The sequence below is a fragment of the Thrips palmi genome, unplaced genomic scaffold (assembly GCF_012932325.1).
Source record: "Thrips palmi isolate BJ-2018 unplaced genomic scaffold, TpBJ-2018v1 HiC_scaffold_5, whole genome shotgun sequence".
NCBI classification, from domain to species: domain Eukaryota; kingdom Metazoa; phylum Arthropoda; class Insecta; order Thysanoptera; family Thripidae; genus Thrips; species Thrips palmi.
Genome location: NW_023144632.1, coordinates 16013162 through 16073041, shown reverse-complemented (window position 1 = coordinate 16073041; position 59880 = coordinate 16013162). Strand labels below are relative to the sequence as shown.

The window sequence follows — 59880 nt, the reverse complement described above, 5'->3', positions numbered from 1 at the left end:
CGGCACGGCGGTAGATCCCAACTCGCTCGCTGGACATCTCGATCATTTCAAAGTGAACCCGATCCTTACAGATCTCTGATCTTTGGTCTAATATTCCGGTTCAGAGAGAGAGAGAGAGAGAGAGAGAGAGAGAGAGAGAGAGAGAGAGAGAGAGAGAGAGAGAGAGAGAGAGAGAGACCCATCAGCACCAGGACGTAGGACTACGTAGGACTACGTAGGACCTAGGGGGACACGCGAGGGGGCAGAAGGGAGGTCCCCGCCCCGTCGCCGCGCGGCCCCAACCCCACCACACCTGCATCGTCAACCCAGCTGCATGGATATTGTTTGTTGCTGTTGTTGGGGTGAACCGCAGGGAGGAGGGTTGCGTAACGAACAGGGGCAGAGGTGATGGGGAGGCAGCGGCGTCGCAGTGGCTCCAGAGGCAACGCAGTCGTTGCGCGATCACGTAACGAGGGGGAGAAAACGGTCGATGATTTCATTTCGTTAGACCAGTAGACTTCACTAGACTAGTGTCAGTGGTGAATCCCAGAAAGAACACAAAAGTTAAAAGCAATCTCTGTGACATCAGCATTGCCCCTGACGTCAAAAAGTGCCAAGTTTTGGGTATACTTTGGTTGTCCCCCTGATATGTCAGTAAGACGAATTAGGTAACGAATTTGGAGAAGCCCTTCGGCGAGAGTCTGAGGAGTCTACACATTCACTTCATTTCCCGCTAAAGCAAAAAGTGGTGGCGAGATGTGCCGCTCAGTGAGGCGGGAAGGCGGACGTGGTGCCTGTGGTGTCGGTCCCGGGGGCCGGTCCTTTGGAGACGTTGTAGGAGCCAGTGAGGCGCTGGGCTGCGCTGCGTGGCCCAAGTGTGGCGTTACGTAACGATCGAAAGGCCTGGGAAGGGAAGGGAAAACGCGGACTGCGTCCGTGGGCGCTCGGCCGGACACTCGCCGTCTTTGTCGTCCACCCCATTCAGCCCCGTCCCCGTCGGGTCGGAGGGAGCGAGACAGAGTGGAGCGAGTGGAGGCGGCGAGGACGCCGAACCCGCCGTCGTGCCGCGTGCGCCGCGTCGCACTCGGTCGCGCGCCGCCGTGCCGCGCTTCGCTGGACCGCGTTCGAACCACCTCCGTGACGTCCTCCTCCCACCCGATGGAGGGCGTCGGCGTCTAGTCCGCCAGCGTCGGCGCCCAACGAACGGTACGCGACGCGGACGCGGCCCGACGCGGTGCGGCAGCACAGGCAGCGAGCGCAGCGCACAGCGGCGCAGCAGACGACAGGCGGACGGGACGGCGGCGGCGGCGGGGCCCGGCCGTCAAGTCGCGATCTCGAAGGGGGCGTCGTCGTGAGCCTCGGCCGCGGCACCTGGAGGGTGCTGACGCCGACCCCGCCAAACATGTCGTCCAGTGCGGGGATGGGATTGCTGTACCGCCGTTTCTTCGACGCTTTCAAGAAGAAGGACCCTACTCTGCCTGCGCTGACGGCCGCGGCGGAGGCCACGGAGGAGTGGAAGCAGGCGCGCGCCGAGTACCCCGACCAGGGCGTCTTCGAGGAACAGATCAACCAGCGCATTGAGCACTACCTCCTCGAGGCCAGCTCCAGTGGAGCCGGCAGCAGAAACAGTCGCAGTCTCGGGGCCAACAAGGTAGGTTTCAGGTCACGTTTGCCCCGACGCCTGACTTAACCTCCCAATACCTGTCAGAAGAGAAGCAAAACATTATGCAGCACTGACATTTGGCCTGTGAATGTGATCATTGTCTTTCATTTGAGATTTGACACTTGTTTTCTGTAAAATACTTTCGTTGAGAATTTTGTTTTTAAAGTTACACGGATGTAAGATCTCACATTTATCTATAACACTCTTTAATTCCTTGACTCAACTTCTGTTTACAGGTATCGGGGAAGTCAGATTGCACCTCATTTCTTGACAGTGCGAGCTTCTTGGATGAAGAGAAGTGCTCCAGTGAGGATGAGCTCAACTCCTCTGGAAAAAGAAAGTACACTAAACCCTCACAAGAGACCTCCATGAAGAGGATTTCTGCTCTTGAAGCTGAATTGACGCACCTTAGCCAGTTAAAAGAAACAAATGGCTCTGATGATAATTTAGAGAGTAAACTAAGAATGGTAAGGATGGAACTAGAAGAAGAGAAAAAAGCTCTGAGCAAGAAGGAGCGTAATGCCCAAAGACAGAAGAAATTTAGGGAAACTTTCAAAACTAAAATCAAAGCTGCATGTGCTGAGAATCCTGGTATTGCTGTGAAGCTAAAGATGCGTGATGGTCCAGGACGACCCCGACTAGAAGAAAATCAACCGGAACTCTTAAAAGCTATTGTAGACATTGCGGTTTCTGGGAGATCTGATGAAGAGAAACAAAAAGCAGATAAAATAAGAAGTTGTAAAACACTTGACTCTCTTCATCAAGAATTACTAAAGGCAGGTTTTTCTATTTCTCGAAGTGCAACTTACCTGCGCCTGCAGCCTCAAAACAGCAACACTCGAGAAGGAAAAAGACATGTTGCTACTGTACCTGTAACGCTAAACGACGCCAAGGAACAGCAGAAAGGACATCCAGACCAAGACTTCTGTGCCACTACTCTTAACTATTTAGATTCACTTGCGGCCATTTTGGGTCCAAAAGAGGTGTTTTACCTTGCTCAAGATCATCGGGCCAGAGTGTCTCTTGGTATGACTGCTCCTTGTAAACAAGCCCCTCTGCTCATGCGTATGGAGTACAATGTGTGCTTCCCGGACACCCAGTCCATTATTGCTGACCAGCAGAAGTTAATTCCTTCCATGTATGGAGGCATAGTGATAAATGCTCAGAGCATGGGTGACACTCAAGGTGTAACCTTTTCTGGACCCACTTATGTGGCCATAAGAATGGGCAGTCAGGGATTTCCTAGTGCTGACGCACATGCTACTGATTTTGACAGACTTGTACATCTAGATAACTTTCGTGCCATCGCCAAAGACGAAAATGGAGCTCTAAAGCCAGTGGTAATTTTAGCAGTGAATGGAGGACCCGATGAAAGTGCTCGTAATCCCAAGCAAATTTCTTTTGCCATTAAACATTTTAGAGATTATGATCTAGATGCGTTGTTTCTTGTGAATGATGCACCAGGACAGAGTGCTCTTAACCGAGTAGAGAGGAGATTAGCAACCTTAAGTCATCAGCTAACTGACCTCGTGATTCCACACGATCGTTGTGGCAGTCACCTAGATGATGAAGGGCGAACAACAAACAAAGAATTGGAGGCAGAAAACTTTGCATGTGCCAGCAGAATCTTGGCAGAAGTGTGGAATTCAACTGTGATAGACAGCCATGCCGTTGTAGCAGAGCAAATATCAGGTCCCCAGTGGTGTGCTCAATTAGAAGAAAATGCAGATTGGTACTGTAGACATGTGAGAGAGTCTCAGTACTTCCTACAAATAGTTAAATGTGGAAACCCAGATTGTTGTGGAATACTGCGGAGTAGTCTGAGATGTATATTGCCAGAAGGTTTTCTACCTCCTCCTTGCAAGTTGTGGCAAAGCTCCTCAGGGCTTGTTGCAACAGAAAGAGGAAATCATGCCAAATTTTGTCCCTTATTTTTACGTTTGTCATTGCAGATCAATCCATCAACTAAGTGCTTCACAAAGACCCCTTATGATTATTTCTGCCCTACAGTTGTTCCACACCTTGCTGACAAAACGTGTTCAATGTGTGGATTGTACTTTGCATCTAAAAAAGGTGTGGCCAAACATAAAGAACTTGTACATGGTATGTTTCCTGAGCCTATTGCTAAAATTCAACCTGCATGTGTCTTAGCCAGGCGAGGGAAGGAGTTGCTGTGTCTATTTAGGGATGAGCAATCGGGGGCTGAAGATGCTGAATGGTTCGATGAGGATGATGTAGATACTGATGTGAAATTAAGCATGGATTCCGATTCCCCTTCTCATATACCTATAGTAGGTTCAACCATGGATTGGTTGTCCAGTCCTTGGTCCAACTTCATGTAAAAATCAAACTTGAGGAAGCTTGAATACCTCAAGTTAACTACCATTAATAACATTTTTGTATTTTTATCTACTCAGATTTTTCGTTAATTCCTTCTTTGTGTCATATTATATTTATATATGTAATAATGTTATGAATTTTGTTTTGTTTTTGTACTATTTGCCAATTTAGTGATATGTTAGTGGTAGGGGCTGCAGCACTTACTAATAAAATCATAACTGAAAACATCAGAGCTGTTTTCCTGTTTCCCCATCATCTTTGTTAAGACAAAAAGTGGAGCATGTTAAGAAAATCATTTGTTAGTTGCTTGTTAGTACAATGAGGTTCTGCACAGTTACAATGCAGGGAAGGCCAAATGCAGCTGTGTCCTAACTTACTTAAAAGAAGCGGAGTGGAAGGACTTGCAGGAGATGAAGCAATAGATGAAGTTTTCCAGGTTTATTGGAAGAGTTCATTCTTGATGGAATTGCATCTCACAACAACCACATTTTCATGATACAACTATTCATGTTCAATCAGTAAATTTCAAGTGTACAGTTAAAAGTAAAGGTATCTCTAATACTACATTTATTGGTTTTCATCAAAATAAGCAAACACAAAGATTTTTTTAAATATTGATGATGCCTATTGCCAAGATTGGAATTTACCTTCTATATTTCTTCACAGGTACTTAAAAATGTATACATAAATTATTGATGGGACGGATGGTTGTTCTTCATTGCATTATTGCTGGCGAAATAGAGCCTCTGCCATAGAACAAGGAACGTGGGGCATTTCTAAAGACTTCCAAGTGGGCGGTCCAGCGCCACAACAGCACAGCCATAACACAATTTATCATTTATCATTGAAAGCGGGGGGACCTAGGGCCTAGAGGTGGTCTGTAAAGCATCTCACGCGGCTTATTTGCTGGGACTTCACAGTGGTCTGCACTCACTAGGGGTCCGGGCAAAAATGATATCAAAATTATGCAAACAAAGAACATATTAGTCCGTACTGTGGCTTGCATCAGTCCTGCCCTGATTGATTTTTGATTCTGACTGGCTCGCCGCTGGACGGGGACCCTGCCTGTACGGTCCTGCCCTAGGCCGCTTCCTCGCCACTCCACTCAGTCCGTCCGCAGCCCCCGCAGGCCGTGCAGGCTGTGCAGGCCGCCGTGCCGCAGCGCCTTGTGTCCTCCGAACCCTGACGCCATCCTGGACGACCCCGAGGCCGCTCCGGAAAGGCCGCGGCCCAGGCTTGGCGCGCTGCCCGGCGCCTTGGCCTTGGCGGCCTTGGCCCTGGGGATGTCGTTGCCCACGTTGCTGTAGAGGGAGGCGACGCCCAGGCTCAGGCCTTCGTCGAGGTCGCCGCCCATGCCCACGCCGAGGCCTCCAGCCACGCTGCCGCGGTGGCGCAGCACGGGCAGGAAGACGGGGGGAGGCGTGAGGACCAGGCCCTCTTCGTAGTCTGCGTTTTCTGTAACAACGGCAAGGCCACTGTGACAAGACGACAACACTGGGGAACTACATGGCAGGGCTGCGGCGCACGGCGCACTTCCTCGGCGAGGCAAGGGCGAGGCCGCGCCATGGCCGCGCGCGCGCGGGAACGAGCCGAACAAGCCGGGGAAACGATCTGGCGGTCTGGCGGGGCTGTGTTTACAAGTTTACAGGCCTATTGTTGGAAACGTATTTTGTGGCAGTCGGAGGCTGCTCGAGGCGGGAGACCAGAAAGTCCCTCTCCTTGGTGGAGAGGGAGGGGGCCTCCTAGGAGTGCAGGGCGGACGTGCACGCTGCTCGGGAAGTTTCAGTCAGTGACGAAGACCCGCGAAAAACTCATCGAATGCCCAGGGCGCGTCAGTCTCATGTCACAGCAGAGGAGACCGACCCTCCCTGTCGACCCTTCAGGATCAATCCGACTCCAACGGCGCGCCCGCAGCCCCCAGCCCGACATGCCGTGACCCCTCCCCCGCAGCCTGCCGGTGAGGTGACCAAACTGGCCTGGATCGTGTTTCCGATCCAATCTCTCTCGCGCGGAGAGTCCCGGCAGACCCAGCAGGCACTCTAAGGCAGTGGCGCGGCTGCCAGAGGGATTGCTTACATTCGTAGCGGCCAGGATCGCGCGGCGCAGCGGCCCAGGATCGCGAACAAACTCAACGCGCAATGCCCTTAGTAAGAAAGTGCCTTAGGGGAAAAGATTCTGTAGGCGAAGGAAAGAGGGAGAGGGCCTGGGCCATGCACGGCTCAATGCAAGCCTTACCTGTGAAGTCCGCAAAGCTGGGCGCCGGCGTGGTTGGCGCGGACTGCCGCTTGAGCGCGAGGGCGAGGGCCCGCCGCTCCTGCTCCGCCTGCCGCTGCCTCTGTCGCTGCCGCGCCTTCTCCTGCTCCTCGACGCGCAGCTTCTCGATGACCCTGCGCTGCTCCTGGATCCGCTGCAGCTCGCGCAGCGTGTTGTGCTCCTGCAGACGCAGCTGCTCGTCGGTGAACCGCTGCACCGCCTTGACGTGCGGCGGACTCTTGGACGGGTTCCACAGGAACACGTAGTACAGGGACAGCATGGCCGCGGCCAGCGACACGAAGAACAGGTACGCCACCACGGTCAGCACGCGCACCAGCTTCTTGCGCTGCTTGGGCTCGTACATCTTCTCCTTGGTGTCGACGCCCGCCAGGCGCACCTCGGCAGGCCCCGAGCCACTGCTGCTGCCACCGCCCGCGCCGCCCGCACCGCCCGGGCCGACGATGGTGGGGCTGGGGCCCCCCACGTGCGGGTTTAGCGGCACCGTCAGACTCAGACTGCCGTCGCAGCCGAAGCTGCCCCCGAAGCTGCCGCCGGACAGGGTTCGGAAGTTGCTCATGCTGGGGCCGGGGGGCGGCCGCGCCGCTGCCAACGCTGCCGACGTCGTCAAGGCAAGGGGCGCTCGCGGCTCGCGGCGGTCAGGCCGACGTCGACGACACGGCGGTCGCGGCGGTCATCTGCACGCCGGGGACACGCCTCTCCGTCCGTCGGCCTGCCCTTCTTCTCGTTCACCCGAGCGCTCCTCTGTCCGGTGGGATGGCCAGGGCCTTGGCCAGGGCGGCCGTCGTCTGCCCCCGCCTCGGAGGCAGCCCCGCGCGCCGCAACCTGGGACCTGGAGCAAGCAAAGCAAGCAGTCCTGTTTCCGAGTCAGAGATGCGCACAGGGCCGAGGGAACTTGAAAAGACTAGCGGATTGGTTCAAGCCCACCGCCTTGTTGCCCTTCCTTTGACTCGGGATAAATGTACTGAGAGGAGCGCGGCGTCTGCTTCCTCGTGCGCGGCGCGAAGCGGTGCCACGCGGACCAACAAACACTGCCTCGGCGGCCTCGGCCTCGACCAGTGCAGTGGGGCAACACGGCCCGCGCGTCACGGCGGCCCCGCAGCCTGCAGGCAGGCAACCCATCGGGCAGGCCGGCCCGGCAGGCGGGCGGCGCGCAGCCTCCGAGGTGGAGCGCCGAGCGCCGAGCGCCTAGCGCCTGCGACGCCGAGGTAGGCCGCACGCCGCACTCCGGCGCTCGACAGGCCCGCCCGCCTCCCAGGCGGCTTAGCCCGAGCTTGCCGAGTTCCCCACCCGCTTTGACCGACTACACCGTAAACCTCTTCTTGCGGCTGCGAACGGAACGGACCACTCTTGCGCAGCGAGAACCCGACCTGCACCCCCAAGTCTAAGTGGCAAAGTGCTAGGTGGGCAAAATGCCGTTCGGGAAGGGTCAGCCGCTTTCCTGCCGTCCTTGGCGCTCGGCAGTGCATCGCGGAATCTGTAAGTGACGAGAAGGGCCGGGGACGGATTCGAGTGAGACACAAGTCCTGCCAGTCGCAAGTCTGCGGGGCGTGGATGGCGTGGACGGCGTGGACGGCGTGGACGGCGGGACGGCGATTGTCCATGCCGCCCGCGGACCGCGGACCGCGGACTGCGGCTAGGACAATGCCCTCGGCCCTCGGTCTGTTTACGCAAAGCCACCCCGCCAGGCCGCCAGGCAGCCGCGTGTATACAGTGGACAGCACCCCGCAGACAGCGCCGTTCGCGAGTGGACAGTGCGTGGGTGGAATGAAAAAGCCAAGACAATGCCACAGCCTGGCTGGGCTGCCCCTCGCTTTCGAAGCGCGTGAAGCGCAGCGGGACTGCCTGTTCGTTTCTCCACGCTACGCTCCTTCCACTCGTTCGCTGTTTTTTTTTTTGGGGGGGGGGGATGCTGACAGGGAGACCTTGAGACGGACTGACAGTATCATTTTAAGCCCTTGGCTTTTCGGTATCGCTCAGCCAACAACAAAGTGAGGAGAACTTCTTTCTCGCGGTGCTTGCTGCGAGAGAAGAGTGCATGCAGTCATGGCGGCGCATGGCGGTGTCTGTGGTCGCGGTCAGGGTGCACTGGCCTTCCCCCTCCCCCTCTTTCCCATGTTATCTAGGTCAGCGTGGGCTCAACTTGTAAAGGACCTTGGCAAGTAGAGTCCCCTGACGGACAGCGTAGACAAGACCTCCCCGCTGCAGCGACGCAACCGGGGCATTGCATTTTCGCCTCCGATCTCTGCCCCTGCACTGCCCTGGCACTGCCCTTGGCAACCCCAGTGGGGTTATGTCTGCCCGTAGCCCGCAGTCCACGGCGGCAGCTGACAGACTGGGACAGGTCGCAAGGCAGCGCTCGCCAGTCGTTGACCATGGCCTGCGCTGAGAAAGTGGCAGGGGTCAGCGTTGGGCTAAAACGACCCGCCGTCGTCGCCTCTGACTGTCCGCGGTTGAGGTTATGGTCGGTCGGGGCGACCCTCGCGACGCGTCGCGTGCACCCCGCGCCACGGCCGCGCTAACTACCGAGACGACCCGCGGCAGGGCCCGCGGCAGGGATGGCCCTAGGGCCGAGACAAACCTGCGACGCAGCCGAGCAGCCTAGACAGCAATGCCGTCCAGACAACGCCCCCGTCCTGCAACAATCACAACACGTTTGTGTACGCGTGCGTGCGTGTGTGTGTGTGTGGGCGTGGTGCAGTTGTTAATCGATGCCCTGGTCCAGTCCAGGGTGGTTGTCGGTACGGCCGCGCGCATGCGCCTGGTGCCCGCAGGGGTGGCAGCCCTGGCGGCCCTGGAGGGAGACCCTGCGTGAGCACTGTCGGCAGGCCTGGCGGCCGCGGCTCTGGCGGCAAGCGCGAACTCCAGCCGGAAGTTCAAGGCTCCAGCTCGACCGGCCGTGGCCGCCTGCCGCGCCGCCGCACGCCGCACGCTGCGCCTCGCGGGACGGCGGGACGGCCTACCCCGCACTGGCAGGCGCCATGGTTCGGCCTAGACTTGCACGCCTTGCCGGCCTTGCCGCGAACCGGTACGGTCAAGCCACGACGCGCTGCCAGCGGAGAGCATTGACGTGGCTTCACCTTTTCATGCTCTTCTTTTATTTCATTTAGTCAGCCATCCCCAGGGGTAAGGCCAAGGCCACGGGTCTACGTCGTTTGAATACCACTTCGTCCAACCTCCTTCCCTCTTAAATTATTTTTGAACGACCTCTTCATGTCCGACCTAGACGTTTCTTCGCTTTTCTTGCATCACCATTTCTTTTTTTTTCCGACCTACGGTTTGCCCGAACTGCGGTTTGTCCGACATGTTTCCAGGAAAGAGGAGAGGGGGGGGGGGGAGAAAGGAAGGCCTGTCACGCAAGACACGTAAGCAACAAATAACGAACTTAACCTAACCTTAAGTCAAACTGCTACCTTAGAGACCTGCGGGACGCATGGAGTGAAGGCAATGTGCCTATGGTAGGGTCATACTGTATGCACTGCTAAACCAAGTGTAAGAAAAGAGCAAATAGATGGCGAGACTCGAACCACCAACCTCGTGGTTGCGGTGTGTATGAAGCTAGGTTTGATTCGCAGAAAAGAGCAACAGCGGGACTCAAACTCGAACCACCAACCTCGTTGTTACATGACATGTTGACCTCCCCAGAAAACTTTGCAAAATCTGGGGCTCTAAACTAAAGCCATTGAGTTTGCACCAGCAGCCCACGCATTACCTTAGAACGTCTCTACTCTTGGATGCGTTTAGAGGATTGTGCGCGCTCACGGTGACTGTCTCGGCGCGAACCCAATTAAGCATATGGAACCCCATGACGGTCTCACGGGCATTGCGCGGTGGAGGAAGAGGCGGGGCAGTTTCATTGGCCAGAGTGGCCAAAGCGCTAGCCCCGCGGTCCCCCGGGCCCAGCGGGCCCAGCCGCGAACCGTGCATCAATCTGGTGGCCGCGAAAGGGGCAGGGGGCAGCGGTGGCACGACGAGCGTTTTGGCCGAGGGGCTATGCACTCGCAAATACTTATGAAGACCGTTACGCTAAAGCTAGACCACAAACCTGATCCGGACGGCGCTCGTTGCGGCACCTTAGACTGCCGGGGCGTCCGAGGCGTCCGGGGCCGCGGTCACGGTGTGCTTCGCGGACAGGAGCAGCGCGGTGGGGACGGCCGCGGGACAGCGGGCACCAAGGCAGGCACCGCTGGGGGCTGGACCTTGGCCGGGGGCGCTCCCGGCGACAGGAGAGGCGGTGTCTTCTTCGCGTCGACGGTCCTTCGGGGTGACTTGGTCGGGGTCGTCTCCTGGACGACCGGCGGCAACCTGACCGCCCGCGGTGGTGCCGTCGGTGACCTGGGCGGCAATATCGGCGGCTGCTTCCGCGCGGTGAGATTCGGAGGAGCACGTCGTGGAGGAGGCGTGGAGGTCGCTGTGGAGGTCGCCGTGGAGGTAGCCGTGGAGGTCGTTGCGGAGGTCGCCGCGGACGACGACGGAGACGCTGGCGTGGACGTCACAGTGACCGTCGAGATGGGCGTCGGCGTGGACCTCGGCGTGTTTGTGGGCGTTGACGTCGGCGTTGGCGTTGACGTCGGCGTTGGCGTCGGCGCTGGCGCCCGCTCGTCGGTCAACACTTTCGGCGACAGCGAGCTGGTTGCCTGCGGGGACGCTGAAGGGGTGAGTGGCCAGGGTGACGACGGTCGCAGGTCAGCGAGTGCAGAGTTTGTCTGCGGCAACGCCGTCGTTGTCATCGCCGCTTGCTTCGTAGAGTTTGGTGCAGACGACGACATCGTCGTCGACGTTGCCGCCACCACCGTCGTGGGCTCTGGCTTCGGTGTTGGTGGGTGCGCGCGCGGCGACCGAGCCAGCGTCTTCGGCATGAACAGCGGGTCGCTCGGCTCGCGCACCTGGCTCAGGCTGGGTGGGCGAGGTGGCTGTCGCGAGTACGTGCTGTGCACCCACATGGGCCCCGAGTCCTGGTACTGGTAGTCGTACCGGGGCACGGGCCGCCCTGGCGTGCCCATTGGCGGTCCCATGGGTGGGCCCATGGGCGGTGCCGCGGACCGGTAGGTGCCAGGAGGACTGCTGCCCACGGGCACCGGGTACGCCGCCCCCACGCCGCGGCTGTCCGCAGTGCCCGGCGGTCTGTACATCACTCCGGGCAAGGGGTAGCCGTCGTAGAGGCCGTCGTACACGCCGCGCTGCCCGTGGTCAACATGGCCCTTGAGTGCGAGCGCCTGGTGCCCCATGGGGTCGCCCTTTAGGTGGTGCTCGGCCACCTTGGGCTCCCACAGGAACAGGTAGTACATGGACAGCATGAAGGCGGTGCCGGACACCGAGGACACGTAGGCCATGACGGTGAGCAGGCGGATGATCTTCTTCTTGGAGCCCTGCTTGCCGTCGCCTTCTCCTTCGGCCAGGTTGGCCGTGCTCGAGGTCTGCGCCTCCGAGTCCCCCGAGTCGCTCATCGCGGACCGTGGCGGCGCGCACCGCTGTCCGGGGGGAGCGCCTCAGTGTTGGGCAGTGAGCGCTGTGAGGGCGTCAGCGGCACGCCGGCCCGGACACGCTGCTGACAGAACAGAAGAAAATGAATTCAAATGGTAAACAAAGGGCTCTTTCATAAAAAATACTTTTCGACGCGATGCTAACGCGCACGATGCGAAGCACTTTCCACATACTTGTGCGTAGCGGAAACCTTTTCCTTGCACCGAGGAGGGCCATCTCAGCGATCTTGCCGTCAATAAATTGGACATTTACTCGGAGGGTGGCAAACCGCCTGGCAGAGGCTTGTCTGCAGCGCGACGGCCGCGACGGCGGGAAGCCAACCTCAAATTGAATTAGCGCTCGGCGCACGGGCTGGCCGCGGCGGGACTCGGGGACACTGTGGCGCGCTCGCGTCGCGCTCGCGTCGCGCTATCAGGACAGCCATTTTGAGACGCTTTGTCGGTCCAGGGGCAAGCCCGGGGCAAGCCCGGGGCAAGCGGGGCGGGCGAGGCGAGGACAACGTCAAGTCCGAGCGAGGCCAGAACTAAAAGGCTTGCAGCCTCGTCACTTTGGCTGGGGTCGCCTTTTAGCCCTTTTTTTAGCTGCCGCTATCAAATGCCGTTGATGTGCTGCTGTGCTTTACTCCCGGCTCGCGGACACGGGTTCAAATGACTCCTACAATGTTGGGCGCCCGTAAGTGTCCGCGTCCGCCGTGCACGCCGCCAACTGCCCTAACGCCAACCACCGTCGCGAAGTAGAGTGGACCGATTGCTTGTCGCACCATCACGTTCACATCGCACTTTGGAAAATTTTGAAGCTGAGCCAAACCCAAGTGCACCCTTCCGGGAGAGGCCGCGGTCGCCCCAGCTTGCCTGCCGTGCCTGCCGTACCTGCTCGCGGGGTGGCGGTCGCCATGTCCTGGGCGCCTGGGTACCCGCGCGAGGACGGATGCGTCCTGGGCCCTGGTGGACGACGTGGACGACGTGGACGACGCACTTGATGGCCGTGCCGGCGTCCGGAACGCTGGCCGCGGCGCCTCTGACTGGCCTCTGGCAGGCCTTTGGCTGGCCTAGCGCTCGGCTGGGGCCGGCTCGGCCGCACAGCGGGCCGTCACGGGACTGAGGGAGAGAAGACTCCCAAGGATCGCCGGCAGCCCCGCCCTGTGCGCCGCCACCGCCGCTGGCCCCGCTGCCCCCGCTATCCCCACACTGCCACCGCGACCACCGCCACACCACACCGCCCTGGTGGCCCTGGCCGCCCTGGCCGCCCTGGCCGTCCTAGGGACGAGGGGCAGGCCAGCGACGTGGCGCCCGGCGTTGTCACAGCTAAGGGGCCACACAAAAGAGCGTCTTTCGTCCTGACATTGAATGGTTCTCTTTTAGCAGGGGACGCGCCCGGTGTATTTCCGACAAATATTCAAACTGAATGATTACTTGAGCGCTGTTTGTTCGACAGCATTTTCTGCATTCACACTTCTGCATAAAATGTTCTGACGTATTACACAGTAAATGTTTACGGACACTTATTGATTCGTTTTGTGTACCGAATAGCATGGAGGCAATCCTTTGTGCCAATGCTCAACGCTTCGAAATGAAATGGATCGCAATTCGATCAGAAACCTGTCTGAAAACCTGACTAAAATTCGTGCACCCCTGAAAGCTGAAAACTTGTTCTGAAATTCTGTAGAAATATTGGGCCATCAATATTAGAATAAGTTTTGATAATTTCAGCTTTCAGAGGTGCGCGAATTTTGGTCAGGATTTCAGACATGCACTCGTAAAACAAAGGCATAAAAATTACGCCCTTGAGGGCATAAATACTCTTTTACGCCCTTGCAAGGGCATAAATCGTTTATTTCAAGCAAAATTTTAATGCCCATCCCAAAGGCATTAACGATTTATGCCCGATTACGCCCTTAAAGGGCATAATTTTAATGCCTTTGTTTCACCAGTGTGTTTCTGACATTCTGACAAAATTTGCACGAGTGAATTCCCATCCCGCTTGTTGCTTCGAACTGCCTTGGCGAAAACTAGTTTTGCTTGCCCCGCTGAAATGTGGATGGCGCATGGCGGCGAGGTAGCCCAGCGTGGCAGTGTGGCAGCGTGGCCACGGCGTGGCCCACCCTTTGGCGGCCCGCCCGCTGCGCGATGCGGCGCGATGTGTGATCACTCATCATCTGCGCCTTCCCAACACAGCTTACTCTGCCAAACACGCCTTGCAACGCCTTTCGAAGCCTTGATGCAGCTCACGGGCGTGAAAATGCCACACCCTCGTACCTCTTTACCACCACGGTCAGAAAAAAGCCACCGGTACACTGAAAAACCAAACGTGGTCTAGCCCACACCAACTGGTGTGGTCAAATGGGTGCCATTTTGACCGAATCAGTTAGTGTGGTCTAGACCACGTTTGGTGCGTTTTGGTAGTCATTGCATGGAAAGACCACACCAAACGTGGTCTAGACCACACCAACTGATGCGGTCAAAATGGCACCCATTTGACCACACCAGTGGTGTGGTCTAGACCACGTTTGGTTTTACAGTGTACCGCTGGAAGAAACATGCGTCGTTTCGTTTGAATTTTTAGGGGCACTCGAATTTCTGTCGATTCAAGCGAAACAATAGGAAAAGACGAGTGAGAGTGTCTCCTCGGAGAGGCCATGACTCGTCATGACGCGACGGGCCCAAGGTGCTGGCAGCCAGTCGATGTCGGCCTGAAAATTGCCGGGCGGAGGACGACTCTGCCGGCGCAGCGCTGTGCGGCAGAGGCACTGTAAAGGCACTGCAGGGGCCGTGTCGAGCGGGCCGTTGTAGCGATGGCGGTGGTCGGATAGAGGGGAGGGGGAGGGGGGCGCTCTGGCCTCCACAGGGGCTTCATCTCCCCATCCTCGACCCCATCCACATCGCGAATCGGTCCGTCTAAAGCAAGGTGGTGTTTTAGAATGGAATCGTTACAAGGCCAGACGGACCGGGGCACATATAGCTCACCGCACGTGCCCCAAAGCCAAGCCCCAGAGCACCGAAAGCCCTTCAGAACACTCATCCGCCGCCTGCTGTGTCCGCCGGGCCAGCCGCGCCCACCGCGCCCACCGCGCCCACACCGCACCCACCGCACCCACCGCGCCCACCACAGCCGCAAAAATGCACCCGACAAACACGTCAGGAATAAGGTGCTGGAATTGCAGTCGGAACAGTCGGAATCGGCGCTCCTAGACAGCCGGTACTATCAGGCGCTCACAGGGTGTGTGTGTGTGTGTGTGTGTGTGTGTGTGTGGTGCGCGTGTGCGTGTGTGCGTGTGTGCCAGATAGCCACTCGGAAGGTGGGCAAAATTGCCCCTTTGCCCCCATCCCCCAATATGCCATGCCGCCTCTGGATCCGCCACTGGGCACTATGCTCGAAAAAGGAGTCTTTGTGGGTAATCTTTTGTAGAAGCACTTGGAAACCAGTCTGTGCCAAAGTGTCTCTTGTAGGTTGCGCTGGAGAGGAGGGGAAAGGGGGGCGGGGTGGAGAAGGGTGAAGGAGGAGTCAGGGGATCAGTTACTTCCCGAAAATGCCCCTCACACTCTCAGACTCGCACTGAGTTTTTGCTTCATAACTTATTGACGTTTGCAAACGTATTAACTTTTTCCCTTGTTATCAACTAAATTATCAATTTCGTCTTAACAAATTCTTAACAAAACTCTTATTGATGCGCACAAACGTCAATGAATATTGATAAAATGTCGATTGAAGGATGAGAGTGCATAGGATGCCCTGCATACCCACAGGCAATTTGGAGCGCCGTCCGCCCGGGAGTCTCAAGCGCAAGGCGCTTATTGCAAGGACTAAGCGAAGGTTATTGCAGAGTAGTTCGATTAAAGGCCACAACTCGCTCTTCTTTAGCGTACTGCAGTGAGAGAGTAAGAGAGAATGCGTGCCTCAGTCGACTGAGAGATCTCGCCACAGCCCTCGTCCACCCAGGCCTCCCACTGCGCACGGGGTATCGCCAGCCAAGCGCAGCAGTTCCCGACCTGGCCGCTTGGGGCTCCCGGCGTGGTGCATGAAGGGGTGGAAGGGCCACGTGGGAAACGGGCCAGGGTGGCAAGGGCAGTGGCCGAGGCAGTGGCCGAGGCAGTGGCCACCATGTGCGGGGTGTGCGGGGTGTGCTGGTGATCAAAACGGGTCTGTCAGGACGCACTCTCCGCGGCGGGCGGCTGCCTCAGGAGAGGGAAGCAGCTGTCTCTGTTCAGCGTGTAACTCTAACGCTAGACAGTTCGCTCTCAGGTCGGTGAGTTTGGTCTGCTTTTCACGCTGCACCCGGCGTGGGGTAGCGCCGACGGCCAGGCCGGGGTGGTGTCTTCGAGGCGGGGAGTATGTCCATGTCCGGCCGTGGGCCGCGCCGCAGCGCGGGGTAAGTCCAGTCTCGATGCCAGTGAGCAGCGCCGGCAGCGCGCAGCGCGCAGCGCCCAGGGGATGGCGCCGGGGAACAACGCCGACCCCCTCCTCGTTGTCATTGTCGGGTACTTGACGGCGCCTCGCACAGTGGATTTGCCAGAAGGCCGGAGGGGGCGGCCAAAATCTCGGACGCGTTCTGACCTCCAGAGTCGCCCAATGGGACTCGAACCGAACGTGTGACCCCACTAATGGATTGCTCTCCGAACGAGGATTCCATAGGGAGCCTTGACAAACATTTAGGGACTACGCTAAACGAGTTTCTGCCAGGTGGCCTACAAGAAAATCCGAAATTTTGATTAGATTGTTTCGCCCGCAAAATGCAAGTTTCTTGTGTGATGAGTCCATCGGTCACAATCGGCCCGATCAAACTAAAGTAACGTGTCCATGAGTCAGCCCTTCAAAAAAGTAGAAGTAAATAACAATATTTAAAAGAACGTCTTTGATTGGAGATGATTTAACCCGAGGACCAAATGGTTGGGGTCGAGATGGGCGTGGGGCGACTTGAGCCGAGGACGAACTAGCGGGGCCGAGGCCTAACAGTGCAGTGTCCAGGTGCGGCGGGCCGTACCTGTCGCATGGAGTCCTCGATCAGGACCTGAACGTCCTCCTAGCGCTCGAAAAGCGGCGAGCCTCCACCGCGACGCAGTGGTCCACGCGGCCCTGTGAAGGCCCTGGGGCGCGGTCCGGGGCGGGGGTCTTGATGGCGGAGGGGAAGGGCGTGCAAATGACCCTTCCGAGGACGATCTTGCGGTGGAGGCCCAGCAATAGCCGCGGGCAAGGTGCTCGCGGAGGCGGTGGCGGAGGGGCTGCGTACGGACACCGCCCCGGAGTGCATGCGCTGGTCACCTCTCAGGATCTTGTGCCGCTCACTCGCTGCTCGAGGCTCTGCTCCAGGCCCTGCTCCAGGCCCTGCTCCAGGCCCTGCTCGGGGTCCTCCGGGGACATCCATCACGCCATGCCGGGGTCCGGCGGCTTCCTGGCGGCTCTGGAGACGGTCCTCGGGGCAGAGGGAAAACAGTTCCGGAGAGGAGCCACCCGGCCTGTCCACCGGGAATACCGAAGGAATACTGCCGCCAAGTTGGCCAAGTCGAGCCAAGACGACGCCAAGGGAGCCGACTTGGGCGAGTTGCTCGAGTCGGCCCTCCGCGTTGCAGTGGGCCAGAAGACCCGCGTTGGCGGGTATTGGTATCGGATCGTTTACTTCGATTCAATTCGGTGACTCTTTTCTGATTCGATTCGAATTCGAATCGAAAAATAATTTAAGATTCGATTCGAACGAAAATCCCACTGATTCGCACATCCCTAGCACTAACATATTAAAGTGAAGAGTTTCTCGTAGCTACAAAATTTGGTGAATTCTCAAAGGTATGGCACGAAGTCAACTGCACCTCGTAAAATAGAGAATTTTCCTTGTATGGAGAATCTGTACTACATGACTTTCAGAGTGGAAAGCATCTCTGGAAATTAGCGCCCCTGATCCAGTCGTGGACCGCTCTCTGCTGAGGGGCCCACAGCGCTGACATGACAGCGACCGAGAAGGAGGTCGAGGAGAGTGGGTCGCCCGCCTCGACAGTTGAAGGTCGGAACACGCCCTCGGGCCCTGCGGCCTGCGCCTCGGGAGGCTGTCGGTACGCGCTGTCAAGTGAACTGCCAGCCGAGCGATATAGCCGGATACAGCGCAGCTACCGGGACGGGGTGGGGTGGGTCTACCCCCCCTAGGTTGCCGGGCGCCATGTCTCGGCTGTACCAACAGGACCTCAAACTTTGCGCTTTGCGGCGGCCGCGGCGGCAGGGGGAGCCAAGAGGCTCACGGCGTGCTTCATGTGGGCGCGACGCGGCGCAACGCATTCCCGGGTCGCCCGGGACGAGGCCGCCACCGCCACCACACCTCCAGGAGCGAGTCACGACAGGGTCTTCGACAACGATGCGGCAATTTCGTACCCACTTCACGAGACAAACTTGAGTTTCGAGCCGAACTTTAGGCTAAAGCTTTGTCATATATCAGCTTTTCAGCCCGGCCCCGCTATGCTGGCCCTCGTTCCAGACGTCCGCCCGGCGTCCGCCGCGCTGGCCGCAGTAGAGGGTGGGACGGGGTGGGGCTGCTCGGCACGCGGCCTGTGTCTGACGCATAGGTAATTGCCTGGAACCGCGTGGTCAACGTGGCGATGCAACCAGGCGGGGGCAGGATCAGCGAAACGCAACAAAGTCAAGTTCACCAAAACGAAAAAAATTAAGTTACTTTTCATGCTGCTTCTTCGTTCAATTCGAATCAATGGCTGAAAACTAATGCAAAAACGCTAAAAAGCATTTGATACATGTAAGTAACAACTACAACTCACAAAGAAACCAAAAGTGTTGGGAATTCCAACAAGCTGAGTTGCGGAATTTGCAGCATCCGCACTTGGAAGAGCAGAGTTTGTAGTCTCCACACCTCAAGTGTTAAGTTCTCCACGTTTGCACCATGCCCAGAGAAAGAAGCTCTGCACTGTCATTCCAGGAACGCGACATCACGTGAATGTGACAGAATGTCACGTTTGTTTTAGCATTGTGTCACGTTCGTTTGAACATTGTGTCACGTTCGTTTGAATGGGAATAAGCTATTTTATGGCTGATTCACATCGAAACGAACGTGACAAAATGCTCAAACGAAAGTGACATTTTGTCACATTCGTTTGAACGTGATCTCTTGTTCCTAGAAAGAGAGTGTGTGAGCTTCACCACAGGTCCACATTCGCAATAGACAAACTAAGTCACAAAAACTCCGTCAATGCCTTTGGAAGGACATAAAAATGTCCTTCACAAGTCCTCAACAATTCATGCCCCTTCGTCGAGGGCATGAAACCGGGCGTAATGCCGTCTTGTCACCAGTCCGCAGCATTCTCCGCAGGTAAAGTCAGGAGTCAATAGTTCTGTTATGACGTGTTGGTGTGCCACAAAAGGGACGTCGGGGACAGTTCTGCCCTCCAGTCTACGTTCAAATAAAAATACAGCACTCTGAATCGAACGTTCTGTACGGCCTCTATCATCAACACGTCAGCAGGGAGAAAATTGCGATCTTCGGCAGGTGGACCGACGCACGCGCCGACGGCATTCAATGCAATACCGAGGAAGAAAAAAATCGATGCCGCCCAATGGGACAATCTATTGAGTCGTGGAGTGCGCAGCAAGTCCAGGATGGCGGGCCCGCGCGATGGGACGTGTCGTTCCGTCCTCGCTGCGGCACTGTTGGTGACGGCAGCAGCGCTGCCTGAAGTGGGAGACCATTTCCAACGAAGCCAAGACCGCGGAGAGCGAGGCCCGCTACATCCACAGCTTGCTCAAGCCGGCCCTGCTCCGCACCGGGCCGTTCCCACCTTATTTGCTGGTCATGGGAACTCCGCGGTGGCTGGGGCCCTTCCTGGGCCTGCAAGACTCGTCGTCCGTACTGCTCCTGCCGAAACTAACCCCTGGGGAGTGGCCATCGCCAACGACACAGCACTGTTAAAAAAAATATGAAAATTCAGACTGATTTCGTCTTACTTGGTGGTCTGAATCGTAAATTCATAAAATGGTACGAATATTAAGACCAACTGTCTGAAAAGTTTGACCTGTTGTCTGAAATTTGAATTTAGACTAGCAAGTCTGAATATTTAGAGCGATGGTTATCAAGTTTTGTACATTGTCGTCCAAAAACTAAATTCATACTTGTGAAATCGGAAAACGAGTGAAAAAACCCCGTCCCCTTTGTACATTTTTCGATTTTCTCAGAACTTTTATCAATACTACTGTTGTATTTCAAATAATATTTACGTTTAGTGTCGTAAAAGCATAGAGAATGTTTCAGAGCTCCGAAATGGACACTTGTTGCTCTATCCGCTAGGTGGCGCTAGTGTCGCACGGACGATCTTTTGGAGCTAAAATTGCCACTTGAAGGCGAAATTGCGAATATTTTGTTACAGACTTATTCCAAGTGATTGTCTGAAAGGGCATGAGCGCACCAAAGCAAGATTCAGGTTAATAAGTGCCATATAAGCTAAATAACAGAGAATACAATTTCACTCTCGCACATGGCCACGGGTCGGCGCGTGGTTGGGCTAAGGCCGCTCTCCCTCGCAATTCAGCAGTCACCTCTAGCCTCTTCACTACCTTTGCAAGTAGGAGTCTACTGCCGTGTACCTAATTTTTGAGCCGAGACGATCCGCCGAGCGTCTACGATAAACCGATGGCAAAAGTTCGCTGGTTTGTGTTCTACTCTACAGAGTGGCATTGTTTAGTGCGACTGTTCAATGTCTTCGTACAACTTAGTCTGATAAAATAGACCGACTGGTATCATTTTTCATAGAACATGTTGATCTGAAAATTCAGACTAACGTCGTCTGAAACTTTCAGACCGCGAAGTATGAAAGTTTTGGTATGAAAATTCAGACTGAATGTAAGTAAATCGACTTCTTACAAAAAATTATGAATTTTCAGTAAATTTTTTTAACAGTGAGGCAATGCTGGAAACACCGAGCACAGTCCTAGTGATAGCCGAAAACACACCGTCTGACCTTTTGAACCTGCTGTCGGGCATTAGCGTGCCCATAGGAAGCCGAATTCTGCTGTGGACTGCACGTGGGCAGGTGTGCACAAAGAATAATCTTGATAAATTGGCAAACTCGTCGCTATCGTTGGCCTTTTCACGAATAATGCTTGTTGACGGTGAAGCCGGATCTAGTTCAACTTTCAGCTTTGATCACAACTTGAAGTCGGGTTGTCTTCCAAGAGCAGAAGCGTTCTTTCCTCCGTGCTACTCTCTAGCTAACGCATCTAGAAGAGGCATAATGCTTGGTTCGCCTCGCGAGGACACCTTCTTTGGAACCCTGGAAAAGTTGTTTGTTGGAACCGTTGTTCGTGAAATAAAACAAGTCCAATTTGTTAAAAACGACAGTAATTTTAACACCATCGTTGGATCGTGCAATTACGACGTGGTGACCTCAAAAACTCCGTTTATAGTTTCGAGCGGTCACTTTTATAACTATTTTTCGTGTCGTACGGACAATTTGGTGGCGCTGGTGCCCTCACTCTCATTCCAAGTACGTGACATCACGTTAAAATGAACGTGACAAAATGTCACGTTCGTTTGAGCATTGTGTCACATTCGTTTGAACGTGAACAAGCTAATTTTTGACCGATTCATACCCAAACGAATGTGACACAATGCTCAAACGAACGTGACACTTTGTCACGTTCGTTTCAACGTGACGTCACGTACTTGGAATAAGAGTGCTCGGGTATGGGAAAAGGCAACTGCCTTCTCGACAGCATCAGCAGAGAATTCACCACAGCTGTCTGGGTCGCCACTGCGTTGGCCCTCCTCACGGTGGCCACCGGGTTGCTGCTGCTGGGCGGGCGCTCCACGGCCTTCCTGGACGCCCTGGCCCCTCTCGTGGCGCAGGCCGGGTCGCTGGTCGGCAGGGACGCGCGCCGCCCGTTGTTCGGCAGCTGGCTGCTCGTCTGCGTCGTCTTGTCGTCGGCTTACACCGGTAAACTTCTGTCCGAGCTCTTCTCCAAATGCGCCTCACGTAACATCCAAACTTTGGAAGAACTGGAGGAGACCAACCTTACCGTGTACATGCATGCCAGAGCAATACCAAGCGGCATTGCTTACGGACCTTCGTTCAAGATAAACGGAATGGACGGGTTGTTTTCTGAGACATTGAACGCCGTGGCTAACAAAAGCGCTGCCATGTTGCTAACCAAGTATTCTCTTCCGTTCCTCGTCCCTCACATTGAGTCATTGTCTAGCATTCACCATTTCCACGTGCCATCGGTACATCACGTTACGAGCAGGTTCTTGGCAAAAAAGGGCTCTGAGGACTTTGCGAAGATCATACTCCAATTTGATGCTGCTGGTCTGGGTCCAATGGTTATCAATCGATTCGAGAATAGGAACGACCTCCGGCACCATATACTTCACCGAGTCCAGGCACAGAAAGAGCACAAGTTCGCGCAGCTGGATTTAACTAACCACAGGGTGTCCTTGCTGCTGCTAGCGGCGGGCCTCATCATGGCCACTGCTGTCTTCGTTGCTGAGCTCTTGTGTTTTCGATTGAATCGGAGGGGACCGTCCCATTTGAGCCCTCGTGGTTTGAGTCCCCACCAGAGCCCAAACCAGCCTCGACTTGAGCCCGCGCTCGTAGTCTTTCGATTAAAAAGTGATCAATCTGACAGTGGGCCTAGGCGCGTATCCAGGATGGGGGTCAGTGAGGAAGCGATTTATCCTTTTTGTCCTTAAGCAAACACCTGATGAGGGTACTGCGTACCTGTAAGTACGCAGAGGGCGTGACGAAACCCCTTCCCCTTCACTGTCTGAGCCGGTGGGCGATGGCAGGCTGAATCACCTGAACTCACGGTCGCGCGGCCAGTCCCCCTTTTCTTGGAGTTCCAAATGGCTGACGCCGCGCTAGGCCTCGCAGCGTCTCTCCCTAGAACCGAAACAAAATTTAGCGGGGATTGCGTTATGTTTCAGGGGTTCTTGTGCATTAGGGATGATCGCATGTACCCTTCGTTTGAAATTCAAAAAGTTAGCCTCTGCATGTTGTTGCACTTTTTACGCTGATTCCGAATATGTCTATGATTTTGATATCATGGCTTCTAGGTAAGTGTAGGGCTCGGCTGCTACTATTGACAAAAACTTAATTATTTTGTGAGCCCTTAAAGAGAACCAAACTATTTCCTGTGTAAACAAGTTTTGATGCGCAAATGTTTAACTTAAGATAAGCACGTAGCTCAGAACCGATTCACCATTGTAAATCAACAAGACAATCGATCTTATTTTCCTTTCCACGTTTTGCTGTTTGCACTTACATCTTTAAAACATTTTAAAGCATTTTATGTATAAAATTGTTAATACACTGAGATTTCAAACGCTATGAGTATAGCACGTATGGTGCAATGCAGTTGACATATCGCACCATACGTGCAATGCCACAGCCATATTGCACCTTACGTGCAATGCATCCCGAAACCGCCCTATGCTAATGCATGGGAATGCGGAGGCATTGCACTTCATGTGCAATGCTTTTGCATTGCACCAATTTGATGCTATATTCATAGCGTTTGGATCTCAGTGAAGCTCACACCTGCTCAAGTAAGTCAACACTTTTTGACTTTTAAAGCAACATTTTGTGTGATCACACTTTTTATACGTACATACCTATTAGAGCCCGCAGAGGGTCTCTTCGTATGCTCACGAAAAAGCCAACGAGCTTTGTGTATTTGGCATCCAGGGCATGAGCCCCGTCCCATTTGATGCCCAATGGCATCTGGGCTCAGGCCGGGGCTCTGGATATCGGGTCTCGAGGCGGGGCTGGTTCGGGCCCCGGTCGGGGCTCATACCATCGGGGCTCGAACGGGACGGGGCTCCTGTCCTACGTATGCCGTAAATTTACGAAATATCTAGAAGAATCTGAGAAAGTTTTTTGTGCGTACGACGATTTATTGTAAATCCTCGAATACTCGTTTGTTACACCACTTTGTTCCCTTAGGCATGAAAAGGCACATTAACCACGGAACTACATACTCAATGTTACGGCACGAGCACTAGTTTAAAGTTGAGTTTTCTGTGTGGTGAAATGAATTTTTTTCAATTCTAAATACGAAATAAAGCTCAGAACTAACTAAAGACAACTGGCTACGTTTCTTTTTTGTTTAAATTCCTTTCTTCACAATGTCCTTGACCAAGAACTTGCGCCGTCCGGGATTTCGGTGACTTAGCAAGCTGCATCACTCTTGAATGAATCGAAGTGATTCAGTGGGCATGTATATCGGCAGGTCAACGAGTAGGTTTCCGGCTAGTTCATTTCACGCAAAGAGCATGAAGCCCAAGTCAGCGCGCAGCCAGTGTTTAATCCGTTTCTTTTCCACTTTTCCCCGAATGCGATCTATTAGTCGCCTCTGAAATTTATTCACCCCGCCAGCCGGCCAGGCGCGCCAAAGTAAACTGGACGTCGGCGAGCCGTTCGGCCGTCGTGCTCCGTCTCTCTCGCACCCTTGAGGGACGCCTCGCGACGAAGGCACTGTTTGGGGCAGTGTGCAGGCCGCGGCTCTGGCCCGCCCGGCCGCCCCGCGCATTCAGGACCCACTCTACATTTTGATCCGTATCGCGAAACCGCTATATCCAGTTGATCCCGTGGCGTTGAGGCCGAAAGGGCGGGCCCGTGGATTTCAGAATTGTGGTGGTGGGCAGGGGGAGGGGAAGGTGGGGTGGTGGCAATACCCCGCGCTGGACTCCGCCGAGTAAACAAGGCTCCACCCATGCTGCTGGAGATGGTATCTCGCGCGGCCGCCCACCCCCGCTGTGCGGCGGAGGGCGCGCAGGGAAGGACAAAGAGTGTGTGTGTGTGTGTGTGTGTGTGTGTGTGAGGAGAGAGAGAGAGAGAGAGAGAGAGAGAGAGAGAGAGAGAGAAGGGAAAAGGGGGTAGAGGTGGAGCAGCACGGCGTGCGGCAGCCAGCCAGGTGGTCTCCGTGGGGATGGCCCGCCAGTTTCAGCCAGCACAAAGACAAAGATAGTAAGTTCGGTTTGGCGGAGCTGCCTGAAAGGCTGGCAAAAGGTCATACTTTGCCACGGAAAGTAGGGATAAGCTGGGGAAGAAAGGCACACCCTTGTGGGCTTGATATCTTGACTTGGAGCTGTCCGTCGACAAGTCGTTTCAACTCAACAAGAGAGTGTGTACATTCAAATGGATGTATGGATGCCCGCTGTGAGCCACGCAGCGGAAGCCCGACTGGGAATTCCCTGCTCCGACACCGGCCGGGTCGGCCGGGCGCTGCCATGGCGTGGCGGGGCGTGGCGTGGCGCTCTGGATGCGGCTCAACAGGTTGTCTGGGCGGCCAACGGGGCTGAGGCAGGCGGAAAGCTCCGGGGAGGACATGCTAGGGAGGACCTATGTCTGTCTCTCCGCTCAAGCTGCGACTCGCTGCGTGCTCTGTCCCAGCCGACCTGTCTTGTCTCTCTCACACACACAAACACCCCCCCCCCCCCCCCACACACACACGTTTCCCGTTGCTAGTGTTGCGTCCGGCCCTAATTGTGGAGTCATTTTCGACTCAATATAACAATATGTAAAGGAGCAGCACCATGACGCCCCCCCACCCCCTCCCTCGTTTGGGGCTCGTTTCTTGAAAACACGCGGCGCGCACGACAATAACGGGGTCACTCCGGGCCGCACGCACACGCGAGCGAGGGCGCGGCGGGGCGGGCGGGGCGGGGCGGGGCGGGGCGGGGCGGGGCGGGGTTGCGCGCCGCCACCTTGTTGTCGCTATTGCTTACGCTTTCGCCCGTAATTTCGAGAGCGTTAATTACAAGCGCCGCGTGGCGCGAGGCGGCCGGGCGACGCGGCTCCGAGAAAGGAAAGCCTTTTCATAAACGGTTCACCTCTGCCAGTGTGTTTTGCACACTATTGTGCTATCTATCCTGTTAGAAAAACTGCTGCTCAGTGGGCCAGAAGAACGGTGGATTCGGCCAAAACTCTGGACGCGTTTTGAGCTCTAGAGTCACTTTACAAGATTCGTTGGTGGGGTCTCATGTTCAAGTTCCATTTAGCAGACTCTAGAGCTCAAAACGCGTCCGGGGTTTTGGCCGCCTCCACCCAGTGATGTGTCAAAACGCAGGCATATGGAATTCGAGTCTATTCTTGGTCGAATCAACTTCGCCGAGAAATTCAATTAAATTCCAGCTAGTTTGGTTAATCTTTTACGAAATCACTTTAACAGTGCTGCCTGATTTAACTTCAAGGTGGTATTTCAAACGCTCAAGAACGCTCTGGTAACGAACATTTTTCCCTGATTTTCTGATGGCGATGCGTGCATCCAGAGCCTGCTTTTACGAAGAGCTCTATTCAGAAATTTCGGAAAATTTCCATGGTTTTTCCATCTTTCTTCAAAGTTTCTTACAGGCGCAGAGCATGATTATATTTTTGCCTCTCTTTCAGGTGGCAATTCCCCACCAGAGCATGTCCCTACTCCTCAGCTCGTTCTGAACTTCTTCCGGACCCAAGCCCCACCAAGCCCCCCGGAGGCAGCGCAACAGGAGGTGCCGGAGTCTGGCCGATGGGGGCGGCTCCAGGCGGGGCGTGCGTGGGGGCGGGGGCGGCGGGGGCGCATCCGCGCGCATCGCAGCGCGCTGGTTGGCCGAGGGGGCCGTGCCGGGGCTCGGGGGCGGGGCGCGGCTCCACGGCAGACGCCGCCCCTCGCGGCACCCCTCCCCCCACGCCCCCGCCGCCCCCGCCGCCCCAACGCCCCCGCAGCGCCAGCGCTCTCCTCTGCCGACCGCCAGTCCGCGCCCGGGCGTCCTGCAACCCGCAACGCCGCGCTGCGAGAGTCGTCGCCGCGACCCGCGACCCTCGCCGCGACCGGACGAACGCGAAGCCAGGGGCGGAACCAGTGGCGCGGTCGGCAGAGGCTGGGGCCAGCACGGCACGGCACGGCCCCTCACCGTCGCCACCATTCCTGGTACGTGCACGCGCATGCACGGCAAAAATGGTTTATGGTTTTCCCATGAGCGCCCTGAAAACCGCTCACACTGCAGAGCCGGTGGCTAGTTTGCTTGTCACAGCCAAGTATTCACCTGACATCTTCATCAGCTTTCCAATATCTGGCGCTTAGGCCACCTGCAATGCCAAAGTTTCGAAATCGAAGGAGCATTGAGCGGGCCTGGCGCCCCACTTTGTGGCAATCAAAACGGCTTGCCCTTTCAGTTGCAACCAAACCGGCTTTGCAAAGATGTCCTGACTGTACGCCCCTTGGGAAAAGCAGGAACCGTTTTTGCCTTGTGGGCACCATAATAGACACCATGCCACACCATATCACCCCATCATACCTCCGGCATTGTCTGACTGTCTAACCAGAACCGCGCCGTCTTCACGAAATGTGGCCCCCAGTTCTTTAGACTAAGATCATTCAAACGATCGTGACAAAATTCACATATTCCAAGGAATATGACGTCACGTACGTTGAACAGCAGTGGCCATCAAACCAATTCGCGATCCTCGGAAAGCAGAAGCGCCAGCGTCCCAGCAAACTGGGCCGGGAGATCGCCGCTGCCGGCGCCCGAAACTCTGGGCGCGTCCTGAGCTCCAGAGTCGCTTAGCGAGACTCGAAGACTCGAACCAAACGCAACCGAACGTCTGACCCCACCCCACCAATATGAGTTCCTCGTTCGGAGAGCGATCCATTAGTGAGTCCACCACTTTCTGTTTGAGTGCCATTTGGCGACGCTGGAGCGCTCAAAACGCGTCCAGAGTTCACCGCCTCCACCGGTCGTTAGGAAATCCCGGGAAATCCACTGTGTCTAGACGACCCGCACCCGCAAAGGCCGCTCGGCTGGCCGGCTGTCCGGCTGATGGCATTTTGAGGAGAGCTAATTCAATCAGCGCGGCGAGGCGGCGCGGGGGAGCCTTGACGCCTCTTTGGCGGGCCGAGGCAGACTGACTCCGAGAGTGGTTTCGTCACCCTGTCTCTCCCGCACTCATGAGGCGTCCGTGTCGGTGCCAGAGAGACAAGGCGACAACGACTCTCGGAATCAGTCTCCCGCATGGCGACACGACGAGTGGCCCGGGTACACGTAGGGTGCTCTACAAACTGAAGTGTGTACTCAGTATGCGTCCACAGATGCATACTTGCAAGTACACATCTACAGATGCATACTTAGCTGAGTACACGTCTACAGATGCATCCTTGCAAGCAAACTGAGTACACCCTTCAGTTTGTCGAGTGCGGACGGAACAGGCCGCACACTGTGCGAAAAAACCACAGTGAATCCCGTTAATTTTTTTGCCGGGATTTACTGTAGTTCAGAACACAGGATTTACTGTGCCTGGCTACAGTATTTTCTGTACCTTGTACAGGATATTCCGTACTCCACTTCTGTGGTACAGTAAATCCCGTACAAAGTACAGTGGATCCTGTAAAAAAGGTACAGTAAATCCTGTACTCTGAACTACAGTGACAGCTGTACTAATCACTACAGGATTTACTGTGATTTTTTCCCACAGTGCAGCAGGATCATTCCGAACGGTGTGGCTTTACAGCTCTGTCGCAGGGGCCGAGCGATTGAGAGGGGCCCTTATCGCTCTGTCTCTCTCGCACTCACAGGGAGCTCCGGAGGTGTGCGAGAGAGAGAACCGCTCGTCTGAACCGCTCGACTGGAGGGGCGCGACACATCGATGGCACACTGCCTCGCTTCGCTGGAGGGGACAGCGCCTCGCGTCCACACTCCTTGAAGCGCGCCGCTCCGCGCCGCCTCGTGGAGAGAGAGAGAGAGAGAGAGAGAGAGAGAGAGAGAGAGAGAGAGAGAGAGAGAGAGAGAGAGAGAGAGAGAGAGAGAGAGAGAGGCCAAAGGCGGGCCGCGGCTCCAAATTTAATTAATTAATAATAAACGCTGCCGAGGCATTTCCAATTAGCGGTGTGAATTATTGGCATTTCAGGCATTTTGTTGTCGCGGTATTATTTGGCCCGTCATCGGCGCCGTGCGCTGCCGCGTCTGTCTCTGTCCATTCCTAGGCACTCCTCCACTGAGCCTGCCTCTCTCATCCCCTGATGTACCGTCGTCACGGAAAACACAATGCCATTATTCCCTTACCATGGTATCATCTGTGAAAACTGTTACGTCTCGGACAAAATTTGAACAAGATCATTTGGAGAACAGAGACATTTAGACGGCGGCAAAGTCGCGGGGCAGGCCCCGAGGCAGGCCCTTCATGGAGTGGACGAGAACACAGTGGGCCAGAAGATCGGCGGCGGCGGCCTAATCTCTAGACGCGCTTTGAGCTCCAGAGTCGCTAAACAGGACTCGAACCGAGCGTGTGATTCCATCAATAAGGTTACTCGTCCGAAGAGCAGTCCGTGGCGGGGTCACACGTTTGGTTCGAGTCCCAATGCCACCTCCACTGCTCTTCTGGCCCACTGTGCTATGAGCAGTTGCCAAAATTCGGGGCACTTTTGAAGGCCATAGAACCGCAACAAAAAAATGTGGAAAAGTCGGCTTTTTTCTCGGCCAATTTATTCAGTGATGTCCCACGACTTATATCTGAACGCAGTCGAGCTCCCGGTGCAATATTGCAGAAATACCAAAAAGCCCCTATCAAAAGTATAGGGGAAAGACACGGAACGTTACAGAAAACAGCGGGATACGGAACGTTACATTGTCATTCAAACAGGCCTAGTAACTCTCTTGCTATGAATTAAAACACGCCATTTGGTGTGAGCTCCTGTTTTAAGATTCCTCAACACGTCCCGATAGAATCATATCTCTGTTTGGTCTAGAACTTGCCCGGGGAACAGAAAAGCATTTTAAAATCATGGTCGGACACTACCGAAACATAACCTATAAAACAAGATTCTGAGCTTTCTATTAACTTCTCAGAGTTCCCGTTTGCACCATTCGACGGCAAAAATTCTACAGATTAATCTGACGACAAGGGCGAGAACTATCAGTGGAGTACAACCGTGATAATTCACATGTAACGTTCCGCAAAGTCAACCACGGAGGACATTTTGCGTTTACAGATTGCACCCAAATCGAGCTCGTAAAAACGAGTTCAGTAACATGTGTCTGATAGATAAAGTAATAAAGTTTCCGAATATCTTCTCAGAATCGTTCTACGTTTCATATTAGCTGAAATTTAAGCATCGAAACTTTGAATTTATGGACGGGGGACATGCCGGAACGTTACAAAATGACCCTTTGGAGCACTTTATCGACATCTTCTGAATTGAAAAAGTGGTGACTTCAGATGGATAAGAGTGGGCGACGTCGAGTCCAACACAACGCACCAAACCGCATCTCAATACGTTGAAAAATAACGATTATAGAGCCAAAAGACACGAAATATACCCTTATTTTGGCAACTGCTCCTATTGGTTCCGATCGATTAGCATTGAACGCTGGTACCGTCATGCGCTCACGTCAGATTGTGTCTAGAGTTTACGCGTTTTCCGGCCCATCGGGCACCGCACTGTAACGCACTGCAACGCACCCCGCGGGGCTGCGCCTGCGGCAGGGCCTCATTGGCATGCCTCCTCCGTCCGCATACCCCCCCCCCCCCTCTCTCTGTCTCTCTCTCCGCCCACGCAGCATCACTTCCATCTGTAACCTTTGCCTGCGCCGTCCATGCGTCACGGCATGCCATTTCATTCCGGACAGCGGCGGCGCTATCTTCGCTCTGTCTCTCTTGCACTCCTGGCACGGCCCGTATGGCGGTGCGAGAGAGACAGCGCGACGAAGCCCCGTGCTCGGAACCGCCTTGCTGGGCCCCGCCTCCGATTCTATTGCCGGCGCGCCAAATTATTGGCAAGACTCGCTGCTTGACTCGCATGCCCCTCCCCTCCCCTCCCCCCCTCTCCCCCTCCCCTCCCGTTGGCGGTGTGACCGCAGTGTCTGCCGGGCGAAGGGCGGTTTGCCGTGCTGTCTCCCTCGCACCCTCATGGAGATCCCCATGAGTGCGACAGAGACAGAGCGACGACACGGCCCTTTTTCGAATCGCCCGGCTGACGACCCCGCTCCTTTTTGGCGTCATCAATATGACGGGTTTTTAGCGGCCTGCAGACTGATTCCGAGAGTCGTTTTCGTCGCTCTGTCTCTCTCGCACCGACAAGGCACGCCTCGTGAGTGCGACGGAGACAGAGAGAGATTTTCGGAGTCTGTCTGCCGAGGCCATTAATTTTCGAACGCGCGGTGCGGCGGTACGCACGGCTGTCAATCAGGGCGGCGAAAAAATGGAAGGGGAGGGAAAGCTTCTCCAAATAAATACATATTGCGTGGCGGGGGAGGGGGACCAATAATTCACAACTCGCGGTTTGAAGTTCAATGATGAGAAGATGACTCCCGGTTCCGACAGCCCCAATGAGCGCAGCCAGCACAGCCACCACTGGTCCAGCAGACTAGCAGACTGATTCCAAGAGTCGTTTTCGCCAAATGTTTGTCGATTCTAGTATGAATTTAATCTCTTCTTTGATGTGGTTTATGAACAACCCTTGACATTCTAACCAGGCGTTCATCGTTCAATTCAATCCTGTATTGAGCCTCTGATTGGAAGCGAAAGACAAACTGGGTCCTACTCTTACAAGCAAAGACCGCGGTGCCCAACGCATGCCAACTGTGGGACGTGAGTGGTTTCTGCATCCAAATGTGGGTCATTTTGATGCGCAACAGGGCATACTTGTCCTGCACTTGGATTTGCAGTGTGTACGCGACGCTCGAGCGCGAAAGAGAAAAGTGAAAAGAGAACTCTCGAAATCAGTCTCAAAGGGTGTGCCGAGCTGGGCAGACCCATCCGCCAGCGGATCAACCCACGGTCATTCATGGGGAAAGTGAGCCTGTTGTGGTGTAGCTAACCCCCAAAGTTGACTTTGATGTTGAGCAAAGTCTTGAGCTGGGGGAGGGGAGGGGGTGGAGCGAAGAAAATCATGTGGATACCAACCACAAACATGTTTCTTGGATCGAGTTTGCACCCCATAGCGTGGCGTTCCGAGGGATTTTAGGGTTTTTCCCGCCCTTTCCACGTGGCGCCCTGCGCAACCCTCTGTCATAATTATAATATAATAGAAACACCAATAGGTGAAAAAAAGGGCTGCTGTGCTGAATCCCGAGGCTCGTGTCTGCTGGAGGAACTGCTTTTTCGCGATCAAAAACTTGTCAAAAAGTTGATCAAAAAACTTATGATAACTCTCTACTGAACGGCTAAGGCGGATTCCGAGAGTCGTCTTGCATCGCTGTCTCTCTCGCCCCATGAGTGCGAGAGGGACGGAGCGACGAAAATGACTTTCGGAATCAGTCCGCTGCTGGCTTTACCTGGAAGATGTACTCCCCCTCTGCCCCTTCTCTCTCCTCCCTCCTCGCTCCTCCCCCCTCTCCCTCCTCTTTCCTATTTCTCCCCCCTCTCCCTTCTCCCCCTCTCCACTCTACCCTTGCAGTGGCTCTCCTCCGGTTGGGTAATGAGCCAGCAGGAGATAACCGATTACCCCGGCTACCCCTTCACCTCGCGCTCGTACACCTCGCCGGCCCGGCGGGCCTCCGCCCCGCCCTGCCCGGTCACCCGCTCCCCTGGGCGGCGCCTGGCCGCCGTCCCTGTAACCTCATTAACCCTGGCGCTGTGACCAGAGAGAGAGAGAGCGAGAGCGAGAGAGACGGACCGGGGGGGGGCGACGCCCGAATGGCTTTTTAATACGGCCAGATCAGCATGAGAAAAGACACACTCGTGATGGATCGACTGCACCTCCACAGCCCGCTACAGTGTGGCGGTATGAATGCGGCGTCCATCAGCAGACTGACGCCGAGAGTCGTTTTCGTCGCGCTGTCTCTCTGCCACCGTGAGTGCGAGAGAGACGGAGCGACGACTCTCTGTGCGCAAGGGCGAGGGGTGCTGGCCTCATCCCCGTTGTTATTGCTGTTGTTGCAGGACGACGCGCGGTGCGGCGGAAGATGACGATGGACGTGAAGGCCGAGGCGCAGGCCGGGGCCGGGCCGCAGAAGTGCGCCGGCTGCGGGAAGACCATCACGGAGAGGTGAGGCGACACACTGTCGAAACAACCGACGCCACACAGTGCGGACGCGTGGAAGTCTCCGCTCTTGGAAAGGCAGAGTTTGCAGTCTGCTCACTTCAGGTGTGGAGTTCCCCACGTTTGCACCGAGCCAAGAGAGACAGTGGCTCTGTGAGCTACTCCGCACTTGAAGAGTGCAGACTGCAAACTCCTACAGCGAACGAACGAACGAATGAATGAATGAATGAATGAATGAATGAATGAATGAATGAATGAATGAATGAATGAATGAATGAATGAATGAATGAATGAATGAATGAATGAATGAATGAATGAATGAATGAAAGAATGAATGAATGAATGAATGAATGAATGAATGAATGAATGAATGAATGAATGAATGAATGAATGAATGAATGAATGAATGAATGAACACAAACTTGCCAATGTTCCAGGTATCTGCTAAAAGCACTTGACATGTTCTGGCACGAGGACTGCCTCAAGTGCGGCTGCTGCGACTGCCGGCTGGGTGAAGTGGGCTCCACCCTCTACATCAAGGCCAACCTCATCCTCTGCAAGCGGGACTACCTCAGGTGAGTGGTGCCTGCGCCCGCCTGCGCCACACTTTGCGCACCAAGCGTACTCATGAGGCGTTTCCGTCGGGCCAGAGCCAAGGCCAGGACCGAAGCACAGCAGGCCAGAAGGTCGGAAGACAGGCGGCCAAAACTCTAGACGCGTTTTGAGCTCCAGAGTCGCTAAACATGATTCAGACCGATCGTGTGGCTCCACCACGGATTCCTCGTTCGGAGAGGAATCCTTTGGTGGGGTCACACGTTCGGTTCGAGTCCCATTCAGCGACTCTGGAGCTCAAAACGCGCCGGGGGTTTTGACCGCCTCATTGACCGCGGTCTTCTGGCCCACTGTGCAGAGGCCAGGACCTCCTCCTTCTAATGACCGTTGCCATTCCGCACAGGCTGTTTGGCAGCACGGGCTGCTGCGCGGCGTGCTCCAAGGTGATCCCGGCCTTCGAGATGGTGATGCGGGCCCGGCACAACGTGTACCACCTGGAGTGCTTCGCTTGCCAGCAGTGCGGACACAGGTGAGTCTCGCTGCTCGCAGGTTAGGTTAGGTTACGTGAGGTAAGGTAAGATTGGGGCGGGTGAGGGGTAGTTAGGTCAGGACAGCCGAGGGTCAGTTTTTCAGTCGTTTCTAGCATCTTTGGCTCAATTTCAAGGCCCTTAGGCCACCTGTTGTGAGACCCATGTCTCCCAGTAACTCTGGACTGTCTACAATCGAACCTCAGATTTAAGCTCGGCGACCCGCCACGCAACGAACTGCGCTATGCGAAAACATTTTGAGGTTTCAAGCGTGAGTGTTCCAGCAGGGCGGCGGTGCGGCGCGCCCGGAAGTATTTGTCACTTGGTGTCTCGGCGGCTTGGCGGCTTGGCGTCGCGTGGTGGGCATGGTGGGGGCGCGCGGCGCGGCCACCCGTCCGGTGATACACTGCCCGGCGTTTATGTTAACGAGATAATTTATCAATCCCCCGCCGAGAAGACGCGGCCACGCGGCCAAGCTAGCCGCCAAGGTGAACACTCGGGGATGACCCCACCCCGCCCCGCCCCGCCCACCCGCCCGCCCCGCCCCGCCCCGCCCCGCCCCGCCCCGCCCCGCCCCGCCCCGCGTGCCACTGGCCGAGGTGCCCGCGGCAGGGGCGTCCTTCCCCGCCGGGCAACTCGCAGTGCGTGGGCCGTGGGTTCAACTGGCCGCACCGGTCTTCTGGCCCACTGCGGTGCGGTGCGGTGCGCACCGCTTGCTTGGGCTGGTCGAGTCTCTCTCGCCACGCCGCCCGCAGCACCAGGCCGTCTCCGAAGAAAGCGTCAGTCTCTCTCTCTCTCTCTCTCTCTCTCTCTCTCTCTCTCTCTCTCTCTCTCTCCCTCCCTCCAAGCCCCGGCCTGGTGTTTAAAGAAAATGATCCCGGAGCTCTGAAATCCGGAATTGGGTTAAAGTCATGGAGCCTGGCGAGGCAGTGGCGCCCTGCCCCCCTCGGCCCGTAAGCACCGCCTTATTTAATGCTCGCCTCCTCACGTGACCGGCTATGCAAATGAGTGCGGCTCGCCACGGCGCGGTCGCGCAGGGCGGCGGGGCCGCGGGGCCGCGCACACATGTCGCGCTACTCACGTCCGTCGCCTCCCTCGTGCACGAGCCGGCCGCCCGGCCCCAGTCTCGCCCTGCCCCTGTCGCACTCACGAGGCGACCCGTGGGGGCGACAGAGACGCGACTTTTCTCTCCGGAACCGCGCGGCGGACGCGACCGGACCCCGCCAACACCGCACTCGCTAAAATCTGGCGCGCTTTGCAGGGGCGGCGGGCGCGACCGGACCCCGCCAACACCGCACTCGCTAAAATCTGGCGCGCTTTGCAGGGGCGGCGGGCGATTACAACGAGGGGGGCCGCTATAGCATGGCCGGCCGTGGCCGCACAGAAAAGCGTTTCATTCTCGCAAACGGTTCGTGCATTCCAAACCCATTCATGCCGCGCGGACCCGAAAAAACACAACAACAAAAAGCGCATAGTTGGCCGAGAATGGCAATGGAATTTATTAAGTGGCTTGATGTGCGCGCGGCCCTGCCTGGCTGCCTGGCAGCCTGTCTGCCTGCCTGCCTGCCTGGCTTGCCACCCCACGACGCGGCGCTTTTTAACAAGCCTATGAAAATGGATGCCGAGCAGGGAAACATTAAGGCGACGGAATCGCGGCGCCACTCGAGTCACGAGTCTCATTCCGAGCATTTAGTCGCTCTGTCTCTCTCGCACGCGTTCGGACGCACGGAGCGCCCCGTGCGCGCGAGAGAGACGGCGGCCAAGGGCGCAGTCCCTGGCCTTTTCTGTGATTGGCAGGACAAACGGCGCAGCGCTCGAGTAAATGCTCAATTGGCATACAACAGTGTGGCAGCGTTATCGCGGCATTGGAACAGAGCAGTGGCGGAGCACAAGTCGGGGCTGGCTGCATACAGGGCCACTGAGAATGGAAGTCTTTGAATGAAAGAAAGAATGACAGACTCGAGTCCTCACCGTATTTTAGGCGAGGTATAATTCGTAAATTATACATGTTTGGTTCGTTTTTGCAATCAAAAATAAATAGAAGCAGCCGAAATTCTTGATTCGATTTGATTTGTCATTTTCAGCCGCGGTTGTAAAACCAGGTGTGCCACTCGCTAATTCATGCGCCACTCGGCATTCTACCGAGGTATCTGATTGAAACCCCGTATGCGCCCCGAGGGCCCGAAGGCCCGAGGGCCCGAAGGCCCGAAGGCCCGAAGGCCCGAAGGCCCGAAGGCCCGAAGGCCCGAAGGCCCGAAGGCCCTAAGGCCCTAAGGCCCTAAGGCCCGAAGGCCCGAAGGCCCGAAGGCCCGAAGGCCCGAAGGCCCGAAGGCCCGAAGGCCGAAGGCCCGAAGCCCGAAGGCCCGAAGGCCCGAAGCCCGAAGGCCCGAGCCCGAAGGCCCGAAGGCCCGAAGGCCCGAAGGCCCGAAGGCCCGAAGGCCCGAAGGCCCGAAGCCGAAGGCCCGAGGCCCGAAGCCCGAAGGCCGAAGGCCCGAAGGCCCGAGGCCCGAAGGCCCGAAGGCCCGAGGGCCCGAAGGCCCGAAGGCCCGAAGGCCCGAAGGCCCGAAGGCCCGAAGGCCCGAAGGCCGAAGGCCCGAAGGCCCGAAGGCCCGAAGGCCCGAAGGCCCAAGGCCCGAAGGCCCGAAGGCCCGAAGGCCCGAAGGCCCGAAGGCCCGAAGGCCCGAAGGCCCGAAGGCCCGAAGGCCCGAAGGCCCGAAGGCCCGAAGGCCCGAAGGCCCGAAGGCCCGAAGGCCCGAAGGCCCGAAGGCCCGAAGGCCCGAAGGCCCGAAGGCCCGAAGGCCCGAAGGCCCGAAGGCCCGAAGGCCCGAAGGCCGAAGGCCGAAGGCCCGAAGGCCCGAAGGCCCGAAGGCCCGAAGGCCCGAAGCCCGAAGGCCCGAAGGCCCGAAGGCCCGAAGGCCCGAAGGCCCGAAGGCCCGAAGGCCCGAAGGCCCGAAGGCCCGAAGGCCCGAAGGCCCGAAGGCCCGAAGGCCCGAAGGCCCGAAGGCCCGAAGGCCCGAAGGCCCGAAGGCCCGAAGGCTCCAAGGCTCCAAGGCCCGAAGGCCCGAAGGCCCGAAGGCCCGAAGGCCCGAAGGCTCCAAGGCTCCAAGGCCCGAAGGCCCGAAGGCCCGAAGGCCCGAAGGCCCGAAGGCCCGAAGGCCCGAAGGCCCGAAGGCCCGAAGGCCCGAAGGCTGCATAAGTGGCGCGCAATGAATTCGAGTCCCGGCCGCCCGGCCCTTGCCGTGTATCCATTCTCAGGAAGGAAATAATTGAGCCAGTCGCTTTTTCTGTCTCAAGGCTTCTTGTTGTGGGGCTGCCGAAAATTAATTCATGTTGTGTGTTGCTCCACTGTGAGAGCAAACGCGGAGAAATCCACGCTTGAAATGTGGGGGTGCGGATTGCAATCTCTGTACTTGGAAGAGTGTAGAACTGGCAGCCCTGGCAGCCTCTACGTGTGGAGTTCTCCACGTTTGCACCATGTCCAGAGTTAGGGGCTCTGTGAGCTACTCCACACCCTGAATTGTGGAGTACACTGCACTTTCACTTGGTTTGACAGTGTGTTCCTCGCTGCCCTCCAGGTTCTGCGTCGGCGACCGGTTCTACCTCTGCGAGAACAAGATCCTCTGCGAGTACGACTACGAGGAGCGGATGGTGTTCGCCAACATGGCGTACAACCCGCCGCCCATCACGCACCTCAAGCGGCAGACCAGCCTGCCGCAGCAGCCCGGGGTGAGTGGGTGCAAAGGGTGGTGATGCTGCACTGGTACAACTGGAGTGTAGTTCAAGCAAACCACTACACTGTGAAAAAATAAAAACTGTGGGGAACTCCGCACTTGAAATGCGGAGGTGTGGAATTTGCAGTCGCCACGTTTGCACCATGCCAAGGGATGGGGGCTCTGCGGACTAGTGTGGAGACTGCAAACTCAACTCGTCCAACTCTGGAGGATTGCTCCGCCCCAGGAAGAGCGGAGCCACTCGGTTTGGCAGTGCACTGCCTAGACACACATGCGTCCGCCGCCATGCCGTCGCCATGCCGCCGCCCCGCAGCGTGGCACGGCGTGCGTTTCACGTAGGCACCGCGCCGCGATGCCGAGAACGATGGCGAGAGGAAGGCAGGCGAAGGCGGCCGATGGATGGCCGTGGGGGACTTGTAATGTGGTGCCGCTGGAGCCTGCAGTGCCTACACTGCCTCCAGAGCCTCCAGAGCCTGCAGTGCACGGCCTCGGGCTAATGTCACTTCGATAACACCATCGGGGGCCTCGCGCGTCGCCCCGTCGCGCCCCACCTGCTATCGGCGCCCTGTCTTCCTGTTTGCGCTGTCGGTGACCTCCCCCCTCCCCTCACGCCCTTCACCCCCCCTCCCCTCCCCGCTACGGTGCCGCTCATTTTTCCAGCTCGCTGCGGGCAGGCCAGGCGGGGCCGCGCCGCGCCGCGTGTCTGCAGACATGCTGCGACTCAAAGTTGAATGAGATTCTCCGAGATGGAGCGGTTTCTTTTCGCTCTCTCTCTCTCTCTCTCTCTCTCTCTCTCTCTCTCTCTCTCTCTCTCTCTCTCTCTCTCTCTCTCTCTCTCTCTCTCTCTCTCTCTCTTTCGCCGCAGCGCCTTATCTTTGCTTCCTGATGCGTCTGCCTGCGGTAGAGAGGGAGGGGGTTGCGGGTTTTACAACAGTAGTTGCGGTGTTCGCGATCTGTTTTCGCATAGGTCGTCGCCAGGGCCCTTGTAAGTACATCACCTTCGTCCCGCAGCCAAGAAACTTGCACAAAAAATATTTGTGGTCGGATGCGACACCCTGTTCCAAAATTGTACCACGGGGAGGGTCCAACGAAAATGCGACGCCACAGTCGTTGAATTACACACGATATCCGCTGCAGTGTAAAAATAAAATGTTAGCTAGTAACGGACCTGAAAATTTGGCTGCACCACCATAATACGGAGATTTTTCACATAGGATATAGAGAATCTTCACTATACAACTTTTAAACTGTGCCCCTTTGTCCGTGTTTTCTCCACCGCGAAACACGGAAGAGTGTATTGTTGGCGTCATTTCTCCAAAATGTAAACAGCAGTCCAGGACTGCTGCCCCCCTGCCGCCCCAAACTCGACCCGAACCAGCTCTAAAGCCTCGCAGACGACGCCGCCGCCGTGGCGCAGAGCCGGCAGTCCTGTACACCACTGTAGTCGAGCACGGCCTCCTTATGGCTGCCATAACATTCGATAAAGTCTCCCCAGGCAGCCAGTGTGGCGGGGTGACCCCCCCCCCTCTCTCTCCCTCCCTCCCTTCTTGGCCGAAGCGCACTCCATCCAGGCGGCCGCCCTCCGGCCTCCCGAGTCGACAATTGGCGCCGGAACATGGATTTATAACGCTTTTATTGTGTGGCCTAACAGTGTCGCTCAGCGGGCCGAAGGCTCTGTCTCTTTCGCACCCCAGAGTCTGAGAGACAGAGAGAGAGAGAGACACGCTGCAAAAAGAGGACCGCCTCGGGCCCATGCGGGATTAGCCTGCAAACTGCGCGGCCCGGCCCGGCGGGGCCAAGGCGGGGCCACGGCGGGGCGGGTCGGCCCTGCCTGGACGTCCTGGGCCTGGCCGTCCTGGCCGCCCCGATCGCGAGGCTTAGTACCGCCAAGTTGGCCTGCGGCTGCGCCAGCCTGCGCCAGCCGGGCCGCCAAGGACCTCGCCAAGGCCCTCGCCAAGGCCCTCGGCGAGACGGCAAACAGCGGCACGGTCTTAGCGACCAAGTTTCGGGACCCGCTGCTGCGTCGCTGCCGCCGCACAGTGGGCCAGAAGACCGCCTGAGCGGCCAAAATTCGACACGCGTTTTGAGCTCCAGAGTCGCTAAATGGGACTCGAACCGACCGTGTGACCCCACCAATGGATAGCTCTCCGAACGAGGAATCCATTGGTGGGGTCACACGGTCGGTTGGTGTCCCATTTAGCGACTCTGGAGCTCAAAACGCGTCTCGAATTTTGGCCGCCTCCGCCGGTTTCTGATCCACTGTGCGCCGCTGCCGCCGCCGGGTGATCCCGAGGAGCCTTTGCTGACGTTGCTCTGTCGCACCCGCATGGGGCACCGCATGAGTGCGACAGAGACAGAGAGCGACTGCCTTCGGAGTCAGCTGCTGGCGCTGCTGCACGGCAAGATGCGCCTGTGAGGGTAGGCCGGCCCGCCACGCACGCCTGCTCGACGGGCGAGCATCGCCACACCGGCAGGCGCTACACTACGAAACCAACCACTCCGGACTTCCTGGTGCGGAGTAATTTCACACGCGGAAGCATGCGGAGTTTGCGTTCGGCACACTTCAAGTGTGGAGCAGCGTACAGAGCCCTTGCCACGGAATGCAAACCTGAAGTGTGGAGATCGCAGACTCTGCACCTCCAAGTGCGAAGACCGCAAATGCCACATGACAGTGCCATTTCTTTCCCCAGTGATTGGGTTGAATTATCTTTCTTGAGGTACAAACGGGTACAAACGGCAAAAACGGTTCTTGGGTTCCCAGGTAGCCCATAGTACAGGCATAGGCGATTTGCAGAGAGTTCTTGGGAAAAACCAGAACCGTTTTCACCGAGTAGTAATCTTTGCCCACTCCTGTGTCGTGGCTACACTGGGACTCGCAGTGTAGAGCGGCCCGCCTTGTGCGAGACGCACTGGACTGATTCCGAGAGGCGTTCCCGCCGCTCTGTCTCTCTCGCACCCCTACGGGCCGCCCCGCGAGTGTGAGAGAGACAGAGCGACTGCAGTGAGACTGCCGAGGAATGCGGCGCGTCGTGAGACACGCGTGCTTGTCAGGCAGTTTATCCGCGCCCCGCCCGCCCACTCCGAGGAGTCGTGTGGTCGCTCCGTCTCTGTCGCACTCGCAGGGCGGCCCGTAGGGGTGGGAGAGAGACAGAGAGACTTCGGCAGCCGTCGGCGCAGCCCCGGGCACCGCTCCAGCGGCTCCAGCCCTCGGTGCTGGAACGTGCAGTATGCATAACCGTGCGGCCGGGCCAGGGGGCAGGGCCAGGGGGCAGGGCCAGGGGGCAGACGGGCGCCCCCGCAGGCCACGGGGCAGGATTACCTCCTTGCGGTGCGCGGGAATGTCTCTGATGGCAACTTGTTTGGGAATTTGGCGGGGCGGGGCCGTCGTCGCTGTCGGACCGCTGCCGTGCGGTGGCCGTGCGTCTTGGCTGGCATCAACTATGCAGGCCTGCAGACTGGTCCCGAGAGTCGCTGCCGTACAGAGCAGCCATGAGTGCGAGAGAGACAGAGCGACGAAAGCTATTCTCTGAATCAGTCTGCTGCTTGTCCACCGCCTCCCCCTTCCCCTCCCCGCCCCTTTTCGCGGCACATGGAGCGTGCGACGAGTGTGAATCGAAAGCGGCTTAGTCGCCATTGTTTGGCTTTAATTAAAGCGGTCTTGAGGAGGTGGCGTGTCGCGGCGCGGCGTGGCGCGGCCCCTTGGGCCGTATCGGCGTGGCCGCAAGCAGGCCGGGGCCCTGGCCGGGGCTGGGGCCGCCGGGGTCGGCCTCAGGTGGGACAAAAAGGGGTGGGCGGAGAACAAGCAGCCTGTGTGTACTCAGCCGGATCACGGACAAAGCAAGCCGTTCAAGACGCCGTGTTGCCGGGAAGGTGCTTGGTTGACGGCGTGCTCGCTGTGTTGCGGATGGCGGGCTTGGGCGCCTCCATGACGCGGCGTGTTGACGGGAACGTGCTTTGTTTGACGGCGTGCTCGCTGTGTTGCAGATGGCGGGCTTGGGCGCTTCCATGACGCAGTGCCCTCCAGACATGGGGTCACCAGATCGACGCGGCGTGCCTCCGATGCAGCAGCAGCAACAACAACAGCAACAACAACAACAACAACAACAACAACAACAGGGCAACGGGGCGGGCTCAACGGCGGCCTCGTCCTCCGCCTCCAGCAACGGCTTCCACCAGGTGGACGGCCTCGGCGCCGCCATGGGCCAGGGCATGGCGCAGGGCATGGCGCAGGGCATGGCGCAGGGCCTCGGACAGGGGCTCGGCTCCAAGTGAGGGCGGCGGGGCGGCAGGGCGGCGAGGCGCGGGCCGCCCTCTGCGTTCGACCTGCTGTGAGACCTCGGCCTCAACCACGGGGCACTCTCGGCCTCGACGCCGTCTCGGCCCTGCGTTGCAATGCTGTTGTCCTTGTCGAGTTGAACCAGGCGGGTCACAGCACTTTTTGCCTAGGTTCTGGGACAAAGTGTTCGGGTTTGTTCTACCTGCTAGGTGGTTATCTAGGGAAAGGAGAATTTGGGGAGGTGGGGATGAGAATTGTCATTTCGCCCCCTTCTCTGGGTCCGTGCTTCAGCAGACCTGGGTCTGGTTCTCTGAGACGAGTCATCGGGCTGTGCTGTGCGGCATCGTGCGAGTGACTGCAAACCAATGGTGCCAAAAAAATATGTGAATCAGTACAAATTGTTGGGGAGCATTTAACAGTATTACTTACATGTTATAGTCTTATAGATCTCAACGAATCCTAATTTATAGATGCAAAGTTTATGAAGTTTTGTTAAATTTGTTTTCCTCCGCGCAGTGTGATAGTCAAACAGAAAAGTGTAGCTGTCAAATAAAACATGATTATTTGAACAATATTTCAGTTGAATCAACAACTTTTTTTCGCATAGAAACCATCAAAAATAACAAAAAAAAGAAATACGTTAACTGGTGTGTGGCGGTCTTGAGGCAAAGTATAATTGGACCAAAGAAAATAAAAAGAACTAAGTGAAATACCTATCTATCCGCGTGAGTGCACGTTTCATTTATTTCCTCTCGTGTGCACAACCACTCTCCTGAATGTAACGTCCCGGCCGTTTGACCGCCAATCGTGTCACGTTCACAATCTGAGTACTGCCACATTCGTTTCCAATGATGAACGTGAATCGAGATGAGGCCAGTGTCTAGCCGAGTCGCATTGAAACGAATGTGCTACGTTTGGCGCTCAGACGAATGTGACGTCACCGTTGCTGGAATGAGAGCGAGGGAGGGGTTGGCGGCGGCGGGGCGGCGGCCGCCCCTCCACCATAAACAGCCACATTAAAAGTTGGCGCCTTCGATTAGACGACAACGAGTAGGAGAAGGAGGGGCGAAGGTCGATCGCTGACGCCAATATAATCTCCGAGAGCGTCATTGCCAACTTTGTGGAGCCAACACAATGAAGTGGCGGCCAAACCCAGCGAGAGCCAATCACAGTGTAACGACGTGATGGTCGCAAGGCCGACGGACCGACGGACAAACTTAACAAGGTCCCCCTCCCCCTTTTTTCCCTCTGCGTGGACGCGGCCCGCAGCACCGCTAGAAAAATTGAATCGCCCAGGAAGCGCTCGGGAACGGTTCGGGAAGCGCGGCCTGATTTATCGCAAAGTCACGAGTCGACCAGCACACTGATTCCGAGAGCCTTTTCCGTCGCTCTGTCTCTCTCGCACCAATAGGGGGTATGCCATGAGTGCAGGAGGGACAGAGCGACGAAAACGACTCTCGGGATCAGTCTGCAGGCGTGCACTCTTTCTTCCCGGCGGCAGTAATTCCTCTCAAAGTTGCGTCATCCATTTCATCGCCGCGCGGGCCGCGCACACAAAAGCAGGGAATGGCCACCGTAAAAGTGTCCTCGGCGGGACGATGATGAGGCGCCGATTAATCTTGTTTAGCCTTACCTCCAGCAATGCCGGCCGGGCAATGGCACGCCAGCGCACAGTGGATTTGCCAGAAGACCCGTGGAGGCGCCCAAAATTCTAGTCGCATTTTGAGCCCCAGAGGTGCCAAATGAGACTCGAAACGAACCTGTCACCCCTGCTAATGGATTGCTTTCCGTACGAAGAATCCATAGGTGGGGTAACACGCGCTCGGTTCGGTTCATGTTTAGCGACTCTGGAGCTCAAAACTCGTGCAGAATTTTGGCCGCCTCCACCGGTCTTCTGGCCCACTGTGCTCCGCCGTGCTCCGACGCGCCCCAGTAGTAGGTCTGCGGCTTGTCCAGTCGCTTCCTGTGAAAGCACAGCTTCGGAATGTATCAGGGTGCCACTAGACGGAAGGTTGCCAGGAACTTTCATCAATTTACGAAGGAATCTAATGTAGATACGTTTAGAGGACTGTTGGTTTGTTCCTTTTTTGACCCTTCGTCTGCCTTTCTGCCCCCCGTAACCCTTGCCTTTTAAATTTGTTGATGGATGGAAGGATGGATGGGTGGATGGATGGATGGATAGATGGATGGATGGATGGATGGATGGCTCGGTGGATAGATGGGTAGATGAACTTAAGAATGGACGTCATTAGCCTTTTTATTAAAAAGAAAAAAAATACTGTTATTTATATAAGAGCCTTAACTAGTTAGTACTTCTAGAGAATAACAACAAACTCACGGTGGTCTTTCCCTCAGTTCCTCAGATTTTTAAATTTAAGTCGACGTGTACATAGCGGGGTAAAGTGACTTGTAAAGACTTTGTTTTTACTGTTAAAAAAAGCCTCTGTCGGACGAAAGACTCTGTCGGATGTAAGTCATTGTTACGAAAGCCTCTGTCGGGTGTTACTGTTATGAAAGCCCCCGTCGGGTGTAAAGTTACAAAAACGAAGAAATAAAAAGGTAGCTTGGTCGCATTGATTGTTTGGATTGTTCTCCTGCAGGTCGCCTATTTGCAATCACACTGGGCCTCGCACTCCGGCCTCCACCTCCATGTCCGCATCCTCGCGGCCTCGCGGCCCCGGAGGCCTCGGCAAACAAATTAGACAACGAAACACAGTCCAATTACAGGCGGCGCGTTGCCACGCGTTGCGGCCCATTGTGCTAATAGAATACAAACAGCCCAACAGCGGGCAGGCGAGGCCTGGCGGGTCCCTGGCCCCCAATGAGGCGTCGCGGGCTGGGCCCGGCCGGCACCAGGTGGCAGAGATACTCGACCAGCAGTGCCCTCCACCCCTTTCCGATAAGTACAGACAATACCTCGGCCCATGCCTCCTCCCCCCCTTGCCAATAAGTACAAAGGATAATGCCCCAGCCTAACGCTGTGTTCTCCGCGCAGTGCAGCCCAGGAGACATTGCTGAAACAGGATATGACAGGTTAACAGGAGACTTCGGTATCTCTGACTTTACCTCGCCGTCAACAAGACTTCGTGTTGAATTTGGTGGCGGCAAGTCGGTTGTGAAACTGCTATGTCGAGTAAGGTTCCTTCTTGAAACACTCCAATTATTCTCCATAGGCTTTTGCGAGTAGTACTGTCACCACACTCGGCGTGCGTGGCGTGGCGAGGCGTGGCGTGGCATGGCTAGCGTGGCGTGGCGTGGATGTGCTCTGAGCGGGATTCCGGATTGATGACGCCATTCGGCATTCAGGCGAGCGACTCCGAAGAGTCGTTTCTCTGTCTCTGTCGCACTCACGGGGCTCTCCGTAAGGGTGCGAGAGAGGCAGGGCGACGGACCGACCGGGGGTCTTCCGAGCAAGACGGCGGAGCTCCTCGACACGCCGGCACACCGACACACTTAGCTCGTGAATGGCAACTTCAAGTGAGGGAAACCCCGCTGGGGGGGGGGGGGGTCTTCCCGGCCGGGAGGGAGGAGGAGGGGCAGAGGAAGGGAAGACCTTGTGCCCTGCCAAGGAGTCTGATCCACCTCCGCGGCCCCGCTGGCGAGGTAGAGCCCCGTGGAGCCCCTGGAGCCCCCCACGGGGCAGCGCGGCAGCGCGGCGTGTGTGCCGACCCCTCGGACCCCTTGGGCGGTATTTGGCAATAAGCTTGACCCGGCGAGCTGTATGCGATATGAACAGAGACGCCTCAAATAAGGCGGCATATGGGCCCGTCGCGTGCGAGAGAGAGGCAGAGACAGAGACACAGACTGATACAGAGAGAGCAGGGAGAGAGAGAGCGAGAGAGAGGGAGGGAGGGAGGGAGGGAGAGGGATGGAGGGAGAGAGGGGGAGGAGGGGAGGGGGAATTTCCAGAGATCAGTCTGCTGGAGCGTCTTCGAAGACGCCGTCGCTGGAGGGGCTTCGCGTGGCCCCGAAGGGGTAGGGGGCTGCGTAGGGCTGCACGCTGTCAGTCTGTCTCTCTCGCACTCATGGGGCGTTCCACAAAGAGAGACAGACCGACGAGAGCAGCGCTCAGTCTGCTGACGGCGACAGGTACTGACGGGGAGACCTGCCCCTCCATACTGTCTGAATAGCCTCGTCCTGTATGACGGACGGCAAGTCGAAAAAAAGAAAGGTAAAACAACGGCTTGCATGAACTGAATAGTATGACGATAAAAAAAATGAAATTGGGCGTCCACGAGGACAGTCCGAAAGGTGAGTGGGGGGGGGGGGAAGGTCATATGGAAGATAGGTCTGCGCAACCGAGATGCATGCTGGGAGACCGGGCAGCTAATCCCTCCCGAATCCGTCGCCGGCCGCAGCGGAGGACCGCCTACCTGCCTGCCAGCCTGCCTGCCGGCTTGCCCGGTCTCCCAGCATGCATCTCGGTTGCGCAGACCTATCTTCCATATGACCTTAGGGGGGGGAGGGGGAGGAATATGGTATTGAAGAAGGATGGCGGGGCGGTGGACGAGAGAGCAGCGAACCAATAAAGCGAGACGCATGCACTTTCTGGCTCAGTGGGCAGCGGCCAAGCGCAGTGCAAATACGGGGACCAATATGGGGGCGCCTTGAGTATTGTCCACCGGACAATGTCCACCGGTGCCGGAGTCCCGTGTCCGCGTCACTCCGGGCGGATCTCAACGAGGGGTGCACGGCCAAGGAGAAGGGAAAGAAAGTTTTCGTTTGTTGCTCGTTGTGGACGTGAAACGACATGGTTTAAGAGTGAATTATGACGTAAATGTAGAATAGCTGTGACCGGAAACGGGTATAAGAATCCACGTGCAAGCCTTGTTTCACACTCTGTTCTCAACATTTGGTTTGACAGTGTGGGTGCAGTGGTTCAGTTCATCATCCTCTACGGCATTTCACTGCCCAGTCTCCGAGAAAAGAGAAAGATTCCTGCACGTTTCCAAACACATGGTCGGCGTGGCGCTGCACAGTGGATTTGTCAGAAGAACGGTGGAGGCGGCCAAAATACTAGACGCGTTTTGAGCTCCACACGGCAAAAACTGTGTTAGGGTTTCCCACGCCCACCCTGGAAAAAGAGGCTATTTTTTCAGGGTGTGTCTGGGAAACCCGGAGACCGTTTTTACCGTGCAGAGTCGCTGAACGAGACTCGAGCCGTGCGTGTGACCCTTGCTCATCGAGCGGGGAATCCATTGGACGTCGGTTCGAGTCCTGTTTAGCGACTCTGGAGCTCAAAACGCGTGTAGAATGTTGGCCGCCTCCACCGGTCCTCTGGCCCACTGTGCGCTGCGAGCTTCGGCGTGCAATGGACAGGCCGACCGCAAGGGTTCCGACTGCCCCAAACCGCCCCGCTGCTGGCCGGCTGCTCGGCTGGCCTTGATAGATAAAAGGAAGCATAAATTAGAATCCAAAGTAATGAATCCGGTGCGAGGCGGCGGGACGCGGGGAGGGGAGGAGAAGGGGTGGGGGAGCACAACAACTTACCTCATAAAACAAGGCTTGTTAACAAAGCTCGCGGCCAGTGCAAAGCATCAGCATCTGATAGCGCTGGGTAAATGTGATTGATTTACGAGAAGAGTTGCCGACCCCGTGACTCCGTGACCACCCACGTTGTGGCGGACACTGTTAAAAACACGCACACTGTTATTCGACGAATGTGACGTCATTTTCGGAAGAATTGGAATTTTGTGACGTGCGTGTAACATTCCATTATGTGGGAATGTTCAAATGAATGTGACATCCTAATGAAAAGAGCGTGCGACGGCCCAACGACGATACCTCCTAATAACAAACACGTAGTTTGATTACCGGTTTCAACACTCACATAGTTTGTGCAACGAGACCAACAAACACGTAGTTTCGCGGCCGTTCGGGAGTCGCGAGTTAACACTCACGTAGTTCGGTTCAACAATCACGCAGTTCCATTTTGTACAGTATTATTGCTGTGTAAGTCGTTTGATCACTATTTGGTGGTAAAAAAGAGTCACTGTGACCGAATTTAAGCTTGGAAACGTGTTCTGAGGCAGTTTTCAGTAAAAATACAGTCAAAATACAATGTGGCGAACAGCTTCTCAAAGTACTTTAGTGCCCCTACCGACAATACTCTCCACTTTTAGGTTGAAAGTGACTCAAAGCACAAATAATTTAGTTTGTACACCCTCAAGGGATGCCCAATGTCCATTTTCAGTCTAAAATAAAACACTCGAACAAACTACGTGTTTGTTGACCTCGATGCTCAAAGTACGTGAGTATTGAAACCCGTGATCAAACTACGTGTTTGTTATTAGGAGGTATCTGTAACATTGTACTCAAAGGGCCGTGAAAAAATTCACATTCCAACGAAGATGACGTCACTCGTTGAATAACAGTGCACGCATTGCTGGGCGGGAGAAAAGAATTAAATATTCGTTTAAAAGTTGGCGCAGGGGCAATTAATTACGAAGAACCCGCGCTTATCTCGAAGTTCGAAGAAAAAAAGTGTCATGTTTTTGTTTCCCGAATTTTCCAGTCAATAATCCACTGAAGGGAAGTGCCTGTGTAGACAGAGGCAGGGCTATGATGGGCTTCATCCGAGCAAGACACCAGCTGTGGTCAGGAAGGAGGAAAACGAAAGGAAGAACAAGTTTAAAAAAAAAGAGAGACAGAAAAAAGCGAGGGGGAAGGCGAGGAGACTCTAATGGTCAATTAGAAATTAAAAGAGGGCGCAGCACAGAATGCTCTGCTGGGTGTGAGTTAATGACTGCGCCACCCCCGCTGTGTTGCACCTGCCCCGTGAAATGATAATAATTCAGCGTTCAAGCAAACACAGCGCTCAGCGTGCCTCTGCCTGGCACAGTGCAGCGCCCAGATAAACAGTTGCACGCGGCATTTTTGCTCGTGATTAGTTGGGAAATAATTCATGTTTTTGCGCCCAGAAAAACACACAGATGGCGTGTGTGTTGAAGGAGCGCGTGCGGTGCATGTGTGGCGGTGCACCTGAGCCACATTGTGTGCACACGCGTGTGTGTGTGTGCGTGCGTGGTAATGGATTCCCTTGCACGGCGGTGTCGCTGAAATCTGAGCCCCACCACGCCTCGCCACGCCTCGCCACGCCACGCCAGGGCAGCGCTGGCCTTAATGGCCCACTGAATTAAGGACCCTCTTAAATGGACGACATCACAACACACTAATGAAATTTGCGTCGTGAAATATGACGCGTCTGAGTGTCCGTTGTAATGTGCGGGGGCCTTGTCTCCGCGTTCTTCCGAAACCGAATGCAAGTCGGAATTTTAAAATGGCCGAGTGTTAAGGCGTGTTAGGGCGAGTGTTAGGGGAGGGGCCGCCTGAAAGGTGGGCGAAAAGTCGCACTTTGCCACTGCAGGGAGGCAGCTTTCGCGACATCGTCCGCTTTGAACCCGTTTGTGGATCCGGCGCATTGGGGGAGAGGAGAGCAAAACAATGAAAGTGGCCAGGAAAAAAGTGTCCGCTGCTGCCGAAGGGTGTTGAACCCGCGGACTCTTTGGCCTGGCAGAGCGCCGGCCAACCGATGGGCCCGCCGGGACGCCCCCGAGGAGGCCCAGGTCCCGCCCGCGGCAGCCCGCGGCAGCCCGCGGCAGCCAGCCAGCCAGCGCCAGCTGGTCGAACAAGGACGTCGCCTTCCAAACTAATCGCGAGCCATTTTCTAGAGGGCCGTACTGTGCCGTGTCGTGCCCTGCCGTGACACCGGCCGGTCCCTCCCGGGGTCGCATCCGAACGCCGCGCCCACCCCGCCCCCCGGACGCAGTCCAGCGTGTCGCCCGCCCCGCTGCCCGGCCGCCCTCCCAAACACCCTCGGCGAGGAGGTCGTGGCCGGCGAGTAACAAATGACAGCGATTTACGGCAGAGAGGGTGTGCAAAACGAGACCGCTAACTACGGGAGTCTGGCGAGGGAGGGGAAGGGGAGGGGGAGGGGGCATCGCCGCGAAACGATTCATTGTGTGTACTTCCCTCCGGTGCCACCTGGCCATTTACTTTGATGCCTTCATCAGGCCCCCGCAGTGCCAGCTTTCTTTTTTCAGGACCGCCCCTGCCGCCCTCGCCGCCGATTTGCGCATTTTCGCACGCAGTTGAGTCCAGGGGGGAGGAGGTGAGGTGATTTGTTACGAGACCGGTTCAGCTTGCTTCAGCTACAGCAGCCAGCAGGTACACTGCAAGAACGTACGTAGCGCCCCGTTTGGTGCGTGCCGAAATGTCCCGAAACCACCAGCCACCGACGAAGAAACGGGTCGAAGACAGTCCTCATTGCATAGTTTGCAGTCCCATCACATAATTTTACCTTGCCCCGCGAGGCTAACTCTATTCCGAGTTATCGTTTGATAGACTATAGGCTGCGAATAACAATTCCTCATACTCCGAGATAGCTGTTTGTGGTTTGTAGTTCAGGGCAGTGCCAGACCTGACCGGAGGGGTGGGGGATGTGGCACGCCTCCCATAGCTCCCTCCCCGGATTCGCCACTGAGAGAGACGAAACGACTTTTCCTCGGAATCAGTCTCCTAGGCGCTGGGCCACCCACGAGTTGTCCGGCACCTTATCTCTACCCGGCCTTGTCCTACGGCCTTCCGGCGTGGCGTGCCGTGGCGTGCTGAGGTGCGAAATAAGTTGTCTTCGCAACAATCACTTAGCGGCCCAACCCCTGGGCCTCGGCCTACCATTCGTTTTTTCATCCCCCTCCCCTCCCCTCCTCCCCCCTCCCCTCTTCCTGCGGGGAAAGTCGTGGCCTTGTGCAACCTCGACAAATCGGGCTGTAATTCTCGGTCAGTAACATCTGCACGGTCCCACCGCACAGTGGACTGATTCCGAGAGTCGTTCTCGTCCCTCTATCTCTCTCGCACCCACAAGGGGTGCCCTGCGAGTGAGAGAGACCGAGCGGCGAAAACGAGTCTCGGAATCGCAGCCTGCACGTCGAGCTTCCAGAGACACGCACATTTCGCACGCAAACGCCGCGCGCTCACGCTTTGCTCACGCTTTGCTCACACACGCCGGGCCCACGCACGCCCAGGGAATAGATCAATCAGTGCCCTCCGACCCCCTCCCCACCCCCTCCCCCTTTTTGAGGCAAACCGGATGCCTATTAAACTAAATGCTTAATTTATTCATTAGCGAGACTGAGCGAGGCGAAGGCGAGGCAGCAGTGGACGCGGTGTGAGGTGGGCGGACGGGCACTGCAAGAACGGAACGGCCTACAGACTGAGAGTCGTTTTCATCGCTCTGTCTCTTTCGCACTCATAGGCCCGCGTGGATGGATCAGAAGTTAAACTGTATTTTTGAAACTGCAGTGGCTCATCTGCAATTCCTTTCGGTGGTTCTTTACTGCATTTAAATTGCATTTATCGTGTCACATATTCTGTACTGTCCGCTGGCAGTAAATTATGTGCTGTAAAGTGGACAAAAACTGCCCTTTGAATGCAATTTTGCTGCCAGATCCAGCTGCAGTCTACAATGGCATTCCGGAATGTTGTTGAAACCCCAGACACCTGCGGATTCTGAATTTTGTTGTAGCTGTCCTCTATAGCGCTCTGCAGCCCATTGATGCAGCCCATTGATGCAGCCGCAGTCCCGACACCATTTCTGTCTGCGGTGTTGACGAATGGAACCCAAAAAAATATAATTGTCTCCCTCGGTGTCTCATAACATTTTCGTTATCGGCCGAATTGACACGCTTTCGTCCGTCCCTTCGGCCCCGCACTGTAACCGCGAATAACAATAACGAGCGTAATTGAAAAGCGAGTCGCCGCGGATCGCTTTGCCTGATCTGCTGTGTCCGTTTCTGACCGCGCCCTCTACCCCTCCCCTCTCCCCTCCGCCTCCCTTCCCCCTCCCCCGGGAAGTCCACCCCCATTTGTTTGTCTCCCCTTTGCGACCCATAAACGTGGACAGAGTGCTTATTTTTCCTGACCGCTTGGGCGCAGCCCTAGTGTCGCTCGGGACTGTGACGCCCCGTGTGACCCTCTGCCCGTGCCTCTCTCTCTCTCTCTCTCTCTCTCTCTCTCTCTCTCTCTCTCTCTCTCTCTCTCTCTCTGTGGTGCGCGTGCGACTCCTGTGCGCTGGAAGCTGAGTAGGGAGGCGGGCCGGCCATGTGCGCTCGTTGAATCTGTTTTCTCTTCTTTTTTTTGTACCACCCATGCGCATGTGTGTTTTTTTTTTGTTGTTTTTTTTTACCGCTGGCGCTAATTTACACACACCTGTGTCCAGTGACGCCGCCGCGCTGCCGGACGGACGCAGACCGGCAGGCTAAACGGTCCGCACAGCGTCGCGTGGACCAAAAGGCTTGGCTTGGCTTTTGCGGGTTCCTCGCACGGTTAAAAATACCGTGGCTACTCTACCGGCCTGCTTGGGGATCTAAGCTAGCCGCACCTGTCCGAAGTTACCTTCGACCATGAGGTGTTTTTTTCCGTGCAGGGCCGATATGCCCTATGCTTGTCCGAAACTAGCCCCGGTGGCCAGTGGTCCCCCCGAGGTCACACTGAGAATCCTAATATAGAATGTAGCGTTAATTTGTGCAATGCGTTGAAGCCATTTTCATAGCACCAATTGGTGCATTTCCGGGGCATTTTCGGTACGTTTCTTGACGAAACCAATTTTTGGGTGCCTTTGGGACATTTTTAACTTAAATACCAACAGTTTTGTGGCGCAATAGATGTACACGGTAAAAACGGAACCTGGTTTTCCCAGGAAGCCAATGGTGAAGGCATTAGACGATTTCCAGGGAGTTCCTGGGAAAACCAGGAACCGTTTTTACCGTGTAGAAGTCGGGTCACAGGTTTTGCGGGTGCATCACTCCCTCGGTCGGCTACTTCCCTCGCAGTCAACGTGCTAACGTCGTACAGGTTTATTTTGGCACGCCGCTATCTCTCGCCCCCTCCCCTCCCCCTCCGGTTTTGCCAAACCACTGGACGTGTTGCGGCCCTGCCAGGGGTAGTCGAGTGTGGGAGAGATAGGCTTCCGATAGGGATAAATCGGCCGTCAGTGACACAACAGCGCCGCATAAAAATCGAAAAGAGGTTGCGGGGGGGGGGGGGGGGGGAGGAAAAAAAAGGTTCCGGTGCGGAGAGAGAGATAGAGAGAGAGCAAACGAGCAGACAATGGCGACACCACACTGTCAATCGAAGTGTAGAGAACTCCACACTTCCTGGCTCAGTATATTATGAATGTGCAGCGAAGGTAGTACTATAACCTATAGGTTCAGTAAACTAAGACCAATTTCTTTATATTACGAACAAATTTCTCTGTATTAAGACAGATTTGTGTCGTGAAGTGCTGAGAATTAGCTCAGTATTACAACTGCACGGCAATTCTCAGTAAAAAAGATTGAGAGTTTGGAGTAGCCCACAGCCCCTTCACTTGGCATGGTGCAAACGTACAGAACTCTTTACTTGAAAAGTGGAGACTGGAAACTCTGCTATTCCAAGTGCGGAGACTAAAAATTCCACACCTCCGCATTTTCTTTGTGGAGTTCTCCCCTCTTGTTTGCAGAACAGTGCAGTGCGACAGCCCGGCAGGCAGGCCACCCGCACACTTGTCTGCACTTGTGCGGCCTACCACGCAGGCGCTCAGAAGCAGCCAGCCTCACCCTTCGTCGGACATGCTTTTGCCCCCTCCTTTTTTTCGATGTGGATTAACTTTTTATTTCGGTCATACTTTGCACTCGTGTAAATTTTGGTAGTATGGCAGAAACATGTAATCCTGATCAAAATTCGCGCACATCTGAAAGCTTAAATTCTGAAAGCATACTCTGATATTGATGGCCCAATTTCTAGAGAATTTCAGAATAAGTTTTTTTTTCAGATTTCAGAGTTAGGTGCGTGAATTTGGTCAGGTTTTCAGACCGGTTTCCGACGTTCTGATAGGGTTTACACGAGTGTGCGTCGCCGAGAATTGGCCAGACACCTCACCCTTTGAAATATTAGTGATCTTTTGGATATTAAGTCGCGTAACGTGAAGCTCTTCACCAGGGGCGTCGACGGCCGGGGGAGGGGCATCGGGGCAATGCCCCCCCCCCCCCCGTTGTGTCCAGGGGGGGCAGGGGGGGCAACATTTCGGTCCAAAAGGAGGCAACATTTCTGGCCAAATAGTATTAACTTCGCTCTTTGCTGAACCTTTTCGAATCGCTCGGTGGCCGCGACACCCACCGAGTACATAGCAGCAGGCACAGACTTGTTTCCAACGGTACGAACGAAGTCAAGCCAAGCAAAACTTGCAAAATAAATGCAAGATATTTAATCACCTGTTTATCCCTTTTTTCGTTCTTTTACCCATACATTACCTTGCTTTGCGCTTAACAAAAACGCCTGAAGGTAGGCAACCCACACGGCAGAGAGCCGCTTGCCCCCCCCCCCCTGAAATTCGGACGCGTCGACGCCCCTGCTTCACTCTTGCTTGGGCAGTGTCACTTATCGATAAATTCAAAGGATCGGAAACTTTTTATCCGCATGTCGGCTGGTTTAAAACAAGTAACATTCCTTCTTGTCTTTCCCCTTTTCTTCACCTTTCGTTTTCTTTCTGAAAAGAAAAATCTCATTCAACGTTGTTCCTTGATGCTGCCACGCAGACGTGCTTCCCTTTGAGGGAAACCCGCGCGAGTGCGCGACGTATTGCGCCTTCATTGCGGCGGCCGGGGCGATCTACGAGGCGGGGCGGGGCGGGGGTAGCGACTCGAGACGCTGTGTTCGCCCGCCCCCGAAATCGCGACCGCTTCTTTATACTCAATTACGATGTTATCGGGAAAGCCATTTTACATTGTAATAGCGGGGGCATTTACTGCAAACACGGCTGCGGCGTGGCGCCCCTCCATCGAGGCCCTCGTTGTGGCGCAGCGATCCGCGCAGCGATCCGCGCAGCAATCCGCACAGCGTGCCGTCGCTCTGTCTCTCTCGCACACCGACGGCACGCCCCGGAGAGCGAGAGAGAGAGAGAGAGGCGAGATAGGGGGGCAGTGCGCTAAGAAAGCGCCGTTCGGAATCAGTACGCACTCCGATTCCGAGAGTCGTTTTCGTCTTTCTGTCACTCTCGCTCCCGTTCGGAACGCCCCATGGGTGCGAGAGAGACAGCTGCCCGCAGACAGCGCTGAGCAAACGATCCGCGGCGGATGGCGTGTTTCGCGCGCCGTCATTTTTGAGTCCAAATGGGCCGGACGGGCCTGCCTCTCCTCCTCCCCTCCCCTCCCCCCTTTCCCCTCCCCTTTCCCCTCCCCTCGCCTCCGCCTCTCGGCGCCTCCTCCCCCCTTCCCCCTCGCCTTCCTTCCCGGGGCCAATTTTTCCCGGTGCTGCGCCTCACGCGCTTGGCGGGCTTAGCGCGCTGCAGCGACAGACGGATTAGCATAATTTGTTGTCGCTTTATCCGCGGACGTTGTGACTGATTCACCGCGCGGGGTCTTCTTCCCGCCGTCTCAATCATTGCCCGCCCTGAGGAAAAAGTTTTTTTTTTTTTAAGTCTTTTTTTGGCGGGTGTTTTTTCTTTTTTTCCCCGACCGAGGAAAAACGACGCGCTCGTTTGCGCGTTGTGGCGGCGCCGGTCTCGGCAGGACGGCCGAGCGATTTAGAAGAGTGCCGTGTCGCTGTGCTCTGTCTCGCTCGTGGGGCTCTCCGGAAGGGTGCGAGAGAGACACAGCGACGAACCGCGATTTTCTGATTGGCTCGGCAGCACCCCGCCACCCACCGCGTTCCCTTCCGCACACCTCGTTGCCAAAAGTGCACCTCGACTGCCTTTGGCTCGGCTGCCACGGCTCATTTGCTTGCTCCCTCCTTCGGACTGTCTCTCTCTCAAGCCCGGCCTACTTCCCCTCACACTTCCTTCATCAACCGCACACTCAATTATGATCTTATCGGCGCAGGCTATTATACGCGCCAGTCAGCCTAGGAGGGGTGCCTACACTGGCGCGTGTGTGTGCGAGTTTGCGTGTGAGCGTGCGTGCGTACGTCCGCTGCTGTGTTCGCAAGCACAAGGAGCGTCTGCGGAAAATTTCGGAACTCAGGGCAACACGTGCGTCCTATGTCGTACAGCTGCACTTTTTGGCGCGACTGGTGCTTTGCATTTCACCTTCCCTCTTCTGAGATGCGGGGTGGTTGGGGGAGGGGGGATGCTTTGTTCGGGAACGCACTTCCGGGACTTTCCTATTTACATTTAACGGTGTTCCAGCTTGGCTCTCCATGACCTGAGCCGATTACTCCCTTAGGCTGGCTGGGGAGGTTCGCGCACCTAAGGCCCGTGTGGCATCTGGAATCCCGCTTATCAGACAATGCCTTGGGGGTCTGGGACGGTTGTCATAATCGGGTGGTGTGGGGCAGAGCGCGGCATGGCGGCACGGGGTTGCCAAGGCCAAATCAGTCACGTCAGGGCGCGTCGGGCTGAGGAGGAAGGCGAGCATGGCTGTCGCTGATAGGCTAAATCGGAGAAGCCTTGGCCGAGACTGCCACTGTCTTGCCCGTCCCATTGTGTATGCCTTCCCGAGCCACCGCTCGGCTGGGCTGGCCGAGGGCAGGGCGTAGAGGTGTGCACGCCGCACTGATAGGAGATCAGTGCCCCAAAAAAGCAATGTCACGAAGAAATTTTTTGATTCACGATGGATTTGGAGACTAAAACACGTTCTTCAGAGTGTTAAAATGAAAACAACCGCATCCGCTTTATAGAATTTCATATTGCTTCAACCGGTTAAAATGGGACACAGCACTGGTAAAACTAAAGCGTAGTTGTACGCTTCATTCAAGCGTACAACTACGCTTCAAGACTGTACGCCCTTCTTGACGCGTACAACTACGCTTCAAGGCAATTCCCCCATGCATAGGAAGAAAGGAGCGCATGAACTCTTGTACGCTTGAAGAAGGGCGTACTGGCTGTACGCTTCACGAGGGGCGTAATAGTACGCCTTAGTTTTACCAGTGAGGGCAATCGTACTAACAGGCAACTGTATTTGCCACGGTATACGCCTAATTTTCAAACTTAGTTTGCCTGTCTTGTGCGTCGTAAAGACCCACAAGATCTCTCAGGTTTTCAGAAAAAAAATACGGAGAATCAAGTTTATTTTCATTCAGCAATTACCGTAGTTACAAATCCAATCGTTTACCAGCTACGATAATATGGCGGTATGAAAATGAACACGGTGAAAACGGTTTCTGGTTTTCCCAGGAAGTCTATAGGAAAGACAAAGGTGATTTCCAAGGGAGTTCCTTGGAAAACCAGGAACCGTTTTTGCCGTGAACAGTATTCTCTATATCTTTTCCGCTCAGTGCGCACATGTCAGAAACAACGAGGACCTGATTCGTTGTGCTAAGTGAAAACGACCGTGTGTCCCAGAATCGCCCAGAATTGTGTATTGCTAGTGCGGGCTATTTTAGCTCACTCACGTCATTGCCCGCGAGAACCAGCCGGGAACTGTAATCTGGCGTGCTTGAACCGGTCGAACCAATTGAATCTCGTATCTGCACCTTTGACGCAAAACCTGATTGAATATGGCCAGATCAGGTTTTATCAGGTCGGATCAGGCCACCTCCACCGGTCCCCCGGCCCACTGTGCTGCCTCTTACAATTACACTCAATCTGGGTAAGAATCAACCAGGTACACTCTTCAGTTCACCGACAGTAGTGGTGGGTAACGTGGGACCGTCTATCTAAGCGCTGCGTGTTGTCGGAGCTGTTGGACCATCGCGAAGCCCTTGTCTCGACAAGTCTGGCACACAGCTCAAAGCCGACGGCGCCCCACCTTTGGTGGTCTCCTGCCTACTTTAGCTTGTGGCTTTTTTTCAGCAGCCGCAACCCTCTTCGCTCCGCTGCAGCGCGTCCCGAGCGCGTCCCGGGCCGGTCTGCCGGTCTGCCGGGCGGAGGGAGGCAAAAATGACGGCCACGGTGAATCCCCGCGACTACATTTCACAGTTAATCTGTCCGGGGATCTGCGGTGCACCTGGGGACTGCGGGTGTGGCGGGCGGAGCGGGGTGAGGGGAGGGGGCGGTGGACCGCACAGAGGGAACTATGGGAAAAGTTACCGCGTTCGGAAAGACGCCAGCAGAGATAAAGCCGCCTGCTCCTCAACTCGCGGTAATGTATTCAAATAGCGGGGTATTTATGTGGCAGCAGGGTGAGTCGCCTGAGTTGCGGTGCTCGCGGGGCGGGAGGAAAAGCTCTCAGGGATGCCGAAGGCCTGAGGCAGAGGTGGGCAGACACAGACCCGGACAAACAGTCGTTTTCAAACAGGATACCTCCTCCGTGTGAAACCGAGTGCAGAGAACTCTCCTGGAGACGAGTGATGCTTCGCCTTTGGACGCGTACACGGTAAAAACGGTTCCTGGTTTGCCCAGGAACTCCCGTGAATTCCTAAGTCTCTACCAATGCTGCTTTGGCCTCGCCTCAAGGCCGGCTCCTGTCAGGTCGATGGCGTTGCCGAGCGGTACCGAGAGGGAGGAGCAGACGACGTCGTCTGCATGGTGCGAGGCACGGCGTCTGCCCGGCCCAGCGCGCTGCGGCGCAGGGGCAGGTGTCCACGGCCACGGCCGACTTGACAGGCCGAGCGGCGGCCTGCTGCAGACCAGGGCCAGCCGCGTCGGTCGGCCTGTCACACCGCGCACGAATAATTGCAGCGGCCTGCACCTAATAGGTCCCTCATTTTTTCAGGAACTCCCTGGAACTCGCCCTTGTCTGGGCTATCTCGGAAGTGCCGGGTAGTGCATGAACCTCTGTTTGTAAAGTCTAAAACAGTTTGTGAGGCCTTTAGAGTGCGACCGCGGATGGCCCAAGGCATTTAAAACGCTCTGGCCGTGGACTTTCTGACCTGTGCGCTGCGCGGCGGCAGCTAGCGGGCATCTCTGAGCGATCCCGCGCACTGGTTAAGCCGTTACATCGTTGCACTTTTTGCTGTAGCGTATCGAACCTTTTCCTACCTTTGAATCGAACCGTGCAGGATCTTGGCCACCCATATCCCCCACTAATCACATTAGGTTTTAGTGCACTTTGAGGAGTTTACAAGGCCTTCAGGCGTGAATAACGTTCCAGTTGTGCCAGTCCATCTTCAAGATCCAATCATTGAGCTCCACGAGTGAGCGGGGCTGTGTCCTCCCACCAGTTACCCTCCCCTGCAGGGCGCCGTGAGCCTGCACTGTAAAACGAAAAGTGTGGGGACGCTTGGAATGAGGAGGTGGACGAATTCCCAGCCTGCGAATCCCAGGAACTGCTTTCGCCACACTTCAAGTGTGGAGTTTTCTACGTATGCATCATGCCAGGAGATACTAGGGGCTCTGTGAGCTACTCCACACTTAGAGTGTGGAGAATAGAAACTTCACTCGTCCAAGTGCGGAGAATACCTCCCAACCAGGAACTGTGGGGATCCATCCACTCTTGGTCTCGCAGTGGGGCCCGGCCGGACTGCTTTCAATCCGGCCGCGAGATACTGTGACGGCGACGTGGTGAGGTCGTCGGAGCGTGGCGTGGAGCGGCGTGGCGTGGCGTGGCGCGGTGCCCCTCGGGGGCTATGGGGGCCACGAGGGCCTTGGGGGCCACCAGTGAGATTGACGGCGGCTCAGAACAGCCCTCGCGCCCCGGAGCCCCGGGGGACGGGCCGTCCCGGACGGCGGCAGCGACGCAGCCTTGGCGGCGACGGGCTGCCGCTGAGGTCCCCGAAGCACTGCGAAGCACTGCGAAGCACCTGCGGGCTGGTTTCGAACGATGCCTTCGTCTCTCCCCACCTTAGTGGAGCAGGCCCCCTCTGTTAGGAGCGCAGGCTGATCGGGGAGTTGCAACTCTGCTCGCTGCGGACACGCTGGAAAGCCCTCCTCATGCTTGGCTGGCTGCGCCCTCCTGTCTGCACGTCTGGCTGCCGGTCTGGCTGCCGGCTGGCTGCCGTCTGGCTGCCTGTCCAGCCAACTATCCAGTGAACTGTCTACCTGTCCGCCAGGCTATGCCTGCTTGGCTGTCTGGCTGCGTGTTTGTATTTGCTTGCCAATCTGTCTGCCTTTCTACCGGTTGTCTGTCTGTCTGATGGCTGTCTACCTGTTCGTCTGACTGGCTACTCTGGCTGTCTGCCTGTCTTGCTGCCTGACCGTCTGCCTCATTGTCCGCTCCGCCCTCCAGCGAGCGACTCATTGAACGGCCCTTCATCACACCATCACAGCACCTGCGGGCT

At 56.2% G+C, this 59880-nt stretch overlaps 3 protein-coding genes across 6 annotated transcripts; 2 read left to right on the top strand and 1 right to left on the bottom strand.

Moving 5' to 3' along the window:
• Positions 1-1259: 1259 nt before the first annotated feature.
• LOC117650590 lies at positions 1260-4212 on the top strand. The gene is made up of 2 exons (XM_034394119.1): positions 1260-1630; positions 1879-4212. The coding sequence occupies exons 1-2, from the start codon at positions 1382-1384 to the stop codon at positions 3982-3984; spliced, it is 2355 nt and encodes a 784-aa protein (XP_034250010.1). The 5' UTR covers positions 1260-1381; the 3' UTR covers positions 3985-4212.
• A 193-nt stretch (positions 4213-4405) lies between these two features.
• LOC117650591 lies at positions 4406-12819 on the bottom strand. 4 transcript variants are annotated; one of them, XM_034394121.1, is made up of 5 exons: positions 12607-12819; positions 10299-11798; positions 8835-8889; positions 6218-7109; positions 4406-5437 (listed from the first exon to the last, which is right to left on the bottom strand). In XM_034394121.1, exons 4-5 carry the CDS (start codon positions 6810-6812, stop codon positions 5088-5090), a joined length of 945 nt encoding a protein of 314 aa, XP_034250012.1. In that variant the 5' UTR covers positions 6813-7109; positions 8835-8889; positions 10299-11798; positions 12607-12819; the 3' UTR covers positions 4406-5087. The 4 variants fall into 4 exon arrangements, 2 of the variants coding, with proteins under 2 accessions (XP_034250012.1, XP_034250013.1); XR_004588052.1 differs by lacking the exon at positions 4406-5437 and having other exon boundaries at positions 6914-7109; XM_034394122.1 differs by lacking the exons at positions 10299-11798; positions 12607-12819 and having other exon boundaries at positions 6218-7085; positions 8835-8908.
• Positions 12820-26520: 13701 nt separating this feature from the next.
• Positions 26521-42325, top strand: LOC117650923 (LIM domain only protein 3-like). Its single transcript, XM_034394570.1, has 6 exons — positions 26521-26620; positions 32566-32671; positions 33103-33240; positions 33621-33746; positions 37320-37470; positions 41460-42325. Exons 2-6 carry the CDS (start codon positions 32589-32591, stop codon positions 41745-41747), a joined length of 786 nt encoding a protein of 261 aa, XP_034250461.1. The 5' UTR covers positions 26521-26620; positions 32566-32588; the 3' UTR covers positions 41748-42325.
• The last annotated feature ends 17555 nt before the right edge of the window (positions 42326-59880 follow it).

What these genes read in the sequence shown, in the direction of transcription:
- LOC117650590 (XM_034394119.1), top strand. Translation starts at nt 1,382, where the DNA reads ATGTCGTCCAGTGCGGGGATGGGATTGCTGTACCGCCGTTTCTTCGAC. An exon ending in GCAGTCTCGGGGCCAACAAG is followed by an intron (nt 1,631 to 1,878) that starts GTAGGTTTCAGG and finishes TTCTGTTTACAG; the next exon opens with GTATCGGGGAAGTCAGATTG.
- LOC117650591 (XM_034394121.1), bottom strand. Translation starts at nt 6,812, where the DNA reads ATGAGCAACTTCCGAACCCTGTCCGGCGGCAGCTTCGGGGGCAGCTTC. An exon ending in CAGCTTTGCGGACTTCACAG is followed by an intron (nt 5,438 to 6,217) that starts GTAAGGCTTGCA and finishes CCGTTGTTACAG; the next exon opens with AAAACGCAGACTACGAAGAG.
- LOC117650923 (XM_034394570.1), top strand. Translation starts at nt 32,589, where the DNA reads ATGACGATGGACGTGAAGGCCGAGGCGCAGGCCGGGGCCGGGCCGCAG. An exon ending in GGGAAGACCATCACGGAGAG is followed by an intron (nt 32,672 to 33,102) that starts GTGAGGCGACAC and finishes CCAATGTTCCAG; the next exon opens with GTATCTGCTAAAAGCACTTG. An exon ending in GCCTGCCGCAGCAGCCCGGG is followed by an intron (nt 37,471 to 41,459) that starts GTGAGTGGGTGC and finishes GCTGTGTTGCAG; the next exon opens with ATGGCGGGCTTGGGCGCTTC.